The following is a 72,089-nucleotide window of genomic DNA, read 5'->3' as shown; positions in this document are numbered from 1 at the left end:
CCTAATCATTTGTCATAAGATATTGATGGCTAGTGGATTTGTTTGGCTCTTGTGTCACAAAGTAAATAAACTCCCTTTGAAACGGTGACCGCTGTGTCATTTATGTTTAATGTAGACCTTTTTTTATTTGTATGTCAACTCTTTGACTGCCAGAGTGGAGTCAACCTTGATGACTTGGACTCGGACTCGGACTAGGGTAATGGAAACACGACTCGGACTCGACTCAGGCTCTTTGGTGACTTGGACTTGGACTCAAACACTGGGGGCTCGAGACTCGACTCGGCCTCAAGATTTAGTGACTCGACTACAACACTTCCCTCGGCTGCTCCGGTTAGGGGTCGCCACAGCAGACCATCCCATTTGTGATCTGCATATTTGATCTGCATAGGTTTTATGCCTGATGCCCTTCCTTACGCAACCCGGTCTTTCTTTGGGGCGTGCGCATCTTCGGAGTGGGAGGAAACCAGATTACCCGGAGGCCTTCTTTCGAAGTGGTTAAGGTTAGAGTTTGGAATCAGGGCTGGTGGTCTAAAATGTTCAATCAATCAATCAATCAATCAAAGTGGGGAACATAGAACCCGGGGAACATAGGACCCGGGGAACATAGACATGCTACGGTTCATTTCACCATTCATTGCATGCTGTTGGATGTATGGATTATTCTATGGTCAGATGCCAGCGTCCCAAATCTTCAGCTTTGAGCCTATGGTACTTTGCTGCAGTGAATTCTACAGAGGAAATGCATCCACAGTCTAAGGTAAAATGACAAGATATCCAGATAAGAAGCTTTTTCGACAGTGCAGGGTACAATTACTTCAAGTTAGTAGTAGGCAGGTTAGCCAACAACCGGGACTAAACCATTAAACAGGCAGATTGTCATCTGAAATTGTCAGTTTAGCCATCGACAGGTTTACAATAAAACAGTACAATTGTATCCTTTGTAGAGCGGCTTTAAGCTAGTGACATGGGCAAGCCGACTTTGATTGTAAGGTTACGAACGGACGGACGGACGGACGGACGGACGGACGGACGGACGGACGGACGGACGGACGGATAGATAGATAGATAGATAGATAGATAGATAGATAGATAGATAGATAGATAGATAGATAGATAGATAGATAGATAGATAGATAGATAGATAGATAGATAGATAGATAGATAGATAGATAGATAGATAGATAGATAGATAGATAGATAGATAGATAGATAGATAGATAGATTATTGATCCCCTTGGAGAAATTCAGTTATCCAATAGCTCTCATGGTTGACATATGTTAAAACATAAATGGACACACAATACGTCAGATTAATAAAACACTGGTGGACAAAACAATAAAATCAGTACTTTAGTTAAAAAGTGTTTACATTTAAAAAGTTAAAAAAGGTAGCAGCAGTAAAATAAATCAATTAATTAAGGTAATTGCACATTATCCAATGTGGAGGTGGGGGACTCATGAGCGCCTGCTCTCACCTGAGGTGTTAAACAGTCTGATGGCTGAGGGGACAACAGATCGCCTGCACCGCTCAGTCTGCGAGCGCAGTGAGATGAGTCACCTGCTGCGGCTGCTGCTCTGTCCTGCCAGGGTGTGATGGAGAGGGTGGAGGTCGTTCTGCATGATGTCCTGCCAGGGTGTGATGGAGAGGGTGGATGTTGTTCTGCATGATGTCCTGCCAGGGTGTGATGGAGAGGGTGGCTGTCCTTCTGCATGATGTCCTGCCAGGGTGTGATGGAGAGGGTGGAGGTCGTTCTTCAAGATGTCCTGCCAGGGTGTGATGGAAAGGGTGGCTGTCGTTCTGCATGATGTCCTGCCAGGGTGTGATGGAGAGGGTGGAGGTCGTTCTTCAAGATGTCCTGCCAGGGTGTGATGGAGAGGGTGGAGGTCGTTCTTCAAGATGTCCTGCCAGGGTGTGATGGAGAGGGTGGCTGTCCTTCTTCAAGATGTCCTGCCAGGGTGTGATGGAGAAGGGGGAGGTCGTTCTTCAAGATGTCCTGCCAGGGTGTGATGGAGAGGGTGGCTGTCCTTCTTCATGATGTCCTGCCAGGGTGTGATGGAGAGGGTGGAGGTCGTTCTTCATGATGTCCTGCCAGGATGTGATGGAGAGGGTGGAGGTCGTTCTGCATGATGTCCTGCCAGGGTGTGATGGAGAGGGTGGAGGTCGTTCTGCATGATGTCCTGCCAGGGTGTGATGGAGAGGGTGGAGGTCGTTCTTCACGATGTCCTGCCAGGGTGTGATGGAGAGGGTGGAGGTCGTTCTTCATGATGTCCTGCCAGGGTGTGATGGAGAGGGTGGCTGTTGTTCTGCATGATGTCCTGCCAGGGTGTGATGGAGAGGGTGGATGTCGTTCTGCATGATGTCCTGCCAGGGTGTGATGGAGAGGGTAGCTGTTGTTCTGCATGATGTCCTGCCAGGGTGTGATGGAGAGGGTGGAGGTCGTTCTTCATGATGTCCTGCCAGGGTGTGATGGAGAGGGTGGAGGTCGTTCTTCATGATGTCCTGCCAGGGTGTGATGGAGAGGGTGGCTGTTGTTCTGCATGATGTCCTGCCAGGGTGTGATGGAGAGGGTGGCTGTTGTTCTGCATGATGTCCTGCCAGGGTGTGATGGAGAGGGTGGCTGTCGTTCTGCATGATGTCCTGCCAGGGTGTGATGGAGAGGGTGGATGTCGTTCTGCATGATGTCCTGCCAGGGTGTGATGGAGAGGGTAGCTGTTGTTCTGCATGATGTCCTGCCAGGGTGTGATGGAGAGGGTGGAGGTCGTTCTTCATGATGTCCTGCCAGGGTGTGATGGAGAGGGTGGCTGTCCTTCTTCACGATGTCCTGCCAGGGTGTGATGGAGAGGGTGGATGTTGTTCTTCATGATGTCCTGCCAGGGTGTGATGGAGAGGGTGGATGTTGTTCTTCATGATGTCCTGCCAGGGTGTGATGGAGAGGGTGGAGGTCGTTCTTCACGATGTCCTGCCAGGGTGTGATGGAGAGGGTGGAGGTCGTTCTTCAAGATGTCCTGCCAGGGTGTGATGGAGAGGGTGGAGGTCATTCTTCATGATGTCCTGCCAGGGTGTGATGGAGAGGGTGGAGGTCGTTCTGCATGATCTCCTGCCAGGGTGTGATGGAGAGGGTGGCTGTCGTTCTTCATGATGTCCTGCCAGGGTGTGATGGAGAGGGTGGATGTTGTTCTTCAAGATGTCCTGCCAGGGTGTGATGGAGAGGGTGGATGTTGTTCTTCAAGATGTCCTGCCAGGGTGTGATGAAATCCACAACCATCTCCTTGGTCTTGGTGGTGTTGAGTAGGAGGCCGTTCCTCTCACTCCAGTCACTGAAGGCTCTGGCCAGGTCCCTGTACTCCCCCTACTGTCCACTCCGTACACAAGCCACAATAGCTGTATCATCAGAGTATTTCTGGATGTGGCAGGACTCAGTGTTGTAGTTGAAGTCTGATGTGTACAGTGTGAACAGGAATAGAGCGAGAACAGTCCCCTGCGGAGCCCCTGTGTTGCTCAGCACCAGTCTCAGAGACACATTTCCCCGGCCTGACGAACTGTGGTCGTCCTGTCAGATGATCTGTGATCCATCCCCATCTTTCTGAGCTTTTCGCTACGTGTGAGGGGTTGGATGGAGATGAAAGCACTCGAAAAGTCAAAAGAAAAAAACATAATCCACACATAGCAACGTGGCTTATCTAAGTGAGAGTATGCAGGTGGAGCGTGTAGAGGATGGTATCATCTACTCAAAGTTCCCAAACTTGTTACAATCCCGTACCCCCTCTAGCACCAGGGACAGCTGAGTACCCCCTCTAGCACCAGGGACAGCTGAGTACCCCCTCTAGCACCAGGGACAGCTGAGTACCCCCCTCTAGCACCAGGGACAGCTGAGTACCCCCTCTAGCACTAGGGACAGCTGAGTTCCCCCTCTAGCACCAGGGACAGCTGAGTACCCCCTCTAGCACCAGGGACAGCTGAGTACCCCCTCTAGCACCAGGGACAGCTGAGTACCCCCTCTAGCACCAGGGACAGCTGAGTTCCCCCTCTAGCACCAGGGACAGCTGAGTACCCCCTCTAGCACCAGGGACGGCTGAGTACCCCCTCTAGCACCAGGGACAGCTGAGTACCCCCTCTAGCACCAGGGACAGCTGAGTACCCCCCTGTAGCACCAGGGACAGCTGAGTACCCCCCTGTAGCACCAGGGACAGCTGAGTACCCCCCTCTAGCACCAGGGACAGATGAGTACCCCCCTCTAGCACCAGGGACAGCTGAGTACCCCCTCTAGCACCAGGGACAGCTGAGTACCCCCTTCTAGCACCAGCGACAGCTGAGTACCCCCCTCTAGATAGATAGATAGATAGATAGATAGATAGATAGATAGATAGATAGATAGATAGATAGATAGATAGATAGATAGATAGATAGATAGATAGATAGATAGATAGATAGATAGATAGATAGATAGATAGATAGATAGATAGATAGATAGATAGATAGATAGATAGATAGATAGATAGATAGATAGATTATTGATCCCCTTGGAGAAATTCAGTTATCCAATAGCTCTCATGGTTGACATATGTTAAAACATAAATGGACACACAATACGTCAGATTAATAAAACACTGGTGGACAAAACAATCAAATTAGTACTTTAGTTAAAAAGTGTTTACATTTAAAAAGTTAAAAAAGGTAGCAGCAGTAAAATAAATCAATTAATTAAGGTAATTGCACATTATCCAATGTGGAGGTGGGGGACTCATGAGCGCCTGCTCTCACCTGAGGTGTTAAACAGTCTGATGGCTGAGGGGACAACAGATCCCCTGCACCGCTCAGTCTGCGAGCGCAGTGAGATGAGTCACCTGCTGCGGCTGCTGCTCTGTCCTGCCAGGGTGTGATGGAGAGGGTGGAGGTCGTTCTGCATGATGTCCTGCCAGGGTGTGATGGAGAGGGTGGAGGTCGTTCTGCATGATGTCCTGCCAGGGTGTGATGGAGAGGGTGAATGTCCTTCTTCACGATGTCCTGCCAGGGTGTGATGGAGAGGGTGGCTGTCCTTCTTCATGATGTCCTGCCAGGGTGTGATGGAGAGGGTGGCTGTCCTTCTTCATGATGTCCTGCCAGGGTGTGATGGAGAGGGTGGCTGTCCTTCTTCATGATGTCCTGCCAGGGTGTGATGGAGAGGGTGGCTGTCCTTCTTCATGATGTCCTGCCAGGGTGTGATGGAGAGGGTGGAGGTCGTTCTTCATGATGTCCTGCCAGGGTGTGATGGAGAGGGTGGAGGTCGTTCTGCATGATGTCCTGCCAGGGTGTGATGGAGAGGGTGGCTGTCGTTCTGCATGATGTCCTGCCAGGGTGTGATGGAGAGGGTGGAGGTCGTTCTTCATGATGTCCTGCCAGGGTGTGATGGAGAGGGTGGAGGTCGTTCTGCATGATGTCCTGCCAGGGTGTGATGGAGAGGGTGGCTGTCCTTCTGCATGATGTCCTGCCAGGGTGTGATGGAGAGGGTGGAGGTCGTTCTGCATGATGTCCTGCCAGGGTGTGATGGAGAGGGTGGAGGTTGTTCTTCATGATGTCCTGCCAGGGTGTGATGGAGAGGGTGGAGGTCGTTCTTCATGATGTCCTGCCAGGGTGTGATGGAGAGGGTGGAGGTCGTTCTTCATGATGTCCTGCCAGGGTGTGATGGAGAGGGTGGAGGTCATTCTTCATGATGTCCTGCCAGGGTGTGATGGAGAGGGTGGCTGTCCTTCTTCAAGATGTCCTGCCAGGGTGTGATGGAGAGGGTGACTGTTGTTCTTCAAGATGTCCTGCCAGGGTGTGATGGAGAGGGTGGAGGTCGTTCTTCATGATGTCCTGCCAGGGTGTGATGGAGAGGGTGGAGGTCGTTCTTCATGATGTCCTGCCAGGGTGTGATGGAGAGGGTGGAGGTCGTTCTGCATGATGTCCTGCCAGGGTGTGATGGAGAGGGTGGCTGTCCTTCTTCATGATGTCCTGCCAGGGTGTGATGGAGAGGGTGGCTGTCCTTCTTCATGATGTCCTGCCAGGGTGTGATGGAGAGGGTGGAGGTCGTTCTGCATGATGTCCTGCCAGGGTGTGATGGAGAGGGTGGAGGTCGTTCTGCATGATGTCCTGCCAGGGTGTGATGGAGAGGGTGGCTGTCGTTCTTCAAGATGTCCTGCCAGGGTGTGATGGAGAGGGTGGCTGTCCTTCTTCATGATGTCCTGCCAGGGTGTGATGGAGACGGTGACTGTCGTTCTGCATGATGTCCTGCCAGGGTGTGATGGAGAGGGTGGCTGTCGTTCTGCATGATGTCCTGCCAGGGTGTGATGGAGAGGGTGGAGGTCGTTCTTCATGATGTCCTGCCAGGGTGTGATGGAGAGGGTGGAGGTCGTTCTGCATGATGTCCTGCCAGGGTGTGATGGAGAGGGTGGCTGTCCTTCTGCATGATGTCCTGCCAGGGTGTGATGGAGAGGGTGGAGGTCGTTCTGCATGATGTCCTGCCAGGGTGTGATGGAGAGGGTGGAGGTTGTTCTTCATGATGTCCTGCCAGGGTGTGATGGAGAGGGTGGAGGTCGTTCTTCATGATGTCCTGCCAGGGTGTGATGGAGAGGGTGGAGGTCGTTCTTCATGATGTCCTGCCAGGGTGTGATGGAGAGGGTGGAGGTCATTCTTCATGATGTCCTGCCAGGGTGTGATGGAGAGGGTGGCTGTCCTTCTTCAAGATGTCCTGCCAGGGTGTGATGGAGAGGGTGACTGTTGTTCTTCAAGATGTCCTGCCAGGGTGTGATGGAGAGGGTGGAGGTCGTTCTTCATGATGTCCTGCCAGGGTGTGATGGAGAGGGTGGAGGTCGTTCTTCATGATGTCCTGCCAGGGTGTGATGGAGAGGGTGGAGGTCGTTCTGCATGATGTCCTGCCAGGGTGTGATGGAGAGGGTGGCTGTCCTTCTTCATGATGTCCTGCCAGGGTGTGATGGAGAGGGTGGCTGTCCTTCTTCATGATGTCCTGCCAGGGTGTGATGGAGAGGGTGGAGGTCGTTCTGCATGATGTCCTGCCAGGGTGTGATGGAGAGGGTGGAGGTCGTTCTGCATGATGTCCTGCCAGGGTGTGATGGAGAGGGTGGCTGTCGTTCTTCAAGATGTCCTGCCAGGGTGTGATGGAGAGGGTGGCTGTCCTTCTTCATGATGTCCTGCCAGGGTGTGATGGAGACGGTGACTGTCGTTCTGCATGATGTCCTGCCAGGGTGTGATGGAGAGGGTGGATGTCGTTCTGCATGATGTCCTGCCAGGGTGTGATGAAATCCACAACCATCTCCTTGGTCTTGGTGGTGTTGAGTAGGAGGCCGTTCCTCTCACTCCAGTCACTGAAGGCTCTGGCCAGGTCCCTGTACTCCCCCTACTGTCCACTCCGTACACAAGTTCAAGTTCAAGTTCAAGTTCTTTAATAGTTGTCATACAGAAGTACAGAATACTTTCATACAAAATGCTTCTTACTGTTACGCTCCAGAGACTGTGCTAGACAAGATAGTATCAAATAACATAATAACATAATATAGCATGAATTTAGAAGAAGAAAATGAGGTCACAGTGTTCGGTATAGACATATGTACAATGTTCTGAGTTACCATATAATATACAATACACAATACTATGCAGTGTACTAATGTACAGTACTATCTAGTGCAAAGCAGAAATGGGATGAGGTACAATTTTAGGTACAATTTACAGTAAGGTGTACGAGTTGTAGTGCAATCCTTCATCCATAAATATAAAGTGTGGGGAGTATATGGTAACTCAGAACATTGTACATATGTCTATACCGAACACTGTGACCTCATTTTCTTCTTCTAAATGCATGCTATATTATGTTATTATGTTATTTGATACTATCTTGTCTAGCACAGTCTCTGGAGCGTAACAGTAAGAAGCATTTTGTATGAAAGTATTCTGTACTTCTGTATGACAACTATTAAAGAACTTGAACTTGGGTGCCACAATAGCTGTATCATCAGAGTATTTCCGGATGTGGCAGGACTCAGTGTTGTAGTTGAAGTCTGATGTGTACAGTGTGAACAGGAATAGAGCGAGAACAGTCCCCTGCGGAGCCCCTGTGTTGCTCAGCACCAGTCTCAGAGACTCATTTCCCCGGCCTGACGAACTGTGGTCGTCCTGTCATATGATCTGTGATCCATCCCCATCTTTCTGAGCTTTTCGCTACGTGTGAGGGGTTGGATGGAGATGAAAGCACTCGAAAAGTCAAAAGAAAAAAACATAATCCAAACATAGCAACGTGGCTTATCTAAGTGAGAGTATGCAGGTGGAGCGTGTAGAGGATGGTATCATCTACTCAAAGTTCCCAAACTTGTTACAATCCCGTACCCCCTCTAGCACCAGGGACAGCTGAGTACCCCCTCTAGCACCAGGGACAGCTGAGTACCCCCTCTAGCACCAGGGACAGCTGAGTACCCCCTCTAGCACCAGGGACAGCTGAGTACCCCCTCTAGCACCAGGGACAGCTGAGTACCCCCCTGTAGCACCAGGGACAGCTGAGTACCCCCCTCTAGCACCAGGGACAGCTGAGTACCCCCCTCTAGCACCAGGGACAGCTGAGTACCCCCCTCTAGCACCAGGGACAGCTGAGTACCCCCCTCTAGCACCAGCGACAGCTGAGTACCCCCCTCTAGCACCAGCGACAGCTGAGTACCCCCCTCTAGCAGCAGGGACAGCTGAGTACCCCCCTCTAGCACCAGCTGAGTACCCCCCTCTAGCAGCAGGGACAGCTGAGTACCCCCCTCTAGCACCAGCGACAGCTGAGTACCCCCCTCTAGCACCAGGGACAGCTGAATACCCCCCTCTAGCACCAGGGACAGCTGCATACCCCCTCTAGCACCAGCGACAGCTGAGTACCCCCTCTAGCACCAGGGACAGCTGAGTACCCCCCTCTAGCACCAGGGACAGCTGAGTGCCCCCCTCTAGCACCAGGGACAGCTGAGTGCCCCCCTCTAGCACCAGGGACAGCTGAGTGCCCCCCTCTAGCACCAGGGACAGCTGAGTACCCCCCTCTAGCACCAGGGACAGCTGAGTACCCCCCTCTAGCACCAGGGACAGCTGAGTACCCCATCTAGCACCAGGGACAGCTGAGTACCCCCTTTAGCACCAGGGACAGCTGAGTACCCCCTCTAGCACCAGGGACAGCTGAGTACCCCCCTCTAGCACCAGGGACAGCTGAGTACCCCCCTCTAGCACCAGGGACAGCTGAGTACCCCCCTCTAACACCAGGGACAGCTGAGTACCCCCTCTAGCACCAGGGACAGCTGAGTACCCCCCTCTAGCACCAGGGACAGCTGAGTACCCCCTCTAGCACCAGGGACAGCTGAGTACCCCCCTCTAGCACCAGGGACAGCTGAGTGCCCCCCTCTAGCACCAGGGACAGCTAAGTGCCCCCCTCTAGCACCAGGGACAGCTGAGTGCCCCCCTCTAGCACCAGGGACAGCTGAGTGCCCCCCTCTAGCACCAGGGACAGCGCGCTCTCACATTTGTTCTGCCATGTTAGTAAGCCTGCTACACTGCTATATATAAATAAAGATGCATATATTATATAACAGAGTGAGTTATCAATACACTTGCTCTTTATTTAGCCTTGTAAAAGTCCTTTCACATATCAAACATGTTATTTGCACATCAGCTCACACAGTCTGTGATTGACTCCCCAGATCAATGAGAAGGGTGTGCTCGTACCTTGGACTGTTGTAAAGGCCGTTTCACACGGGGAGCGGTAATTCATTTTCAATGAGAGGAAATTTTTTTGCAGATGAGGACAATCTGAGGGGCGAAGCGGATAGCAGGCGGCTGGGCGCGGTCCCGTGAAATTGTCGCACCCGTGCTCTTTTCGTGCACATGCCCGCCCGCGACCAAAAGCTGGATTGTGGTCAGCTTTCCCTCGCTGCATGCATATCGCCCTGCGTTTTCTTGCGGAGCGATTGTGTTTTTGTGTCGGCTATTCACATGAGACGCTGTGTGTTCCCGCTGATCAGAGCGAGAACACATGCGGATTATCACTCCCTGTGTGAAACGGCCTTAAATCTTAAATCTTTATCAATTTCTTTGGCGTACCCCGATGTCATTGCGCGGCGTACCCCAGTTTGGCAATAGCTGATCTAGTCCATTATGTTCCCGGTATCCAAACTGCAGAGGGTCAAGTGCTCCGTCTGTTACAGTCTGAGGAGACGGAGAAGCAGCTGCTCCAGTGTCTTCATGACATGTGATGTAAGTAAGTAAGTAAGTAAGTAAGTAAGTAAGTAAGTAAGTAAGTAAGTAAGTAAGTAAGTAAGTAAGTAAGTAAGTAAGTAAGTAAGTAAGTAAGTAAGTAAGTAAGTAAGTAAGTAAGTAAGTAAGTAAGTAAGTAAGTAAGTAAGTAAGTAAGTAAGTAAAACTTTATTTGTTTAGCGCCCTTCTCATCACAGCATTTTTAAAACCATCAGTAGAAAATACAAGAAATAATACATAAAAACATAATATTTTTTTGCTAAAACACCAGAATAGACAACGAAAAACTAAAACAAAAACAAGAACAAAACAGTGATGTGATGTGAGAACCACCGGTCTGAGAGACAGAGAGAGGTCTGAGAGACAATGAGAGGTCTGAAGGACAGTGAGAGGTCTGAGAGACAGTGAGAGGTCTGAGGGACAGAGAGAGGTCTGAGGGACAGAGAGAGGTCTGAGAGACAGAGAGAGGTCTGAGAGACAGTGAGAGGTCTGAGGGACAGTGAGAGGTCTGAGGGACAGTGAGAGGTCTGAGGGACAGTGAGAGGTCTGAGGGACAGTGAGAGGTCTGAGGGACAGAGAGAGGTCTGAGGGACAGAGAGAGGTCTGAGGGACAGTGAGAGGTCTGAGGGACAGTGAGAGGTCTGAGAGACAGTGAGAGGTCTGAGAGACAGTGAGAGGTCTGAGGGACAGTGAGAGGTCTGAGGGACAGAGAGAGGTCTGAGAGACAGAGAGAGGTCTGAGGGACAGTGAGAGGTCTGAGGGACAGGGAGAGGTCTGAGAGACAGAGAGAGGTCTGAGGGACAGGGAGAGGTCTGAGGGACAGAGAGAGGTCTGAGGGACAGTGAGAGGTCTGAGAGACAGAGAGAGGTCTGAGGGACAGTGAGAGGTCTGAGAGACAGTGAGAGGTCTGAGGGACAGTGAGAGGTCTGAGGGACAGAGAGAGGTCTGAGGGACAGTGAGAGGTCTGAGGGACAGAGAGAGGTCTGAGGGACAGTGAGAGGTCTGAGGGACAGAGAGAGGTCTGAGGGACAGAGGTCTGAGAGACAGAGAGAGGTCTGAGGGACAGTGAGAGGTCTGAGGGACAGAGAGAGGTCTGAGAGACAGTGAGAGGTCTGAGGGACAGAGAGAGGTCTGAGGGACAGAGAGAGGTCTGAGAGACAGAGAGAGGTCTGAGGGACAGAGAGAGGTCTGAGGGACAGAGAGAGGTCTGAGGGACAGTGAGAGGTCTGAGGGACAGAGAGAGGTCTGAGGGACAGAGAGAGGTCTGAGAGACAGAGAGAGGTCTGAGGGACAGAGAGAGGTCTGAGGGACAGAGAGAGGTCTGAGGGACAGAGAGAGGTCTGAGGGACAGTGAGAGGTCTGAGGGACAGTGAGAGGTCTGAGGTCTGAGGGACAGAGAGAGGTCTGAGGGACAGTGAGAGGTCTGAGGGACAGTGAGAGGTCTGAGAGACAGAGAGAGGTCTGAGGGACAGAGAGAGGTCTGAGGGACAGAGAGAGGTCTGAGGGACAGTGAGAGGTCTGAGGTCTGAGGGACAGAGAGAGGTCTGAGAGACAGAGAGAGGTCTGAGGGACAGAGAGAGGTCTGAGGGACAGTGAGAGGTCTGAGGGACAGAGAGAGGTCTGAGAGACAGAGAGAGGTCTGAGGGACAGAGAGAGGTCTGAGGGACAGTGAGAGGTCTGAGGGACAGAGAGAGGTCTGAGGGACAGTGAGAGGTCTGAGGGACAGTGAGGACCTGTGTGAGAGGTGTGATGCAGTCGTGGTGTTGGGAATGGGAGATGGTGGAGGAGGGGATTCCATTGGCACTGCTCACCTGCATACAGTATGGGCTGGAATCCATACTATAAATATAAGCCGGTCACTTATAGAGGCTCCACCATCTGTAGCTACTGTAACAATGTGACCAGAATCACTAACTTCCAAGTGGAACAGATAAGAGTAGCTGCAGTGTGAGTAAGTCTCCCAAGCGCTGCCCTAAGATACACAGAGTTTAAAATGTCTATCGTTTCTAAACATGGAAAATCTGCTGCTCGATCAAATAAGCCTCCTCTACTTTTAGCAAAGCAATTTTACGTCTCACCCCATTCGTTGCCTAGTCTCTCGTGTCTCTGCTTGTTTTCCCAGAGCTGGCGGTGGAAGCAGCAGGAGAGTTTCTGGTGTGAGATCCAGAACATGTCTGCAGCGCGCCGCTGTCTGCCTCCTCGCTCTTTCATCTACAGTGGATTCATAATAACACGGGGCAGGGGGAGGTTGTTGCGTTGCTATCAGAGCGAATAAAGCGCAGGCAAGAAAACGCAACAGTATTGGCATTGTGGTAAGAGAGTATTGAAACCCTGTAAAATATTCAGAAGGCATATCATTGGGAAAATGTATATTTTTTACAACAATAGCCCAATGATGTGGGGTGAATGTAGCGTCAGCTGTGTCAGAAATGCACCACACCTCTGTATTTAGCCTCAACCCGAAGGCTTGATATGGTTCGTTATTATAAGAATAGTATTAAGAATATGCTGTTTTCACCAGTGTGTGCTGCTCCCGTTCCTCAGATGTTCTGGGAGCCTAAAGTTCAGTACGTGGTTCAACAACGGGGACTCAGCCAGTCAGTCAGTGAGGGACATTAGCTTGTATAGCGCCACATCCACCGGTCTGGTCAAAAATCACCACTATATTATTCTCATTCATTGGTCCATTCGCTGGCTCACTCATTCAATACACCAATCACTCCCGCAGTCAGTGTCTCAATGAAAAACTAAACTTGAAAATGTCAACTTGTCCACAAAGTTGTACCACAAAGATTGTCCTTCGATAACGTTGAATGATGATCCATTTTGTGAATATTCGTGTCCTCGGATCCCAGTGTTAACAGTGTCTCTCCCAAGCAGAGACTAGAGGAGAACAGCGGGTTTGGAGGACAACTTAAAGGTTACCATGTGTGTGTCTATGTTTTGTTTCACTCAAAGGTGCGGCGACCACTCAATATTTAATCAGGCCGTTTCTCTTAGTAAATGTGACTTCCAGTGTTTCAGAGTGGGTTTTGTCCGCCTTCACCTCTGAGCCATATGGAACCTCAGAGCAGGAAAACAAATTTTTAATTAATGAACCAATTAATTCATCAGTTAATTAATCAATTTATATCGATGGCAGGTTTAAATTGGAGCTTTGAGGTGACCCGCCCTCTCCTGCCGTGGCCTTCCATTACAAAAGGTATTTAAAGTTGGCCTGGAGCTGATAAGCGTTGCCCTTGGATCACAGAGTGTAAATTCCCTTTAACGCACACAGTGACAGATGGAAAGTAAAGAGTCCAACAAAGAGCTAATCCTCAGTTTAAAAGGGATAGTTTTTAAACTATAGCAGCTTTTCTTATTTACCAATGGTGGTGTTGAGGATAGAATCCTTTCTCAGCACCCTCTGTTATGGGTGTTCAGGTGAACTCACGTGCAGAACAAGGACACAGGAGAAGAAGTTTAACCAGGTGTATTTGTAGCAGGAGGGACATGGGGTTGTAGGGCAACGATGAATGGAGAGGGAGGCGTGAAGAGAGGCAGGCAGACAACAAGCAGGCAGGTGAGGTCAGCAGACAACAAGCAGGCAGGTGAGGTCAGCAGACAACAAGCAGGCAGGTGAGGTCAGCAGACAACAAGCAGACAGGTGAGGTCAGCAGGCAACAGGCAGGCAGGTGAGGTCAGCAGACAACAAGCAGACAGGTGAGGTCAGCAGACAACAAGCAGACAGGTGAGGTCAGCAGACAACAAGCAGACAGGTGAGGTCAGCAGGCAACAAGCAGACAGGTGAGGTCAGCAGGCAACAAGCAGGCAGGTGAGGTCAGCAGACAACAAGCAGGCAGGTGAGGTCAGCAGACAGGAAGCAGACAAGTGAGGTCAGCAGACAACAAGCAGACAGGTGAGGTCAGCAGACAACAAGCAGGCAGGTGAGGTCAGCAGACAGGAAGCAGACAGGTGAGGTCAGCAGACAACAAGCAGGCAGGTGAGGTCAGCAGACAACAAGCAGGCAGGTGAGGTCAGCAGACAACAAGCAGGCAGGTGAGGTCAGCAGACAACAGGCAGGCAGGTGAGGTCAGCAGACAACAAGCAGGCAGGTGAGGTCAGCAGACAACAAGCAGACAGGTGAGGTCAGCAGGCAACAGGCAGGCAGGTGAGGTCAGCAGACAACAAGCAGGCAGGTGAGGTCAGCAGGCAACAGGCAGGCAGGTGAGGTCAGCAGGCAACAAGCAGACAGGTGAGGTCAGCAGACAACAAGCAGGCAGGTGAGGTCAGCAGGCAACAGGCAGGCAGGTGAGGTCAGCAGACAACAAGCAGGCAGGTGAGGTCAGCAGGCAACAGGCAGGCAGGTGACTGGTCCTGATAAAGTTCGAGCCAATAAAAAAAAATGAAAAGCTGAACTAACTTGAATCTAGTCTGAGAGTACTACCATGGGGGACTATACAATGTGATTTCGGCCTATACAAATACATTTGATTGATTGATTGATTGATTGATTGTTGATTGTTGATTGATTGATTGATTGATTGATTGATTTATTGATTGATTGATTGATTGATGGAGCGCCAGACTTGATAACAGGACCGGTGATGAGCTGATGGCAGGCAGGCGTGTAGACTGAGCAGGTGAGTGGGATGAACTGTGATGAGAGGAACAGGAAGATGACGTGATGGCGGAGCAGACGTACACAGAGAAGAGGCAACTAGGGCCTGTGGCTGTGACACAATCTAATTAGCCACCAACCGATGCAAAGTCAATGGGGTCGAGCTCCTGTATGTAAGCTGTCTGAGGCTCATTGAAATGTACTCCACATGCACACAAAGTAGATTTCAGTGAGCCTCAGTCGGCTTACAGACCGGAGCTTGACCCCATTGACTTTGCATCGGTTGGTGGCTAACTAGCTCGAGCTAGCATGAGGAACAGCATAGATTGTGCTGAAAAGATCAATCAACACCATTATTGGTAAGTAAGAAATAGGGATAGAACTATCAATTTATCACGGCTGTAATGAAGGAAGTAGGCTATAATTGCCTGTCAACATTGTTTTTCATTTTTTTTTATATTTTCTTTTTTTTATTATTTTTTAAACAAACACATAAACATAAACATGACAACATAAAATTAGATATACAAGCATTAATTAACAGTGCACATCCAATGAAATTACCATTTAAATAAATCTAATATACAAGGTATACACCTAATACTTGCTATCTAATACCCTATACATATATGCTCTCGCTCGCTTCCCCCCCCCCGGGCCCCCCCCTTGGATAATCCATCCATCATCATTCACTCCTAACCAGGCACTACCATTCAAATGCTAGTTTTTATTCTCTCCACCACTTCTAACCACCTTGTAATTTTGGATTCACTGAGACCCAAAATTCTTGCTGTAGATTTTCTAGATAAATCACTTCGAGATATGTAAGAATCCAGACCTTCCGGCACATTTTTTCCGGTTGAAACCATCGTGATGCTATCAGCTTTTTAGCCACTGTGATACCAGATAAAACCCATCTCTTTAGCTGTATAGGGACTGCAAACTCGAAAACATCATTCAACAGTAATACAGAGGGCTGTACAGGTATATTCAGAGTTAAGAGATTTGATAATTGCTGGGTCACTTCTTTCCAGAATATCTTAACTGGTGGGCAGTCCCAGTACATGTGCATAAATGTACCCTCATCCCCATTTGTACATAATGAGCATCTGGAGTCTTGTTTAAGACCCATTCTGTTCAGTCTTATACAAGTCAGGTATGTCCTATGAATATAGTTAAGATTGATTTGTTGATGGTCCGGGTTACGTGACGCAAGTCGAACATTTGCCCAGGCTTCTTGCCAATCAAAATTTATTTCCAGGTCTGGTATATCCCTCCTCCAGACTGAGTCTAGGTGGAGGATTTCATACGAGGACGTTAGTAATTGATGATAAAAATCTGATACAAAACCTCTCGATGTCTCTCTTTCATAGAAGAATTTGTGGTATCTGTGGTGTTCAATTGGTATCCTTAATGGGACACCATGAGCCTTCAAACATAACAATAACTGTACGTAAAAATAATATGTGGAACTGGTGAGATTACATTTTTTGCGTATTTCCTCATAACTACAAAAACCCTGTTTGTTGAAAACATCTCCTAATGTGTGTATGCCCTGCTTTTCCCATCTAGGGAATCTTATAGGTCGTTTTCCAATCAGGAGTGCCTTGTTATTGAATAAGAGAGTATGATTATGCCATTTATGTGTGTTAGAATATTTTTTTTGTGTTTCACACCATATCCGGATCGCATGAGTAATAATGGGGCCAAATTCCAGTTCGCATTGCTTAATTGATAATTTGGTGTATACTATGTCCTGCAGTCTATGTGGTGCTACTATATTTACTTCTAAATTTCTCCAGGATACTGATGCTTGGGGATCAAACCAGGTTGTCAGTGGTCTTAAAGTGTACGCCTTAAAGTAGTGGAAAAAATCTGGAAATGCCATACCTCCGTCGGCTTTGTTTCTCTGTGCGGTGGATCTTTTTATACGTGGTGGTTTGTTATTCCAAATAAATTTGTATGCGGAAGAGTGTAATTTTTTCCAGTAACCATCTGGAGGGGCTGTCAACATTGTTTTTCATAGAGTAAAAAACAAAACTGCACATTCCAACATGCTGTCAACAACGGATTGTCAAGACGCATTAATTAAGGCACAATAATGACAAAATGTTGTCTATTTGCTGTGTGCTGCATGAACACTGACAAGTTTGAAGCCCCACACTACAACCTTTTACATTTACTTACTTTTTATCCAAAGCGACTTACAAGTTTTGTACGACAAGTCAGCAGGAAGGGTTCAACTCTATCAACTGAGTAACAATGTTCATCAAAGTGTTCAAACTTGAGTGTATGTTAGTCAATTAGGAAGAGTGAGTGACAGTAGAGAACAGTAAGACGTTTAAAAAAAAATTATAATAATGTATTAATAAAAAAATTTATTTCAAATATTGTAACAACCCTGAGTCGGGGGTAATTGGTCAGCCGAGCTGTCACACAGCACTCTGCCATCTCGGGCTGGCAGCGACGCTATTGGTCGTGCAAGCCGCGGGGTGACAGAGGCGAGAGTGCAGGGGCTGACGTAGAACAGGTGGACGTTAGCAGAGCAGGTGCAGACTAGTTCGGGCAATGAGAGGTGATGCAGCCAGTATTGTATTGTGTCACTGTGTGCAGAGTGAACTGCAAATAAACCATAAGTGAGAACTAACCCCCTGAGTCGGTGAGCCGTCAATAGCAGGGACACTACAATATTTACCTTTCTGCCCACAGCTCACTGAGACATATTTCTCAACAACAAACATACAACAACAGAAATAACAATAATAAATTATGGCAGGCAATATTAACACATTCATTTTTTAAATCGATTTGAAAACCTTAAAACGGTTTCTGCAATGCATGGCATTACCCTCTGACATGCAAACCGGGCGCCCCGTCTCCAGTGCTTGAGGGGGGAAGGTGTGCTGCTGGTCAGGGTGACATGCATGCAGGACGAGACACATACTGGTGACGTTACATAAGAGAACATTTATTCCCAACGTTATCGAAGACTCCTGTGACTGATAAGTACCAGTATTTATGATTACTTTCACCAAGCATTTCTTTATGACTGTAGCCCCTACAGATGAATTTGAATGCCCAGAGAAAGGTTGTCTTCACTTCATCATCATAAGTTATGAATGTCAAATTGATATAAATATTCTTCATGTGTGCTATGGATTTCGAGACCTATTTCTGAAGCGCTGTGGCTATCCATCAACGCTGCAAGGCAGCTCGGTCAGGTTTTGTGCGTCCAGGTGGCATATAACAGAACAGCCATCAACCTCAAAATCAATCTGCCGTGGAATGGTAGACAGTCCTAATGGCTGTAACTGTATGTTTAAATACATTTTCTTTTTAATCGTTAATTACGATTAAAGACAGCTTATCATGTGATTAATGTGTTAAACAACTAATTGGCAGCCAATAATGAATAAATAAATACAAATAAATAAATAAATAAATACAAAATAATAATAAACATACAATTAACACACAGTGACAAAAGAAAAGTGAACTAAAACCACAGTTGCCTTTTTTTTACATGAATAAAAACGGAATTATAACAAAAAAAATAACAACGTATAATACGTCATCAACAGCGCTCTGCATCACGCTAACATGTATAATGGGGCCTTCTCCCCTTCTCTGTGCACTAATACCTTCCATTAGAATGACAAATGTGCTCCTGTAATGGAATACGTGCCCTGCCTGCTTTTTCATCAAGTCAATTTGTTTACGTTTGTGTGTTTTACCCCACCAGATATAGGGGCCCAAATTGCACCGCAGTAGTCATGTAATGTGTTATTCAAAACAACACTTAACTCTCCAGAGACATCTTCAGCACCGGCCCGGGAGGGGGGGGGGGGGGGGGGGGCGAAACGGCCTCTAGACATGCATATACACACACACACACACACTCGCACGCACACACACACACACACACACACAAACACACACACATACACACACACACACACACACACACACATACATACACACACACACACACACACACACACACGCACAAACACAGACACAAACACACACACATACACGCGCAAACAAACACACGCACACAAACACACACACACACACACACAGAAACACAGGCATATTCTGTGTATCTGTGCATGATCTGACAGTAGACATGTCATCAAACAAGGCAATAAAACAATAAACAATAGAAATTATTATTTATATTCCGTTGGAATTGTGATCCATCACTCTCCCCGGTCTAATACATAATGTATATATCATAACATAAACATAACATAAAACTCATTGTAAGGTACATTAGAGTCTACCGTATAGTAAGTAATAGGTTACACATGGCCTCAGGTGAAACGTAAAGGGACCGCACGGTGTCAGAGTGGAGGTAGGTGAATTCCAATGGGTGAAGGCAATCACAGAGACGGAGAGTGTTTACTCTTGAACAGGTTCGACTTTAATAGTAAGAACACAGAGTAAATTCTAAGAGAGACAAGTGCTAAATAGCACAGGTAGGAATAAGGTAAATAGGAGCTTATTGGAGGTCCAGAGTAGAACCGTCCGCGTTATCCCCGAACGCAATTAGTGAAGACCTGACAATGAACAAGCAGAAGACAGGTAGGTTACATAGACACCAAATACCAACATTCCACACACACCCCCGTGACAGCCAATCAGGAACCACCCCTAAGTGACAGCACTAATTGACAGGGAATGACAGGTGACAAGCCCAGTGACATATGCCAGGAATGTGAGTGGTCACCGACCACAGTCGGTGTCCAGAACGTAACAGTACCCTCCCCCGACGAACGGCACCAGACGTTCACCTAGGAGCCTCGGGATTCAGCCGCCGGAAATCAACGATCAGGCTGGGATCTAAAATATCCCTTTGAGGCACCCAAGAACGCTCTTCTATCCCGTACCCCTCCCAATCCACCAAGAACTGAAACCCCCTACCCTCCGCCTACCACCCAGTATCCTCCGCACCGTGTAAATGGGTTGACCGCCAATAAACCGGGGCGGAGGAACCACAGGCAGTGGCGGGGCCAAGGGCGATGAGAGGAATGGCTTCAACAGGGACACATGAAACGTCGGATGAACCCTCATAGAGCTCGGAAGTCGTAGCTTGTAAGCCACTGGATTAACCCGATGAATCACTTTAAATGGTCCTATAAAGCGAGGAGCCAGCTTCTTGGATTCCACCCGGAGAGGGAGATCCCGGGTGGAAAGCCAAACCCGCTGCCCTGGACGGTAAACTGGAGCCGGACGACGCTTACGGTTAGCCTGCCGTTGGGTACTAACCGAAACCTTCTGTAGCGCCTTCCGAACCTGTTTCCACGTCCTGCGACAGCGAGCCACATGTGCCTGGGCCGAGGGCACCTCCGCCTCCTGCTCCTGCTCGGGAAACAGAGGAGGTTGAAAACCATACTGGCACTGAAAGGGAGACATACCGGTAGAAGAGGAGAGAAGGGTATTATGCGCGTACTCAGCCCAAGCCAACCTCCTACTCCACGTTGCCGGACTACCGGCAACGTAACATCTCAAGACCCCCTCCAAATCCTGGTTGACCCGCTCCGTCTGCCCGTTCGACTGCGGATGGAACCCAGACGACAGACTGACAGAGGCGCCGAGGCCGGCGGCAAACGCCTTCCAGAACCTGGAGGCGAACTGAGGACCCCGGTCCGACACGATATCCACTGGCAGCCCGTGGACCCGAAAGACATGCTGTATAACTAAATCAGCAGTCTCCCGGGCCGATGGAAGCTTGGGGAGAGGGACAAAGTGAGCCGCCTTAGAGAACCGATCCACCACCACCAAAATGGTGGTGAACCCGTCCGAAAGGGGAAGACCAGAAATAAAGTCCAGAGATATGTGTGACCAGGGTCGTTTAGGAATAGGAAGTGGTCGGAGGAGACCCGCCGGTGCCCGTCGAGAGGTCTTACTACGTGCGCACACCGGACAGGCCGCCACAAAGGAACGCGTATCCCCCTCCACTGTCGGCCACCAGAACCTCCTACGGATAAATTCCAGGGTCCTGGTTGCCCCTGGGTGGCTGGTGAGGGATGACACATGTGCCCACTGTAGCAAGCGTGAGCGCGCCACCTTGGGAACATACGACCGTCCCGGAGGACCCCCACCTGGATCGGGCTCCCGCGTTAGCGCCGACCTTACCACCCTCTCTATGCCCCAAGACACGGGTGCCAAAATCAAGGCCGGTGGAATAATGGGATGGGGCTGCTCCTCCCGACCAGGAAGATCAAACTGGCGCGACAAAGCGTCAGGTTTGATATTCTTGGAGCCGGGTCTATAGGAGATGGTATATCGAAATCGTGTGAAGAACAACGTCCACCTGGCCTGGCGAGCGTTAAGGCGTTTAGCCCCTTGGATGTAAGCCAAGTTCTTATGATCAGTCCAAATAATGAAAGGATGTGCCGCCCCCTCTAACCAATGTCTCTACTCCTCCAGTGCCAATTTGATCGCCAATAACTCCCGATTACCCACGTCGTAATTACGCTCGGCTGGTGACAGACGGCGAGAAAAAAAAGCACACGGGTGCACTTTCCCATCCTTTAAGCATTTCTGAGAGAGCACCCCCCCCACCGCGACGTCAGAGGCATCCACCTCCACAATGAACGGAACCTCTGCGTCATGGCGGATCAATACAGGAGCGGATGTAAAACGACGTTTAAGATCGCAGAAGGCCGACTCAGCCCTAGGCGACCATTCAAAGCCAGGGAGAGAGGCCTTAGTGAGAGCTGTTAAAGGATTGGCTAAGGCGCTAAAGTTGCGAATAAAGCGCCTGTAAAAATGTGCAAAGCCCAAAAACCGTTGTAACCCCTTGAGCGACGAAGGTCGTGGCCAGTCCAAAACTGCACTCACCTTGGCTGGATCCATGCGCAGATCGCCCTTCGTCAACACAAAGCCCAGGAAGGACACGGTGTCCGTGTGAAACACACACTTCTCAGCCTTAACGAATAGTTGATGCTTGAGGAGACGGTCTAGCACCTCCCGAACGTGCATTTGGTGTTGCACCATATCGCGAGAAAAAATCAGGATATCATCTAAGTAGACAAACACCGACACCCCAATCAAGTCTCGCAGCACGTCGTTAACCAGGGCTTGGAAGACTGCCGGAGCATTAGCCAAACCAAAGGGCATGACCAAATACTCATAGTGCCCATTGGGTGTGTTAAATGCAGTCTTCCACTCGTCTCCCTCTCTAATCCTGACCAGATTGTATGCATTACGTAAGTCAAGTTTAGAAAAGACCTGTGCCCCCTGTAAGCACTCAAAGGCCGTGTCCATGAGAGGTAAAGGATATCGGTTCTTGATGGAAACGTCATTCAATCCCCTATAATCAATGCATGGGCGCTGATCCCCATCTTTTTTATCAACAAAGAAGAAGCCAGCGCCGGCAGGGGAAGTGGACGGGCGTATGTGCCCCGCAAGCAATGCCTCCTCTATGTAGGTGTTCATGGCCAAGGTTTCGGGGCGTGAGAGAGAGAACATTCGCCCGCGAGGCGGGGAGGTACCGGGTAGAAGATTAATGGGACAGTCGTATGATCTATGAGGCGGAAGTGCTTTAGCACGCGTCTTGCTAAAAACGTCCGCCAGGTCCCAATAGATCTCAGGCACCCCTATCAAATCGGGATTAGAGGGTAGATCAGAATCTGCCACGCTCCCCACTATCCTGGAGAAAGAGGGAGGAGACAAAAGAGAAGAGGGGGGGGGGAGACAAGGGTTTGGGCAAACTCCCGCTGACGATCGACTTGACGTCGGCCGCCGTTGAGAGTTCGCCCGTGCTCCAATTAATGATATGAACACATGACGACAACCAGGGATGACCCAACACCATGACAGAATAGGGGGAAAAGATGACAAAAAATGTAACCCATTCCCACTCCCCACCCGCCACCCGGATGTGTAAAGGAACCGTGCGCTGGGTGACGCTCCCACTGCCCAGAGGCCGACCGTCCAGGGCATAAACTGGTAAGGGAACCCCTAAATCCTCCACTGGGGTTCCCCACTCCTTCACCAATCCCACGTGAATAAAATTGCCCGCCGCCCCTGAGTCAATGAGAGCCTTAGTTCCCCTAATGTCACCCCCACAGTTGATCGCCACCTCAAAAAATGTACGAGAATCAGTGGTTTTGGCAGGAATGAGCCCACCTGCTGGCGCTTTCTCGAAGCCTGACGGCGCACCTTCTATTCCCGACTGGCGCCGAGCCGATACAGCCTGGACCCGACAGCTGCCGAAGCGGTGACCGGTGCGACCGCACAGGAAGCAGCGTCGCTCTTTGATGAAGCGCTGCCTCTCGTCGTCCGAGAGCGACAGCGCTCCAAGCTGCATGGATTCATCACCCAGTGGCCCACTCGTATAATGCATGGAAGTATCAACACCAGGAGAAAAAGGAAAACATACCTGGGTGTTGTTGACACGCTCCTTCTCCCTCTCCTGGTGCCGATTGTCCATCTTGATGGTGGTGTTGATCAGCACTTCCAGCTGCTCGGGGATCTCACGCGCGGAGAGCGCATCTCGCATCCGCGCTGAGAGTCCCCTGACGAACAGAACCACGCAGACGTTCTCCGCCCAAGCTGTCTCCCGAGCCAAGATCCGAAAATTGATAGCGTAAGCTGCGACCATGCGGAGGCCCTGCCGGCAGTCGAGAAGACGACCACCAGCCTCGAAGATCGAGAGTACCCGGGAAGTATCGAATATTCTTCTCAACTCCTGGGTAAAGGCGTCCAGACTGTCGCAGATTATCGCCCCCGCCTCTAATTCCGCCGTAGCCCAGGAGAGAGCTTGACCGGTGAGCAGTGTGATAATATACGCTACCTGTGCTGTCTCCGATGGAAATGATCGTGGTTGCAGCCGGAAAACGAGTAGACACTGGGTGATGAATTCCCGATCCGTCATAGCGAGCGGGCGCCTGCAGTCGTGGCTCGTAGGACCGTTCCTGGACCCCGAACACCCCCCGACTCTCCTCTGCGTGGATCGTTGCTTCTCCCGTCGCCGACTGAACACCAGCCACTCCTTCTTGGGCTTGTCGTGCTGTGGCCAACGCCGACTAAGCCACCGCTTGGGATGAGCCGACGATCCCGCTGAGTCGGACTAACTCGGCGCCGACCAGCTGTTGATGTTCCTCCATCCGTGTCTGGGCTGCTCCCTGCGCCTGGAGCATCTCCATGATGGCCTCCATGGAATTCTGATGGTCAGGTCTTCTGTCAGAGTGGAGGTAGGTGAATTCCAATGGGTGAAGGCAATCACAGAGACGGAGAGTGTTTACTCTTGAACAGGTTCGACTTTAATAGTAAGAACACAGAGTAAATTCTAAGAGAGACAAGTGCTAAATAGCACAGGTAGGAATAAGGTAAATAGGAGCTTATTGGAGGTCCAGAGTAGAACCGTCCGCGTTATCCCCGAACGCAATTAGTGAAGACCTGACAATGAACAAGCAGAAGACAGGTAGGTTACATAGACACCAAATACCAACATTCCACACACACCCCCGTGACAGCCAATCAGGAACCACCCCTAAGTGACAGCACTAATTGACAGGGAATGACAGGTGACAAGCCCAGTGACATATGCCAGGAATGTGGGTGGTCACCGACCACAGTCGGTGTCCAGAACGTAACAGCACGGTGCTACAGCATCGTTGCTCAGCCATGTACTGCTCAAATAAAAACTCAAACCATCGTAAACGATGTGCACGTGGAACTGCCGCTGTTGCGTGTTGTACAATACATACAGACAACACACACACAGCTACACACGACATAAAAACCAGACGTATCATTACACATCGTGCACCACAACGTTTTTTTTTACGCCCACCATAAATACGAGTACACATTGTACACAAAATATATTGTACACATACACACAAGTACACATTCTGCATGACATGCATTGTAAAGCACATAGTAATAATAATAATAATAATAATAATATATTTGATTTTTACAGCGCTTTATAGTTGTAGAGCAAATCTCAAAGTTCTACATTGTAAAATAACATTAAAGCTAGCAAGAGAGTAAAAAAAAGAAAGAATATAAGGAGTAAAAAGAGCACTAAAACTAGTAAAAGAGTAAAAAACATGAAATAGTAATGGCTAAAACTGGTAAAAGAACCCACCCAAATAATGTGTGGAGCTAAAACTAGATAAAAATCAACAAAAGGTTTGAGTTTTGAGAGCATTCCACAGACTGGGAGCGGATGAGCAGAAAGCCGATCTCCATAGACATAGACATGTAAACTGGGCAGAACATGGTGGCTACGCAGCCACTGCAGATACCTAATAGAAACTACAGGCACTACTGCTTGAACAGAAACCACCCAAGCACACTGAACATACACACCACACTAACACAATAGCACACTGTGCAGCACTAAATACAATTTAACAATTCAATTGCAATTTCTCCATTGGCTTCCATAGAAGGATTGGACACGAAAAAATTTCACTGAAATGGTTCTTTCACTCCCAGTGACAGGAGGGCGATGATTTATATTGTCTTTGAACCCTCGTGAACTGAACAGAACAACACTAACATACATAATCCCATACCGTGTTTAAGTATTATGCAGTCCATTGAGTCCGTTGTACACTGTACAAAATCCCATTACGTTCAATTCAAAGGTATTGAGGGGTACTGATATCTGCTTCTTTAGCAGGAAGGACAGAATCATTCATGAAAAACCACTTAAGGGTCCCAGACTTCAGGCAGTCATTGATTGGGTTACAATTCCTACATGGTGGGGGTGGCTGGCCAGTGTAGAGGTCTAATCACTACCTCCGGATTTGGTCAGACGGCTCTACGAACCTGACTCATTATGGCGATTTGTGCGTTGCCCTCCCTCCCGTCCATATAGCTGCGAGTGATGTCCTTCGGATGAGACGCTAAACCGAGGTCCTGACTGAATCTTGGTCGTTAAAGAACGCAGGACGCCTATCGCAAAGAGTAGGGGGGTTCCCCGACATTCCTGACCAATTTCCCAATCAGGTCTCTGACATCAAGGTCACCTAATCATCCATTCCCCTTACTTGGCTGATATCAATCCCTGTCTCCTGAGCTGTTCAGCCATTGTGTAGTGTGATGTGTGCCTGGTCAGGGGCGTCATTTTGGTATGGCAAGGTATGGCACTCGCCATACCTTGGCAAATAAAAATGTAATTTGTTGATGTTGATTTAGAATTCGAATGTCAACATTATGAACAAAGCTTCGAACTATTCGGTACAGCCCTAGCATGTTTTGATATTGTCAATTATCTCACTTTTACTAGGTGACTTTTACTGTGACTAACTGAAATATGCCCAAAAAAAAGGAAAATGGACATAGGGACGTTTTTTAATCAAAGGGCAGCAGAGACAAGTGATACAGGGACACATGTAAGGTCTGGCTTAGTGATTATAATAGTGCAGTTCAGCATTCATGTAACCCATTCTTTTTGTGAATGTGTTTTTGATACTACATTTGATACTAAACCGTACCTAAGGAAAATTTGCTCAATTGCAAGAAAAGTAATAGACAGTTATGATATTACATTCTGCATAATTCGTATGCAAAATATTGTGGTTCCCTGCTTTAGTCTGTTGACACATTTCTTACTAAAATGCTTGTGTAGTCCTGTGTCATACCTAAATGTCATATAACTGAATTGTATAGAAACAACTCACCAAAAGTGACTATTGCACAACTGATTTGACAAAAAAATCCCCCCTTCACCCCCCCCGCCCCCCTCCTCGCCATACCTTGCCTTTTACTGAAATGACGCCACTGTCCCTGGTGCCAGTGTATGGCAGCCATTGAGCCTGCGTAGCCCAAGGTTGGGTGCTACCAGTGGTGGTGAAGGAGGCAATTTCCACCCGACATTGTGGGGAGGGCTTTGAGTGTCTAGAAAAGCGCTATATAAATGTAATGAAGTATTATTATTACCGTCTTTCACTATGAATGAACACAACACAAAACGTACCATAATAAAGTACTCAACCTCCACCATCTTTCACTATGAATGAACACAACACCTTAACTTACCATCCTCAGATAATAAAGTTTGAAAACGTTGTTCCTCTGTGTAAGGGACCAAGCAGCCAGAAGATGAGGACACAGTGGTGCAGGGAAAATAAGGGGTTTTATTTACCAAAACAAAGTTTAACAAATACATAACTTACAGAACATAAATGGGCCCAAAAAACAGAAGGCAGGCAGGCAGGCAGGCAATGGTGATCCCAGTAGCTGAGTTAACAATCTGCTCCAAAGTGACTGAAGAACCGGGGTAAATGTACTGCTGGGCTGATGAGAAGATGGCTGACAGGTGTGGTTGCTGAACAGGTGAGTTGAATGATCTGATTGCCAGGAAGCTGCCCATATATGGTCTGCAGGAAGCTGCTCCCCTCAGCATGTGAGCTGATTTCCAGGAAGCTGCCCATATATGGTCTGCAGGAAGCTGCTCCCCTCAGTATGTGCAGGTGCGGCGCACAGACGCATCCGTCACACTCTTAAAACTTAAAACGCATGCAGTTACACGGTCCTTCGTCTGAGGTCCTCAAAACGACAAACGCGGTCAGTGGGCTGTGTTAGTGGCATGACAGCATATCGGTAGGCAATACATCACACAGCACGGGAATACCATGAATATCATTAGAAAGCGTGGATGGATAAGTTGTGTCGAGTGGAGTTTGATTGCACGGTGGACAGTTCAATACACAAACAGCTGAGGCCCTGTATTAATTTCTTCCAACCCGTCATCCGACAACAATCATCGAGGATATCATGCTAAATATGTCACATGTTGCTGAATAATTGAATGCATTTGAAATGCCAGTCATAAATAATGACTAATGGAAAGGGAGAAAGGGAGAGATTAATAGAATATTGATAAGGAGATACAGACGTCGCAGAGGATGCTGTATAATTCAAGGCGCATGATGAAAAAGACACAAGCGCGTACATGCACATACACACAAACACACACACACACACACACGTTCTCAAACACACGTGTTCATATCCACAATCTGTACCTCTCTCTCTTTTGAACACACAAGTACACACAAGTACACTATTCAGACATCATCACTGTTAAAAAAAAACTCTTCCTCTCCTTTCCTCCCTCTGATACCGAAGTGTCTGAGTCGATCTCGTTCCTGCCTGTCCGACATTTCCGCCTGGATGACGACCATTCACCTCAAACTGATTCAGCTGCCGGTTAAAAAAAAAAATTTGATCACAGTGTAGATTGTAGCCTTGGCTGCGTCCCTGAATAACCTAGATGTGGTCCTTGACCACCGGCTGAACTTCTCCGCTCACATCGCCTCAACAACCAGAACCTGCAGATTCTTCCTGAGCAACGTCGGAAGGAACCGCCCCTTCCTGACAGACTCCCTTCAACTCCTCCTGCAATCAACAACAGTCATGTCTCGCCTCGACTACTGCAACGCACGCACTGCTAGCCGGTCTACAGACTACAGCCACCAAGCCACTTCAACTCATATCGAACGCAGCGGCCCGCCTGATCTCTCAGCCCACGTCACTCCACTTCTTAGAGACCTGCACTGGCTTCCCATCGCCAGACAAATCCACTTCAAGGTCCTTGACCTGGCATATGGCGCAGCGAAGGGAATGGGGTCCCACCTACCTCCGGTTAATGGTCTCTAACTACACACCCTCAAGACCCCTCCGCTCTGCATCTTCTGGCCGCCTCAGACCCACTCCTGTCCGAGCTCCTGGGGGATAATCAAAGCAAAGTTCTACAATGGTGGAACGAACTCCCCACCAGTCAGGACTATAATAATAACCTTCTTACTGTCTTTTTACTAGTTTGTACCATAATACTATATGCTACTATACTTATATGACTACCTATCATGTCATGTACTACTATGCACTCAGAGTGTAATACTTAAGATCAATACTATTTGATGAACAATGCCACTGACCCTTACTGTGGCTGCTAAAGATGCACCTCTTTTTCTGACTGTGTGTTGGATAAAAGCTTCAGCTAAATCACTAAATGTTCATGTAAATGTAAATGAATGCTCAAGACAAGACACTAGAGATAATCAGTTCCAAAGCGCTTTGTGGCAGCGGACCCTGACCTGCTATACCCTACTATACTTGAAAACTATTTAAAACAACCCTATGTCCTCACTACTCTTAAAGGTTTGTGTATTTCAGTTTGTGGTGAAATCCTGTGGAATGGCTTAGATGAAGAAACTAAAATGAGCAAGAACATTGTACAGTTTTAGGTTTAGGAAAACTCATTGATGAGGACAAAAACGAGGAGCTCTAGAATGGTTACTTTTATATATTATTTGTATTTCTACAACAATTTGTGTTATTTTTTATTGATCTTTATTTAGGTTTGTAAGAGATTTTGTTTTATGATATTGTGAGGAAGGGGCATGACTAAATAAGCATTTGCTTCCTTCTGCTCCTTCTCAAACTAATTTGTTTATCATTTAATGAAGAATGTAAGATTTCATTTTACATCTTTTTCTTTAGTTTATCCTTTTTATTGTGTTTTTTATATGGTTGATTGTTCGAGATTAAATAAACTCAACCCAACAACCCTGCCACAGGCCAGCTGAGTGGCTTCTGAAGGGCTCTCTGACACAGGAACACAGGCGATTATGGTGAAAGCAAACCAGTTTATTGAAGAGAGGTGGCAAGAGCAGAGCAGATGGAACAGGCTGCCATGACACAGGATCTCTCTTGTGTGTGTGTGTGTGGGGATGATAGATTTAATCGGTGCACATTGATTACCTCTATGTGCAATAAGTGCACACAGCCACCCTTGCTCCCAGGTCGAATTAGCTTGACCCAGGGCAGGTGTGAGTGAACATACAGTAAATACAAGAACACATTTTCATTGAGTGCACACTGTGCATCCCTCAACCTACACATTTATATTGCAGGTGTTTCCAGAAGTGTGGACATTGTAGCTGACAACATGTAAACAGATAAATTAAAGAAAAAGGTTCACTGTGTACCTTTACTGTCTGCCTCCACCTTGTTTAATTTATATTTATCAAGACAAAAACGTTTTATTCCATTCATGTATTGGATATATATATATATATTTTTCTTTTCTTTACAAAAATCACATTTTAGCATAAGAAATTAATGTATCACTTGTATTGATAAATTATTTTTATAGTTATAGGAGAGGTAAATGGCAAATATTAACTATACAGTATATGCTAGCTATTATTGCTTGTAATTGAGATAAAGATAGAAAAAAAGAAGATAAACAACCATTATTAACAAACCCACCCTGGGCTTGTTCCGCACCAGGGTATGTAATTATATACGTATTTGTAAATTATGTAAATATGTCACTATATTACTTGTTTGTAATATGTACACATTGTACATTTCCATGTCGATATATTACACACAACACAACAAAGCTCACAACAAAGGCTCTCTCTTGTGTGTGTGAAGATTTAATCTGTGCACATTGACTACCTCAATGCACAACAGAGCCACTCCTGCCCCCAGGTATAATTACCCATTGTGAGATCCGACTTGTTTTTCATATGTGTATATAATGTAAATATATGTAGATGACAGCAGACATCTACTCTGACACTCAGGCTTTATGATTAACACCAAGACAGCTTCCATGTAGTGTGGAAGACTCTCGAGACAGAGACAGGCAGGGTGTGTGAGAGATAGAGCCAAGGTCAGAGAGCAGGCCGCTGGTAGGGGAAGATTTGGGTCAGAGGTGTCAACACCGTTGCTATGGTAACAGTTAAGAGAGAGAGAGAGAGAGAGCTGTTGCTATGGCTAACAGTCGTTGCTAGGGAAATACACTTTCATAGCTGGGGGTGTCTTCCGGATTGAGTCAGACTAGGAAACAAAGCTGAGGCGTAGACACGTTGACAGAGAGACATAGCAATAGCTGGAGGGTGGTGGAGGGTCCTCCCCTCCCCCCTCCTTAGCCATGAGGTAGCGAGCTTCGGCTAACAGGGAAGGCTTTTGGCTAACCACTAGGCCTCAACCAGGAGAGACCGGTAGAATTAAGGAATTCAATAGACCTTCAAATACCTTTCAGAACTGTTTTCCATCTGGTACAGAGGCTATGTGTATGGAATAAACATCAACATCAAGGAAAGGTATATAGTTTCCAGTGTGTCGTTTTCTTCTGAGTCGGATGCATTAGCGGGGAGAGGGAGGGTGCTAGCCAGTACGAGGAGTAAGGTATAAACAACACAACACAGATATCACGGGAAACAGAGATTACTGGCTGAGAACCCGATTATCCAACACAGGGCAGGTGTAATCGGGTGGAGCTTAAACCTAGCCACCCTGACACCACACCCTTATTCCAGTCAAGACTTCAAAACATCACCAAACTATTGATATTCCCATCTACCTACACTGTGCAGTAATATTTTATGTTTTTCACCCGGGGTAGGTTCACTGAGTACAGACGCTCTTCTTCAGCAATGCACTGCTTCACACTCACACAGTAACACCTAGGAGATGCCCAGTATGGTTTTGTCAATAGTCCAATGTACAATTTTGTTTGTTTGTACAGTGTCCCCCCCCCCCCCCCTCAATGTACAGTTTTGCTTGTTTATACAGTGTGCCCCCCCCCCCCCCCCCCCCCCAACCACCTCCAATGTAAATTACCCAGTATGGTTGTCAATATCCCAACGTACCCAACCCCCCCCCCCACCCAACCTCCTCCAATGTACAGTTTCTACGTCAAATGTATATACTCCCTTTTCTTGACTCCTTCTGTATCACAAACAGTACTGTATTTGCAAATCTGGTATGTCATAAATGTATAGATGTAGCAGTACTGACTATCTGTATGTCATGTATGTCATATATGTCCTGATGAATTGAAAATGGGGGACCCTGATGTAAACAAGACAAAAGTCTTTCTCTGGTCTGCATCCCCTTAACAATTGTGTGTATTGAGCTGTACTGTATTGTACCCATTCTGCAATCTGTTAATAAAGTTTTCAATCAATCAATCAATCAGTACAACCACAGTCTGACACTGTTGACCACTAGGAGCTGCCCAGTACAACCACAGTCTGACACTGTTGACAACTAGGAGCTGCCCAGTACAACCACAGTCTGACGCTGTTGACCACTAGGAGCTGCCCAGTACAACCACAGTCTGACACTGTTGACCACTAGGAGCTGCCCAGTACAACCACAGTCTGACACTGTTGACCACTATGAGCTGCCCAGTACAACCACAGTCTGACACTGTTGACCACTAGGAGCTGCCCAGTACAACCACAGTCTGACACTGTTGACCACTAGGAGCTGCCCAGTACAACCACAGGCTGACACTGTTGACCATTAGGAGCTGCCCAGTACAACCACAGTCTGACACTGTTGACCACTAGGAGCTGTTCAGTACAACCACAGTCTGACACTGTTGACAACTAGGAGCTGTTCAGTACAACCACAGTCTGACACTGTTGACCACTAGGAGCTGCCCAGTACAACCACAGTCTGACACTGTTGACCACTAGGAGCTTCCCAGTACAACCACAGTCTGACACTGTTTACAACTAGGAGCTGCCCAGTACAACCACAGTCTGACACTGTTGACCACTAGGAGCTGCCCAGTACAACCACAGTCTGACACTGTTTACAACTAGGAGCTGCCCAGTACAACCACAGTCTGACACTGTTTACAACTAGGAGCTGCCCAGTACAACCACAGTCTGACACTGTTGACCACTAGGAGCTGTACCAGTAGAACCACAGTCTCACACTGTTGGCCACTGAGCAGCTCCAATGGAGCAGTAGAGGGTTAAGTGCCATGCTCAAGGTCACTTCAGCGGTCGGTATTGAGGGACAACATATTATGCATTCACTTCCCTGCCCCATCTTCTTCCTGCCAGTGCGGGGGGGATCGAACCGGCGACCTTCTGTGTCACAAGCCCGCTTCTCTAACCTCTAACCGCTGCCCCCCCCCAGTATAAGCATACCGCCTGTGTGTGCGTGTGCATGTCTGTAGTACGTATGTCTGTCTGCCTGTGTGTTCCCTGTCACTGTGTGTGTTCTTTGTTTGTAGTTTAGGCGTTTTTCGATTCTCTGGAGTGACTTGCAATCATCGGCGGCGGCGGCAGTGGAAGAGGACAGTATTTGTCACTTCCATAATCACAGGCGTGAGGCGTCCCAGCGAGAAAGGGTCAAACAACAACCACGGGAGGACAGACGATGTCTCCATCTCACTGGGATATATGGGGATGAAATCCCATTAGTCTGTAAAGTAGAAAACAATCCTCTCCCTCAGCCTCAGCCTCCTTCGGTGTGACCTTGGGAAGCAATGGAAATCAATACAGCTGCAACACGTACACACACACACACGCGCGCACACACACACACACACACACACACACACACACACACACACACACACACACACACCCGCACATGCACAAACGATACATTTATTCCAATTTTCGATCTCCATCCCCCCTTTTCTCTTTCCATCCATCTCTCTCTCCTTCCATCTCTCCCTCATCTCTCCCTCCACCTCCATTCATCTCTCTATCTCCCCCTCCTTCTCTCTATCCCTTCATCTCTCCACCTCTCCCTCTCTCTCTCATTTCATCACTCTATCTCGCTCTCCCTTCATCTTTCTATCTCTCCCTCCGTCTCTCTCTCCCTTCATCTCTCTATCTCTCCCTTCATCTCTCTATCTCTCCCTCCATATCTCTCTCATGTAATCTCTCTATCGCTCCCTCCATCTCTCTCTCCTTTCATCCCTATCTCTCCCTCCATCTCGCCCTACCTCTCTATATCCATCCATCTCTCTCTGCCCCTCTCCCTTCATCCTTATCTGTCTCTCTTCACCTCTCTCTGCTCCTGTCTTTCTCTTTTTTAATTATCTCACTCTACCCTCTCCATCTACTCTGCTTCACACTCTCCACCTCTCCTTCTCTCCGTCCATCTCCATCTATATATCTCTCTCTCTCTGAGTTGCATCCATCACAGTCACACTGGCTGCCATGTTAATGGTCTCTGAATACACACTAACGCAAAGACACACACATGCTCGCGCACACACACACACAAAATACACTCAGATCTATACACATACACACACACACACACACACACACACATAGTGCACACACAAAACACACTCATCCACACACACACACACACACACACACACACACACACACACACACACACACACACACACACACACACACACACACACACACACACACACACACACACACACACACACACACACACACACACACACACACACACACACACACACACTATTGGGTCTGTGGCTTGCCAGCCCTCTCCCCAGGGAGATAGATCACTATCCTAAACAGTTTAAATCACTGTTTGTCCTCTAAGAAAAGGTGTGTGTGTCTGTGCGGTGTGTCTGTGTATGTGTGTGCATGTGTGCATGTGTGTGTGTGTGTGCAGTGCATGTACTTGAGTATGTGTTTGTATGTGTGTGAGAAGTAGAGAGATAGAGACAGAGAGCAAGACAGAGATAGGGGGAGATAGAGAGACATGGGGAGACAAAGAGCAAGACAAAAAGAGAGAGGAGGAGAAAAAGAGAGGGCGGATATAGGATGAAGGAGGCAGAAGGGGATGCAGAGAGAAGGAGATAAGATAAGATATTCCTTATTGATCCATTTGAAATACGGGCATCATAGCAGCATGGAAGAGGGGGGAGGGGAGGTACAGGTATGGGCACGGTAACAGAAGAAATACAGTAAATATAGGCAATACAATTTAATCTGAATATAAAATATGAGAAAATGAAACAGTATGAACAAAGGTGCAGATGAAGGTCTGTAATAATATGTTATAGTCCATGCAGGTTTGTAACTCTCCTGACGCCAGTCATTTCTGTCCGGACTGTGTTCATCTTGTCTCACTTATTCCGAGCAGCGTGAGATTATAGTTCCTCATCACTGCTGCTACTTGAAATGTCTTACCCGTCTCATACATGGTTCTCACGTTCCACGTACCGATATGGGCAGCCCTGGACGAAAGAAGGGTGATCGGCCGTGTGGCTTCCAGAGACTTCTGGCTTTAACCACATGGTGTCATAGACCTTCTTATCGAAGACCCTTCTCTTCCCTGGGCCAAGGTGTTGATGTCTTGTTTATCTCTTGTTGGCGTTTCTGTAACAATATAGTGTTTTACGGGGTGGGGATGTTAGCCCCTCGCCCAACCCCCTGGAGGGCTTTTGGAGTTGGCTTGTTAGTCCTCTTCCCACGCCTATTGTCTTCCAGGTGATGGATTGCAGCCTCATACCACGTGAGGCCAGACAGGCTGAGGGTTGTGTACAAGCTGTCTCGGCATGTCAAGCCCAACCAACTCCTGCTACTGTGTATTGAAAGCTGCACTAGGTGAGCTAACCCTACCAGCAATGCAAGACAGCTCAGGAGAGTTACTGCTGTACTCCGGACACGAAGAGGACAATGCCTCCCACACCCAAGGAGTAGCACTGATGCTATCTAAAACAGCACAGACAGCGCTCATAGGATGGGAAGCCCATGGTCCAAGGATCATCACTGCATCCTTTCGAACCAAGAAGAAGAGGATCAATATGAACATCATACAGTGCTACGCTCCTACCAATGACAGCGAGGAAGCAGACAAAGACCAGTTCTACAACAGACTGCAGTCCATTATAGAAAAGCACCCAGAGGGAGACGTCACAATCCTGATGGGAGACCTTAATGCCAAGATCGGAAGTGACAACTGCTCTGCGCATCATCGTGGAGCAGTCGATAGAGTGGAACTCGCCCCTGTACATAAACTTTGTGGACTATGAGAAAGCCTTTGACAGCCTAGACAGAGAGACCCTCTGGAAGCTTCTCCGACATTACGGGGTGCCGACCAAGATTGTTTCCATCATCAGGAACTCCTATGAGGGACTGACATGCAAGGTGGTCCACGGAGGGCAGCTCACAGAAGCATTCCAAATGAGGACTGGGGTCAGACAAGGTTGTCTGCTCTCGCCCTTCCTCTTCCTGCTGGCCATTGACTGGATAATGAAGACCTCCACAGCACAGAGAAGGTACAGGATTCAGTGGACACCTTGGACGCAACTGGACGATTTGGCACTACTGTCGCACACCCAACAACAGATGCAGGAGAAGACCAACAACGTGGCATCCACTTCCGCGCAAGTGGGACTCAACATCCACAAAGGCAAGAATAAGATCCTCAAGACCAATGCAGCAAACAACACCAACACAATCATGCTGGATGGCGAGGCTTTGGAAGAAGTTGAACCTTTACCTACCTTGGCAGTGTTATTGACAAGCAGGGCGGCACAGATGCTGACATTAGAGCATGAATAAGGAAAGCACGTACAGCATTCGTGCAATTACGGAACATCTGGAGCTCAAAAGAACTGACTTCCAATACCAAAGTCAGATTCTTTAACACCAACGTCAAGGCAGTCCTACTATACGGAACAGAGACGTGGAGAACTACAGCTGCAACCATCAGGAAAGTGCAGGTCTTCATTAACAGCTGCCTGCGGAAGATCATCCACATCCGATGGCCAGACACCATCAGCAACTGCGAACTCTGGCAGAGAACAAACCAGCTGCCTGCTGAAGAAGAAATTAAGAAACGCAGATGGCGCTGGATAGGCCACACCCTGTGAAAGCCTGCAAGTACCATCACCAGACAAGCCCTAACATGGAACCCGCAGGGCAAGCGGAAAAGGGGCCGCCCGAGAAACACCTGGCGCAGAGACCTGGAGGCAGACACTAAGACCATGAAGATGACCTGGAACCAACTGGAGATAACAGCTCAAGACAGAGATGCTTGGAGATCACTTGTTGACGGCCTATGCCCCAGAAGGGGTAGCAGGCGTAAGTAAAGTAAGCCATGCAGGTTTAGGTGGTTCAGAATCAGACACACTTAGTGGTTAACCTGCCATATTTTCAGAAAATCCGCCTAAAAGTACATACCCAAGTAAATGGAAGATTGCTCCACTTCTACAAGGCCCATTTGCATGTTCTTGGTATCTAGGGACATCTATGGACCTCAGACATATCTCACAGAAAGGTAGATAAACAATATACGTTGTATTTTATGGCAATAAGGTTGAGGTTTGTTCGAGCCGTGAGATATAATCATTCACGTCAATATTTCTAAGAAAAAATGGTTGGACTTCCATTGTCTGCGGCTGGTGTGAGTGTAGTTTTATGAAATGTAGACTTCCGAAACTATTTCATGACGGCTTCCTGTCCTCGCGTCTAAATCCTCAGATTTTTATAAGCTCATATTTAGCTAATAACACTTATAAATCATTGCTAAACAGACGTAGTGATGAGAATATACACTTTGACTGCTGTTTTGATAGCGTTAGGGTCTTTACTCTTGGCTACATTTGAAAAACAAACACAACATCAATAAGGACTGTATTGATCTATTTGTGACGTGAAATAAATCTTGGCCCGCTTAAGAGTTAAGGGTCAGACTTTCCAAATAGTTCTTTGGATCCTAATGGCCACTGACATGAAGGACTGGCCGAGGCGGTTAGTGGAGTGTCGGGTAGGTATGAATCTGTGGCTGAATGTGCTCCTCAACCTGGCTTGCTCCTCAAAGAGGTGGTGGGAGGGGTTCTCCAAGATAGCGGCCAGCTTCCTTCTCATCCTCCTCTCTGCCACCACCTCTAGTTTGACCAGCTCAACTCCCACCACAGAGATAGCCTTCCTCACTAGGTCGCATACAACAGCGAAGAAGAGGACACTGGCCACTACAGACATGGTAATAACTGCAGCAGTCTATTGCACACATGAGTCCTGAGTCTCCTCAGGCAGAACAACCTGATCTGTCCCTTTCTATAGGGGGCCTTGTAGGTCTCCACCATCTCACATGGTGATGGGAGTTGGGGGCCTCTTCTTGCATCTCTGGAAGTCCACCACAAGCTCCTTGGTCTTGCTGACATAGAGTTAGAGGTGGTTGCTGTTGCTCTACCTTACAAAGCTCTCCACCAAGGCTCTGTTTTGCCTGGTCATGCATGTCACATTATGGGTGAGGTTCGTCAGGGTTTTGAAGTACCCGTTGATGAGGATGAATGCGTCCGGGTGTTTTGTTTGAAGTCCCATGACTCCCGTGGGGTGGATGATGTCAACTCTCCTGCGACATCAACAGTAAACAACCAGCTGGTTGTTGAGAGCACAGTAGATAATATGGCCTCAGACTTAGAGCCAATAGTTTAATGTCGGGGGGAACAGATGTGTTCTTTATGTGACCAGGATGACACCAGCTGGAATTAACAACGACAGCAAGGCCTCCGCCTCTCTTTGCTTATCCCTGTCAGCGCGCACCACTGTGAAGCCCTCTTGTTCAATAATGCTATCCATAATAATGTTATCCACTCAGCCATGACTCCGTGAAGCACAGTAAATTGGCCTCCTTGTATTCCCGTTGGTTGTTCACCAGGGCTGAGAGCTCGTCCGTCTTGTTGGCCATAGCGATCGCACGTTCCCCATAACGACAGAGGGCTTAAGTCTCCCGTTATCCGTTCTCCTCCCCCTCACGTTCATGCCAGGCCAGCTTTTGTTCCCCGTCTGTGGATCCTAATGTCGGCCGGTGTAGTTTCCTCTGTGGCCTTGCAATCTAGGAGCATCTCGAGTACAGGGAGAAAGAGGATGACAGAGAGAAAGGCGGGAGAGAGAGATAACCAGGGGGAGAGAGAGAGATAGAGAAAGAGAGAGATAGAGACAAAGAGAGATGGGGAGAGAGAGAATCGGAGAGGAGAAGGGAGAAAGAGGAGGACAGAGAGAAAGGGGGGAGAGAGAGATAACCAGGGGGAGAGAGAGAGAGAGAGAGAGAGAGAGATAGAGAGAGAGAGAGAGAGAGAGAGAGAGAGAGAGAGAGAGAGAGAGAGAGAGATAGAGACAAAGAGAGATGGGGAGAGAGAGAATCGGAGAGGAGAAGGGAGAAAGAGGAGGACAGAGAGAAAGGGGGGAGAGAGAGATATCAAGGGGGAGAGAGAGAGAGAGAGAGATAAAGAGAGAGATGGAGACAAAGAGAGATGGGGAGAGAGAGAATCGGAGAGGAGAAGAGAGAAAGAGGAGGATAGAGAGTGAAAGAGCACAGATCTGTCCTTTAAGATGAGCAGTTGAATCATCTAATCTAGTCACAACTTTGTTTGTGGTCCCTGTTGGACGTAAGCAGGCCTTTTACCAGCTTAAAGTAGATCTACACCCATTTAGAGAATTCAAACATGTTTTATTCATTAGAAGACAGTCCAGAAATATTCCTTTGGCATGGTTACAGGCACTTGGAAGAAAGTGCAAGGCCTTGCAATCCACCAGCTTATTTAGGATCACAGTCCAAGTCAAAACATGTAGGTTGCAGTTCAGTGATCATTATATTACCACGAGAAATGTCTATTATATTAGATGAGTTAGATGCTTGGGTTGTAGTGCATATGTGTGTGTGCGTGTGCGTGTGTGTGTGTGTGTGTGTGTGTGTGTGTGTGTGTGTGTGTGTGTGTGTGTGTGCGTGCGTGCGTGCGTGCGTGCGTGCGTGCGTGCGTGCGTGCGTGCGTGCGTGCGTGCGTGCGTGCGTGTGTGTGTGTGTGTGTGTGTGTGTGTGTGTGTGTGTGTGTCTCCGCCAGCTAGTGTATATAATATACTACACCTGGGACAAGCAGACCTGAAATCAACTCTCATCTGTATTACTGTGTGTGTGTGTGTGTGTGTGTGTGTGTGTGTGTGTGTGTGTGTGTGTGTGTGTGTGTGTGTGTGTGTGTGTGTGTGTGTGTGTGTGTGTGTGTGTGTGTGTGTGTGTGTTTGTTTGTGTATGCACATGATTGAATTATTGCAGTGTTCTATGTGTGTGTATAACATTGTATGGATATGTGTGTGTATAACATTGTGTGGATATGTGTGTATAACATTGTGTGGATATGTGTGTATAACATTGTGTGGATATGTGTGTCTATAACATTGTGTGGATATGTGTGTCTATAACATTGTGGGGATATGTGTGTGTATAACATGGTGGGGATATGTGTGTGTATAACATTGTGTGGATATGTGTGTATATATCATTGTGTGGATATGTGTGTGTGTGTATAACATTGTGTGGATATGTGTGTATATATCATTGTGTGGATATGTGTGTGTGTATATAATTGTGTGGATATGTGTGTATATATCAATGTGTGGATATGTGTGTGCATAACATTGTGTTTATGTTTACCAGTGGTGGAAAGTAACCAAGTATTTTTACTCAAGTACTGTACTCAAGTACAATTTTGTGCTATTTTCATTTTAGGGAACTTTATAGTTTTACTCCACTACATTTCAAGGGAAATATTGCACTTTTTACTCTACTACATTTATCTGAACCCATCAGTTATGAGTTACTTTGAAGAAAATGATTTTGCATATAAAACACAATATATACAACATTTTAAATGTATGAAGATTATATACTTTCACATTTGAAGCCTGTCAACTTCAAGAGGATGTAATCAGAGCAGCATAACTGGACCACATACCACTTTAACACAACCTTTAATCAGAGCAGCGTAAGTGGACCACATACCACTTTAACACAACCTATAGAGGTCAATGGATACACAAACATCATGTAGATTGTGTACTTAAGTATATTCAATAGAAAATACTTCTCTACTTTTACTGAAGTCGAATTTGAATGGAGGACTTTTACGTTTACCAGAGTACTAATTTATCTGAGTATTTCGACTTTTACTTAAGTAAAGGAACTGTGTACTTCTTCCACCACTGACGTTTACACATTGAAAGATTGTGTTTTTGAACATGCTTTTTTGTTTTTGATAGTGCGTGTGTGTGTGTGTGTGTGTGTGTGTGTGTGTGTGTGTGTGTGTGTGTGTGTGTGTGTGTGTGTGTGTGTGTGTGTGTGTGTGTGTGTGTGTATGTGTGTGTGTCAATAGGTACTTGCGAGGACATACTATGCTCCGCCAACCTTCATTGTGAGGTCAAATCCACTTGCGAGGACTTTTTCCTGGTCCCCACAAATAATATACTTTAGATGACTTTAAAATGATCTTTAAGTCCCTAATATACATTTTTTAGACTAGGTCCTCACACTGGTATAATTGTTGATTTCACCCGACTCTACAGCATTCCTACAGGACACACTCGAGTACTGCAGGGGGAAATATGCGTTTGGCGCAGATGTGTGTGAGGACCATTGAAGACTATTTTTGATTGGTTGGTCTGAGAGGGGATTGTTTTGATTGGCTGCTCGTGGCCTGTCACTCATCTGCTACCTACGTGACCTCACGTGGTCTGAGAGGGGATTTTTTTATTGGCTGCTCATGACCCAACGTGCATTCTGGGGCTACGTGACCTCACGTGGTCTGAGAGGGGATTTTTTTATTGGCTGCTCATGACCTAACGTGCATTCTGGGTAGTGTAGTACAGTACTAGCATATAATAATTTTACTATTATACAACGAGGGCGCCTAATAGCACTGCTATTTTATGCAATGACACTATTGCATAGATTATGCAAAGTAATGTTTGGCTGAACATCATAATCAAAATCGTAAAGGAGAATGAACGCTAGCTAGCAGGCTAGCAAGCTAAAACGCTAGCTAGCAGGCTAGCAGCAGCTGGGCAATCCAAAACGAAGGAGAATGAATGAATGAAAACTTTATTAACAGATTGCAGAATGGGTACAATACAGTACGGCTCAATACACACAATTGTTAATGGGATGCAGACCAGAGAAAGACATTTGTCTTGTTTACAATAGTCATAACAGTTTGTTATTCATTTAGATAATTATAAGATAAGATATTCCTTTATTGATCCCCTTGAGGAAATTCAGGCATCATAGCAGCATGGGGAGGGGGGAGTTTGGTTGATTGATTGAACATTTTATTAACAGATTGCAGAATGGGTACAATACAGTACAGCTCAATACACACAATTGTTAAGGGGATGCAGACCAGAGAAAGACTTTCGTCTTGTTTACATCAGGGTCCCCCATTTTCAATTCATCAAAACACAACACAATGTGTTAGGACCATTGCTATTTTTATTGTACATAAATGATACACAGGGACACTGCAATTCGAAACTGGCCCCTGTAAATGTCCCCCACCCAACCACCTCCAATGTACAGTGTTTGCAACACCGTTGCTTTGTCGATGTTGTGGTGCAGTAGACTCTATAGGTCCTACAGGCTATCACTAACAACATGAGTTAGCCCTGGCTAGTGCTGTAATGTAGACTATATAGCTCCTACAGGCTAACACTAACAACATGAGTTAGCCCTGGCTAGCGCCGTAATGTATTGTAGACTATAGCTCCTACAGGCTACCACTAACAACATGAGTTAACCCTGGCTAGCGCTGTAATGTAGACTATAGCTCCTACAGGCTACCACTAACAACATGAGTTAACCCTGGCTAGCGCTGTAATGTAGACCATAGCTCCTACAGGCTACCACTAACAACATGAGTTAGCCCTGGCTAGCGCTGTAATGTAGACTATAGCTCCTACAGGCTACCACTAACAACATGAGTTAGCCCTGGCTAGCGCTGTAATGTAGACCATAGCTCCTACAGGCTACCACTAACAACATGAGTTAGCCCTGGCTAGCGCTGTAATGTAGACTATAGCTCCTACAGGCTACCACTAACAACATGAGTTAGCCCTGGCTAGCGCTGTAATGTAGACTATAGCTCCTACAGGCTACCACTAACAACATGAGTTAACCCTGGCTAGCGCTGTAATGTAGACCATAGCTCCTACAGGCTACCACTAACAACATGAGTTAACCCTGGCTAGCGCTGTAATGTAGACCATAGCTCCTACAGGCTGAATTGATTGATTGATTGAAAATTTTATTAACAGATTGCAGAATGGGTACAATACAGTACAGCTCAATACACACAATTGTTAAAGGGGAACTCCAACATTTTGGGAAATTAGCTTATTTAACATGTTCCCTGGAGTTAGACAAGAAGATACATACCTTTTTTGTCTCTGTGCGTGCATTTTAGCTTTGGGAATAGACGCTCCGTTAGCATAGCTTAGCATCATCACTGGAAGTGGGGGAGATCCGGAGCCTTACAGTGCCTTACAGTGTATTGCAAGGTCTGACATTGACCAAATTTGATATGCATGACCTTGGTGGGCTCTAGGTCAACTCCTGAAAAGGGGGTCAATGTCAGACCTTGCAATCAAAAGTTAGGGGGCGCACTGAAATTATGGCAAGGGTTATTAGCCCCCTAACTTTTGATTGCAAAGTCTGACATTGTCCCCCTTTTCAGGAGTTGACCTAGAGCCCACCAAGGTCATGCATATCAAGTCTGGTCAATGTCAGACCTTGCAATACACTGTAAGGCACTGTAAGGCTCCGGATCTCCCCCACTTCCAGTGATGAAGCTATGCTAACGGAGCGTCTATTCCCAAAGCTAAAATGCATGCACAGAGACAAAAAAGGTATGTATCTTCTTGTCTAACTCCAGGGAAGATGTTAAATAAGCTAATTTCCCAAAATGTTGGAGTTCCCCTTTAAGGGGATGCAGACCAGAGAAAGACTTTCGTCTTGTTTACATCAGGGTCCCCCATTTTCAATTCATCAGGACATGTATGACATACATGACATACAGATAGTCAGTACTGCTACATTTATACATTTATGACATACCAGATTTGCAAATACAGTACTGTTTGTGATACAAAAGGAGTCAAGAAAAGGGAGTATATACATTTGACGTAGAAACTGTACATTGGAGGGGGTTGGGTGGGGTTGTGTGGGGGGGGGGGGTTGGGTACATTGGGATATTGACAACCATACTGGGTAATTTACATTGGAGGTGGTTGGGGGGGGGGGGGGGGGGAGAGAAACACTGTATAAACAAGCAAAACTGTACATTGGGGGGGGGGGGGGAGACACTGTACAAACAAGCAAAATTGTACATTGGACTATTGACAAAACCATACTAGGTAAATGACTGTACATTGGAGGGGGTTGGGTTAGGACATTTACAGGGGCCAGTTTTGAATTGCAGTCTCCCGTAGGTGTCCCTTGAGAGTGGTTTTGAAAGTGGGTAGTGATCCACATTCCTTTACAGCTTTGGGTAGGGCGTTCCACATTGATGTGGCATAATTGCGAAACGTGTTTAGTCCCTTATTTGAGCCGAATCTGGGTTTAACATGATTTGTGGAGCTCCCTCTGGTGTTGTGATCGTGGTATTCACTGACCTTTGGGAAGTATTTTGACATGTACATGGGTACCTTGGTCGTGTAGTGTATCTTGTAGACCAGGCCCATTGCAAGTTGCTGTACTCTGTCGTCTACTCTAAGCCATCCTAGGTTGTCAAAGTGGGCAGGGGTGAGGTGGGTTCTAGGAGTAAGGTCAAGCAGCACTAACAACATGAGTTAACCCTGGCTAGCGCTGTAATGTAGACTATAGCTCCTACAGGCTACCACTAACAACATGAGTTAACCCTGGCTAGCGCTGTAATGTAGACCATAGCTCCTACAGGCTGAATTGATTGATTGATTGAAAACTTTATTAACAGATTGCAGAATGGGTACAATACAGTACAGCTCAATACACACAATTGTTAAAGGGGAACTCCAACATTTTGGGAAATTAGCTTATTTAACATGTTCCCTGGAGTTAGACAAGAAGATACATACCTTTTTTGTCTCTGTGCGTGCATTTTAGCTTTGGGAATAGACGCTCCGTTAGCATAGCTTAGCATCATCACTGGAAGTGGGGGAGATCCGGAGCCTTACAGTGCCTTACAGTGTATTGCAAGGTCTGACATTGACCAAATTTGATATGCATGACCTTGGTGGGCTCTAGGTCAACTCCTGAAAAGGGGGTCAATGTCAGACCTTGCAATCAAAAGTTAGGGGGCGCACTGAAATTATGGCAAGGGTTATTAGCCCCCTAACTTTTGATTGCAAAGTCTGACATTGTCCCCCTTTTCAGGAGTTGACCTAGAGCCCACCAAGGTCATGCATATCAAGTCTGGTCAATGTCAGACCTTGCAATACACTGTAAGGCTCCGGATCTCCCCCACTTCCAGTGATGAAGCTATGCTAACGGAGCGTCTATTCCCAAAGCTAAAATGCATACACAGAGACAAAAAAGGTATGTATCTTCTTGTCTAACTCCAGGGAAGATGTTAAATAAGCTAATTTCCCAAAATGTTGGAGTTCCCCTTTAAGGGGATGCAGACCAGAGAAAGACTTTCGTCTTGTTTACATCAGGGTCCCCCATTTTCAATTCATCAGGACATGTATGACATACATGACATACAGATAGTCAGTACTGCTACATTTATACATTTATGACATACCAGATTTGCAAATACAGTACTGTTTGTGATACAAAAGGAGTCAAGAAAAGGGAGTATATACATTTGACGTAGAAACTGTACATTGGAGGGGGTTGGGTGGGGTTGTGTGGGGGGGGGGGGGGGGGGGTTGGGGTACATTGGGATATTGACAACCATACTGGGTAATTTACATTGGAGGTGGTTGGGGGGGGGAGAGAAACACTGTATAAACAAGCAAAACTGTACATTGGGGGGGGGGGGGGGGTACAATACAGTACAGCTCAATACACACAATTGTTAATGGGATGCAGACCAGAGAAAGACATTTGTCTTGTTTACAATAGTCATAATTAACAGTTTGTTATTCATTTAGATAATTATAAGATAAGATATTCCTTTATTGATACAGCAACTTGCAATGGGCCTGTCTACAAGATACACTATACGACCGGGGTGCCCATGTACATGTCAAAATACTTCCCAAAGGTCAGTGAATACCACAACCACTACACCAGAGGAAGCTCAACAAATCATGTTAAACCCAGATTCGGCTCAAACAAGGGACTAAACACGTTCCGCAATTATGCCACAACAATGTGGAACGCCCTACCCAAAGCTGTAAAGGAATGTGAATCCCTGCCCACATTCAAAACCGCCCTTAAAGAGCACCTACGGGAGGCTGCAATTCGAAACTGGCCACCGTAAATGCCCAAAACCCCCACCACCTCCTAATAGACAGTCTCCTCCCCACCGCATGTATATATTCCCTCCCCGCCGTATGTATATTTCCCTCCCACCCACCCACCCCCTCCTAATGTACAGTCCCCTCCCCATCATATGTATATACTCTGTCAGGATCTAGGGGTAACAGTACTGTATATTTGAATACCGCCTATGTCACAAATGTATCAGTACTAAATACCTATATGTCCCTATGCCATAAATGTCATGTATGTTGTGTATGTCATAAATGTCTATATGAATTGAAAATGGGGGACCCTGATGGAAACAAGACAAACGTCTTTCTCAGGTCTGCATCCCCTTAACAATTGTATGTATTGAGCCGTACTGTATTGTACCCATTCTGCAATCTGTTAAATAAAGTTTTCATTCATTCATTCATTCATCCCCTTGAGGAAATTCAGGCATCATAGCAGCATGGGGGAGGGGGGAGTTTGGTTGATTGATTGAACATTTTATTAACAGATTGCAGAATGGGTACAATACAGTACAGCTCAATACACACAATTGTTAAGGGGATGCAGACCAGAGAAAGACTTTCGTCTTGTTTACATCAGGGTCCCCCATTTTAAATTCATCAAAACACAACACAATGTTTTAGGACCATTGCTATTTTTATTGTACATAAATGATACACAGGGAGATTGCAATTCGAAACTGGCCCCTGTAAATGTCCTAACACAAACCCATGTACAGTAAATTACCAAGTATGGTCTTGTCAATATTCCAATGTACAGTTTTGTTTGTACAGTTGTACAGTGTCCCCCACCCACCCCTCCTCTTTTGACAAGATGTGTGATATTTAATGTGGGAAGTGCCTCATTTGCATATATACACATAAAATTCAGGAAACTAATATATATATATAGTAATATATTGTTTCTTAGTTTATATGTACATAACAGTGAAAGTCTCACATTAATAATATTTTCAATCAATCAATCAATCAATCAATCAATCAATCAATCAGTCTCTCAGACTGAGATCAGAAAATGAACTGTGTGTATTCTTGCAGCCCCCTCCCCCACAAGCGAGTGTAACATTGCAGTGTGGGGGAGGGGTGATGGTTGCCTCGTTTGTCAGCTCTGAAATCAGCATTAACCCATTACACCTGGGATGTATATTATAAAAACATTTGTGTATGTATGCAGGCTGTATAATGCATTATTAGCAGGCGTTTTAGGTGTAAATGGGTTAATATAATTAATAATATAGATTTATAAAACAAAGCATTAATAAATATTTTATATTTTATGTAGGTAATTAAAAATACCTGTACACTATCGCTTTAAGTAAAATGCTCTACGTGTTTACGGCTACACTCCACAATCACCTTGGTGAAGAACACTTGCTACTAATCTGATGAGAAGGACTTACATGTAAGTATTGCATACTGAATTTAAAGAAACTTGAAACTATTGCATACAGCCAGCTTGTGCATGTTTGTAACTCCCTCCCGGGCCACATTTTGAGGTATTATCGTATCGTCTTCTCCAGAGAGACACTTTTCTCTCCGAAGGCTACCTGGCTGCTTGTATCTTAGCTAGCTAGCTACCTAGCTTAGCACAATTAATGTAATGAAGCATGCATGAAAGCTAACAGGCACTGTCCGCTTCCATTCATTGTGCTAAGCTAGGTAGCTAGCTAGCTAATACATGCAGCCAATTAGCCTTCTACCCGGAGAACAGGAGACTAATGTGGGTAGGTACATTGATGATATAATTAATATTCTTCTGGTTGTCGGTTCAGGGCTTGATATTAACTTAGTCGTGGCTTCGTGGCTCAGATACTGGTCCGAAATGTGTGTGTGTGTGTGTTTGTGTTTTATATATAGCCTTAGCTTAGCACAATGAATGGAAGCGGACATGATCGGTTAGCCTAGGCAGAGGTGTTAGTTGGACAATGCCTAGGCTAACCGGTCATGTCCGCTTCCATTCATTGTGCTAAGCTAAGGCTAACATCCAGCCAGATAGCTTTCTACTGAACGCACAGAGAGGAAACTGGTATATATCTTATTGTCTCTCAGCTAATTTCTCAAAATGTAGGCCCATTAAAAACAAGTAGGATCTATGGCTAACAAACAGTACTGTATATTTGCATATCGTATGTCACAAATGTAACATTACTATATACCTGATAGATTGATTGAAAACTTTATTAACAGATTGCAGAATGGGTACAATACAGTACAACTCAATACACACAATTGTTAAGGGGATGCAGACCAGAGAAAGACTTTCATCTTGTTTACATCAGGGTCCCCCATTTTCAATTAATCAGGACATATATGACATACATGACATGCAGATAGACAGTACTGCTACATATATACATTTATGACATACCAGATTTGTAAATACAGTACTGTTTGTGATACAAAAATAGTCCAGAAAAAAAGAGTATATACATTATTTGTACATTGTAGGAGGTTGGGTAGGTGGGGTGGTTTTTTTGGAAAATCAATGGAGTGGGGTGTCTAAAATATGTGTTTTCTTGTGGGGAATTCAAATATGGGATTATTTTTCTAATCGGATAACTCCTACCTACATTGTTTTGGATTTCAAAATGGCCGATTTGACCATTTTTCACCCCTTGGCCATACATGGATGCCAACATGAATCTGAAGGAAATCCTAACATGCAAGGTGTCTAAATGATGTGTTTCATAATGGGGAATTCAAATATGAGGTAATTTTTGGGATAGGATAAATATAACCTGCATAATTTTGGATTTCAAAATGGCTGATTTTACCATTTGAACCCATTTTGTATTACAAATTTGCAAAGATAAAAAATATATGGGAAATCATTTATGACAAAGCCATCAAATTTATTAACAAGTGAACTGTATATAACTGGATACAACTCCAAAGATCAATAATAATAATACTAACAATAATAAATTGTATTTGTAATGCACACAAGGATTTAGGATTTCCTTCAGATACATGTTGGCATCCATGTATGGCCAAGGGGTGAAAAATGGTCAAATCGGCCATTTTGAAATCCAAAACAATGTAGGTAGGAGTTATCCGATTAGAAAAATAATCCCATATTTGTATTCCCCACAAAAAAACACATTTTAGACACCCCACTCGATTGACTTTCCAAAAAAAAAAGTATGGCCCGCCCGGGGTGGGGTTGGGTGGGTGGGGGGGGCTTGATGTCTGCTTGCTTGTACCTAATATGTTGTATTATAGTATGTGTGCTGGACATATCACTAATGTATGAATCATAAATATTGTATCATTTTATAAATAAGATGTTTACCAACTATGACTGTATGACTATTATTCTTTGCAGATTACACAATGCCGAGAAGAATTGACCCGAAAAAAGATGCTGCATCGCATGCTGTGTTTAAAACTGACAAGGTTACCTGTTTACATGTCAAGTACATACACCCAGACAAAGGTAAGAAGAATTGATGTTGTGGTTTCCTTAAAGGAAAACTCCAACATTTTGGGAAATTAGCTTATTTAACATCTTCCCTGGAGTTAAACAAGAAGATACATACCTTTTTTGTCTCTGTGCGTGCATTTAGCTTAGGGAACAGTCGCTCCGTTAGCGTAGCTTAGCTCCATCACTGGAAGTGGGGGGGGGACAATAGCCTGACGTTCCCTTACAGTGTGTGGGTCATTGACGGATAAGACTTTTCAATAGGCCAATTTTAAAATACAAAAAATAAGGATATATTTGGCCATTTTTCAAACATTTGGAATGTAGTGTATACATGCATTTATGCAAAAAAAACTAATTAAGAGATTTTAATGTTTTTAAAGTTGAATTAATAGGACATGGCCTTAAAGTGGAAATGAAGCAGTGAGCAATGTGATCCTAGTTTGTTTGTTGTGTACCTTGTGTAAGACAGGGTTCTATAATCAAATGTGAAATCTATCTTATTTGTCTGAAAAATCAAATATAATATCCCTGTTTTCAACATGGGCGCCGCCATTTTGTTGCTGACGTCATGGCTGACGTCATACCGCTGGTTGGGTGTATACACTCTGGTTAGCTGCCTATAGTGAATGGGTCAGTCAGCAAATAAAATGTTGCCTACAAAACAACGGGACCACGGTGGTTCTGTTTGTATTGCTCCTGGCTGTTCAAACTAATTTTACCATGTGAGAGAGAGGAAAGTTGGTTAATTTCCACAAACTACCAGTGAAAAAAACAGTTGTTGACATGTTGGCTCGGGCTGGCTGCACTCAGGCGGCGCGACCAGCCTGTTGGACAGGGAAGGAGGATCTGCAGAGAACACTTCATTGCCTCGGATTATGTTGTTGGGGTGGGATGTTTGTCCAGAAGACCACTAATCAGCTGAAGCCGGACGCGGTTCCCTCGGTCTTCGACAGACAGACCGGCATTAGCTCTCGGGAGCGATCGCTAGCTAGTTGGCACCAGCCGGGGACCGGCGTTAGCTCTCGGGAGCGATGGCTAGCTAGTTAGCACCAGCCGGCGACCGGCGTTAGCAACCGGAGCGTCGCGGAGCATTCAGCCTGCTGGCTACCTAGACCCACTTCAACCAGCGTCGCGGAGCATTCAGCCTGCTGGCTACACAGCTTGTCGGTGTGCTGGAGCCTCTGCAAGCTAACGGTAGCTGGCTACACAGCTTGTCGGTGTGCTGGAGCCTCTGCAAGCTAACGGTAGCTGGCTACACAGCTTGTCGGTGTGCTGGAGCCTCTGCAAGCTAACGGTAGCTGGCTCCAGGCTCCAGCACACCGACAAGCTGTGTAGCCAGCAGGCTGAATGCTCCGCGACGCTGGTTGAAGTGGGTCTAGGTAGCCAGCAGGCTGAATGCTCCGCGACGCTCCGGTTGCTAACGCCGGTCGCCGGCTGGTGCTAACTAGCTAGCCATCGCTCCCGAGAGCTAACGCCGGTCCCCGGCTGGTGCCAACTAGCTAGCCATCGCTCCCGAGAGCTAACGCCGGTCCCCGGCTGGTGCCAACTAGCTAGCGATCGCTCCCGAGAGCTAACGCCGGTCTGTCTGTCGAAGACCGAGGGAACCGCGTCCGGCTTCAGCTGATTAGTGGTCTTCTGGACAAACCTTCCACCCCCAACAACATAATCCGAGGCAATGAAGTGTTCTCTGCAGATCTTCATTCCCTGTCCAACAGGCTGATCACGCCGCCTGAGTGCAGCCAGCCCGAGCCAACATGTCAACAACACTGTTTTTTTCACTGGTAGTTTGTGGAAATTAACCAACTTTCCTCTCTCTCACATGGTAAAATTAGTTTGAACAGCCAGGAGCAATACAAACAGAACCACCGCGGTCCCGTTGTTTTGTAGGCAACATTTTATTTACTGACTGACCCATTCACTATAGGCAGCTAACCAGCAGTGTATAAACCCAACCAGTGGCATGACGTCAGCAACAAAATGGCCGCGCCCATAATGCTAAATGCTTCAGAAATGTACACAACAAATAGTTTTTTCTTAGAAACTGCTTATTTTTATAACGTGACTTCTTCTGTGGCTTATCTAAATACTAATGTGATGCTATGAATATGTATTTATCGCACTGCTTCATTTCCACTTTAATAAAAGTCATTTGGGGCGACCGTAATTTATCTCAAAATTAATATATTTCCTTAACATTACTGTACCTACTATAACCCACATACTGTAGTTTATACTGTACCTACTATAACCCACATACTGTAGTGTATACTGTACCTACTACAACCTGCATACTGCAGTTTATACTGTACCTACTATAACCCACATACTGTAGTTTATACTGTACCTACTATAACCCACATACTGGAGTTTATACTGTACCTACTACAACCTGCATAATGTAGTTTATACTGTACCTACTACACACATACTGTAGTTTATACTGTACCTACTACACACATACTGTAGTGTATACTGTACCTACTACACACATACTGTAGTTTATACTGTACCTACTACAACCCACATACTGTAGTGTATACTGTACCTACTACACACATACTGAGGTTTATACTGTACCTACTACACACATACTGTAGTTTATACTGTACCTACTACACACATACTGTAGTGTATACTGTACCTACTACACACATACTGTAGTGTATACTGTACCTACTACACACATACTGTAGTTTATACTGTACCTACTACACACATACTGTAGTTAATACTGTACCTACTACACACATACTGTAGTTTATACTGTATCTACTACACACATACTGTAGTTTATACTGTACCTACTGTACCTACTACACACATACTGTAGTTTATACTGTACCTACTACACACATACTGTAGTTTATACTGTACCTACTACACACATACTGTAGTTTATACTGTACCTACTACACACATAATGTAGTGTATACTGTACCTACTACACACATACTGAGGTTTATACTGTACCTACTACACACATACTGTAGTTTATACTGTACCTACTACACACATACTGTAGTTTATACTGTACCTACTACACACATAATGTAGTGTATACTGTACATACTACACACATACTGTAGTGTATACTGTACCTACTACACACATACTGTAGTTTATACTGTACCTACTACACACATACTGAGGTTTATACTGTACCTACTACACACATACTGTAGTTTATACTGTACCTACTACACACATACTGTAGTTTATACTGTACCTACTACACACATACTGTAGTTTATACTGTACCTACTACACACATACTGTAGTGTATACTGTACCTACTACACACATACTGTAGTTTATACTGTACCTACTACACACATAATGTAGTGTATACTGTACCTACTACACATACTGTAGTGTATACTGTACCTACTACACACATACTGTAGTTTATACTGTACCTACTACACATATACTGTAGTGTATACTGTACCTACTACACACATACTGTAGTGTATACTGTACCTACTACACACATACTGTAGTGTATACTGTACCTACTACACACATACTGTAGTTTATACTGTACCTACTACACACATACTGTAGTGTATACTGTACCTACTACACACATACTGAGGTGTATACTGTACCTACTACACACATACTGTACCTACTACACACATACTGTAGTTTATACTGTACCTACTACACATATACTGTAGTGTATACTGTACCTACTACACACATACTGTAGTGTATACTGTACCTACTACACACATACTGTAGTGTATACTGTACCTACTACACACATACTGTAGTTTATACTGTACCTACTACACACATACTGTAGTGTATACTGTACCTACTACACACATACTGAGGTGTATACTGTACCTACTACACACATACTGTACCTACTACACACATACTGTAGTTTATACTGTACCTACTACAACCCACATACTGTAGTTTATACTGTACCTACTACACACATACTGTAGTTTATACTGTACATACTACACACATACTGTAGTGTATACTGTACCTACTACACACATACTGTAGTGTATACTGTACCTACTACACACATACTGTAGTGTATACTGTACCTACTACACACATACTGTAGTGTATACTGTACCTACTACACACATACTGTAGTTTATACTGTACCTACTACACACATACTGTAGTGTATACTGTACCTACTACACACATACTGAGGTGTATACTGTACCTACTACACACATACTGTACCTACTACACACATACTGTAGTTTATACTGTACCTACTACACACATACTGTAGTTTATACTGTACCTACTGTACCTACTACACACATACTGTAGTTTATACTGTACCTACTACACACATACTGTAGTTTATACTGTACCTACTACACACATACTGTAGTTTATACTGTACCTACTACACACATAATGTAGTGTATACTGTACCTACTACACACATACTGAGGTTTATACTGTACCTACTACACACATACTGTACCTACTACACACATACTGTAGTTTATACTGTACCTACTACACATATACTGTAGTGTATACTGTACCTACTACACACATACTGTAGTGTATACTGTACCTACTACACACATACTGTAGTGTATACTGTACCTACTACACACATACTGTAGTTTATACTGTACCTACTACACACATACTGTAGTGTATACTGTACCTACTACACACATACTGAGGTGTATACTGTACCTACTACACACATACTGTACCTACTACACACATACTGTAGTTTATACTGTACCTACTACACATATACTGTAGTGTATACTGTACCTACTACACACATACTGTAGTGTATACTGTACCTACTACACACATACTGTAGTGTATACTGTACCTACTACACACATACTGTAGTTTATACTGTACCTACTACACACATACTGTAGTGTATACTGTACCTACTACACACATACTGAGGTGTATACTGTACCTACTACACACATACTGTACCTACTACACACATACTGTAGTTTATACTGTACCTACTACAACCCACATACTGTAGTTTATACTGTACCTACTACACACATACTGTAGTTTATACTGTACATACTACACACATACTGTAGTGTATACTGTACCTACTACACACATACTGTAGTGTATACTATACCTACTACACACATACTGTAGTGTATACTGTACCTACTACACACATACTGTAGTGTATACTGTACCTACTACACACATACTGTAGTTTATACTGTACCTACTACACACATACTGTAGTGTATACTGTACCTACTACACACATACTGAGGTGTATACTGTACCTACTACACACATACTGTACCTACTACACACATACTGTAGTTTATACTGTACCTACTACACACATACTGTAGTTTATACTGTACCTACTGTACCTACTACACACATACTGTAGTTTATACTGTACCTACTACACACATACTGTAGTTTATACTGTACCTACTACACACATACTGTAGTTTATACTGTACCTACTACACACATAATGTAGTGTATACTGTACCTACTACACACATACTGAGGTTTATACTGTACCTACTACACACATACTGTACCTACTACACACATACTGTAGTTTATACTGTACCTACTACACATATACTGTAGTGTATACTGTACCTACTACACACATACTGTAGTGTATACTGTACCTACTACACACATACTGTAGTGTATACTGTACCTACTACACACATACTGTAGTTTATACTGTACCTACTACACACATACTGTAGTGTATACTGTACCTACTACACACATACTGAGGTGTATACTGTACCTACTACACACATACTGTACCTACTACACACATACTGTAGTTTATACTGTACCTACTACAACCCACATACTGTAGTTTATACTGTACCTACTACACACATACTGTAGTTTATACTGTACATACTACACACATACTGTAGTGTATACTGTACCTACTACACACATACTGTAGTTTATACTGTACCTACTACACACATACTGAGGTTTATACTGTACCTACTACACACATACTGTAGTTTATACTGTACCTACTACACACATACTGTAGTTTATACTGTACCTACTACACACATACTGTAGTTTATACTGTACCTACTACACACATACTGTAGTGTATACTGTACCTACTACACACATACTGTAGTTTATACTGTACCTACTACACACATAATGTAGTGTATACTGTACCTACTACACATACTGTAGTGTATACTGTACCTACTACACACATACTGTAGTTTATACTGTACCTACTACACATATACTGTAGTGTATACTGTACCTACTACACACATACTGTAGTGTATACTGTACCTACTACACACATACTGTAGTGTATACTGTACCTACTACACACATACTGTAGTTTATACTGTACCTACTACACACATACTGTAGTGTATACTGTACCTACTACACACATACTGAGGTGTATACTGTACCTACTACACACATACTGTACCTACTACACACATACTGTAGTTTATACTGTACCTACTACACATATACTGTAGTGTATACTGTACCTACTACACACATACTGTAGTGTATACTGTACCTACTACACACATACTGTAGTGTATACTGTACCTACTACACACATACTGTAGTTTATACTGTACCTACTACACACATACTGTAGTGTATACTGTACCTACTACACACATACTGAGGTGTATACTGTACCTACTACACACATACTGTACCTACTACACACATACTGTAGTTTATACTGTACCTACTACAACCCACATACTGTAGTTTATACTGTACCTACTACACACATACTGTAGTTTATACTGTACATACTACACACATACTGTAGTGTATACTGTACCTACTACACACATACTGTAGTGTATACTGTACCTACTACACACATACTGTAGTGTATACTGTACCTACTACACACATACTGTAGTGTATACTGTACCTACTACACACATACTGTAGTTTATACTGTACCTACTACACACATACTGTAGTGTATACTGTACCTACTACACACATACTGAGGTGTATACTGTACCTACTACACACATACTGTACCTACTACACACATACTGTAGTTTATACTGTACCTACTACACACATACTGTAGTTTATACTGTACCTACTGTACCTACTACACACATACTGTAGTTTATACTGTACCTACTACACACATACTGTAGTTTATACTGTACCTACTACACACATACTGTAGTTTATACTGTACCTACTACACACATAATGTAGTGTATACTGTACCTACTACACACATACTGAGGTTTATACTGTACCTACTACACACATACTGTAGTTTATACTGTACCTACTACACATATACTGTAGTTTATACTGTACCTACTACACACATACTGTAGTGTATACTGTACCTACTACACACATACTGTAGTGTATACTGTACCTACTACACACATACTGTAGTTTATACTGTACCTACTACACACATACTGTAGTTTATACTGTACCTACTACACACATACTGTAGTTTATACTGTACCTACTACACACATACTGTAGTGTATACTGTACCTACTACACACATACTGTAGTTTATACTGTACCTACTACACACATACTGTAGTGTATACTGTACCTACTACACACATACTGTAGTTTATACTGTACCTACTACACACATAATGTAGTGTATACTGTACCTACTACACATACTGTAGTGTATACTGTACCTACTACACACATACTGTAGTTTATACTGTACCTACTACACATATACTGTAGTGTATACTGTACCTACTACACACATACTGTAGTGTATACTGTACCTACTACACACATACTGTAGTGTATACTGTACCTACTACACACATACTGTAGTTTATACTGTACCTACTACACACATACTGTAGTGTATACTGTACCTACTACACACATACTGAGGTGTATACTGTACCTACTACACACATACTGTACCTACTACACACATACTGTAGTTTATACTGTACCTACTACACATATACTGTAGTGTATACTGTACCTACTACACACATACTGTAGTGTATACTGTACCTACTACACACATACTGTAGTGTATACTGTACCTACTACACACATACTGTAGTTTATACTGTACCTACTACACACATACTGTAGTGTATACTGTACCTACTACACACATACTGAGGTGTATACTGTACCTACTACACACATACTGTACCTACTACACACATACTGTAGTTTATACTGTACCTACTACAACCCACATACTGTAGTTTATACTGTACCTACTACACACATACTGTAGTTTATACTGTACATACTACACACATACTGTAGTTTATACTGTACCTACTACACACATAATGTAGTGTATACTGTACCTACTACACACATACTGTAGTTTATACTGTACCTACTACACATATACTGTAGTGTATACTGTACCTACTACACACATACTGTAGTGTATACTGTACCTACTACACACATACTGTAGTGTATACTGTACCTACTACACACATACTGTAGTTTATACTGTACCTACTACACACATACTGTAGTGTATACTGTACCTACTACACACATACTGAGGTGTATACTGTACCTACTACACACATACTGTACCTACTACACACATACTGTAGTTTATACTGTACCTACTACACATATACTGTAGTGTATACTGTACCTACTACACACATACTGTAGTGTATACTGTACCTACTACACACATACTGTAGTGTATACTGTACCTACTACACACATACTGTAGTTTATACTGTACCTACTACACACATACTGTAGTGTATACTGTACCTACTACACACATACTGAGGTGTATACTGTACCTACTACACACATACTGTACCTACTACACACATACTGTAGTTTATACTGTACCTACTACAACCCACATACTGTAGTTTATACTGTACCTACTACACACATACTGTAGTTTATACTGTACATACTACACACATACTGTAGTTTATACTGTATCTACTACACACATACTGTAGTTTATACTGTACCTACTACACACATACTGTAGTGTATACTGTACCTACTACACACATACTGTAGTTTATACTGTACCTACTACACACATACTGTAGTTTATACTGTACCTACTACACACATACTGTAGTTTATACTGTACCTACTACACACATAATGTAGTGTATAATGTACCTACTACACACATACTGTAGTGTATACTGTACCTACTACACACATACTGAGGTGTATACTGTACCTACTACACACATACTGTACCTACTACACACATACTGTAGTTTATACTGTACCTACTACACATATACTGTAGTGTATACTGTACCTACTACACACATACTGTAGTGTATACTGTACCTACTACACACATACTGTAGTGTATACTGTACCTACTACACACATACTGTAGTTTATACTGTACCTACTACACACATACTGTAGTGTATACTGTACCTACTACACACATACTGAGGTGTATACTGTACCTACTACACACATACTGTACCTACTACACACATACTGTAGTTTATACTGTACCTACTACAACCCACATACTGTAGTTTATACTGTACCTACTACACACATACTGTAGTTTATACTGTACATACTACACACATACTGTAGTTTATACTGTATCTACTACACACATACTGTAGTTTATACTGTACCTACTACACACATACTGTAGTGTATACTGTACCTACTACACACATACTGTAGTTTATACTGTACCTACTACACACATACTGTAGTTTATACTGTACCTACTACACACATACTGTAGTTTATACTGTACCTACTACACACATAATGTAGTGTATACTGTACCTACTACACACATACTGTAGTGTATACTGTACCTACTACACACATACTGTAGTTTATACTGTACCTACTAAGTGGGGGGGGGGGACAATAGCCTGACGTTCCCTTACAGTGTGTGGGTCATTGACGGATAAGACTTTTCAATAGGCCAATTTTAAAATACAAAAAATAAGGATATATTTGGCCATTTTTCAAACATTTGGAATGTAGTGTATACATGCATTTATGCAAAAAAAACTAATTAAGAGATTTTAATGTTTTTAAAGTTGAATTAATAGGACATGGCCTTAATAAAAGTCATTTGGGGCGACCGTAATTTATCTCAAAATTTATATATTTCCTTAACATTACTAATATTTTAACAGGTATCAGTAATTAAATATACATCTTAAGAAAGACAGGCTTGTGTGCCCTTAAATCTTTTGTAAACCATGATTTCACAAGTTTATTCTATAATGGCAGTGTCTCCCTCGTAATGCAGTTACAATACCCATATATGCTCTAAAACCCATAAAACTGATTTAAAATGTGTACAGATAGTATCCACTTAAGCATAGTATACCAGTGATTAATATTTGAGCCAAAACTGATGGATATTCTATTTTGAATTTAGTACAGTTATTGACAATCATTGGTTACCCCGCATGACAAATGGTCGCCCCAAATGATGAGAGTAGTTAAAAGTCTATTTAAAATGTTACACAATGCAGTTCAGACAAAAGAAAACGGAACAATGTTTTTATTACAATCTTTTCAAGTGGTCAACAAAAATATTCTTCAATTCATTCAAATATCACAAAAGTAAAACATGTTAATCTATGGTACAAGGAAGCCAGTGAGTTAGTCCATGGGTCCAGATTCAGATTCTACATAGTGAAAAATGTATGATTTGACACCAAGATTACTCAAATAGGACATATTTTGGTGATTTTATTCAGAAATGCATTGTTGCTTAATTTGTAACACCCATCTCTCTCTTTCATAGGTCGGGGTGTGTTCTGTTCTGGTACAATCAGAAAAGGTGACTTTGTGGTGGAATACAGGGGCGAGGTTGTTCACTTAGAAGAATCTGAGAGGAGAAGAAAGATCTGCAAAAACCCAGTATTCTTATTTTACTTCCCCTGGAAAGGGGTAGAATGGTGGTAAGTTGGCTGTTTTATGCTTAGATCTGCAGGTAGCCTGCATCATCTCTGATGGCCCTAGCTATATGAATACCGTACTTTTCGGACTATAAGCCGCGGCTTTTTCCCCCATTTTTCGACCCTGCGGCTTATATAACGGTGCAGCTAATCTATGGAATTGTACAGCTAACTGGGCGCACTCCCTCAGCTCTGTGACCGTCAGATCAGACTCCTAAATCTGCTGCAGCAGTGCACGCCTTGCCCCTCCTCCTCCCCCTCACATAACCACGTCAACAAACCATTACGGCAAGAGTCTAGTGTAAGAGCAGCTCAGGGCTCCTCTTTCAACATAACTGAAGCATTAAACAAAATGACCCAGTCAACAAACTATTCACTTTAGTTTATTTATACATGAGGCGTTGTCTAATGTTATCTAGCTACTGATAGCTCCTGATATCAACGTCTGATATCATCAGTTTGGCACTCGATTTCGCAGGTGCTGCCTAGCACTGGCTAACTGGCTATCGTTATGAGAGCTAACGTTGCTACCTATATGTACCTGGCGCTGCTAACTGGCTATCGTTATGAGAGCTAACGTTGCTACCTATATGTACCTGGCGCTGGCTAACTGGCTATCGTTCCTGTTTAAACAAAAATGTTAATAAATGGGAGCTTCCTCAAACAGCCATCTCTTTCCCGACAATCCCCTCTGTGCACGAACCCTTACATATGGTAATTAAACATTAAAACACCTGCGGCTTATATTCAGGTGCGGCTTATAGTGCGAAAAGTACGGTAATTTTGTATGAAAACATGTACTTTTTTTTTCACTGACTCAGTCTCAAACCATCCACCTACCATCTAATCTACTACTAATCTAACCTACTTGTCTAATGTTTTATTCAAAGTATTGACGCAACTAAAGAGGATGGATCTTTTGGGCGGCTTGTAAATGATGATCACAAGCATCCAAGCTGCAGAATGAAGTTTATTTGCATTCAGGGAGAGCCACACCTATTCCTGTTTGCACTTAAGGACATTGGTCCTGGAGAAGAGATCACGTATGATTATGGAGGGACTGGGTGGCCCTGGCGAGAGGTCAGTTGAATTAATTTAGAGCGGCACAGGTATCTTGTTTCAGTTGATATTATTTGGATAAAATGCTTAAATTCTGAATTAAGTTCATTAAAATCAATATCAGTGTAGCAATTTTCTATATCGGAAAAATGCCATGCAAAAAACGCCAAAGCGTGTGGTGTGAACTTTGTATGTTGTACTTTATCCTGTACCCCAATGCCACAGATTGCAGCTGCCAGAGTGGCGCCGTCTGCCGTGTCCCAGCCAAGGTACGTTTCTGTATCCTGTTGTACATTGCCTGGTTTAATTCCTTCCAGTACAGAATTATGAATTTTCTCTCTCTCTCTCTCTCCCCCCTCCTGTCTCTCTCCCCCCTCCTCTCTCCCTTTCTATTCCTCTGCAGTGTGAGACCCTCGTCTGTGGCTGAATCCTGTTACAGGGAGCCTAAGAATGGGGAAGATGGAGATGGACTTGTTCGTAATACCAGTGGTCGAGCGGAAGGCAACCCCACTTTATCCTGTACCCCAATGCCACAGATTGCAACTGCCGGAGTGGCGCCGTCTGCCGTGTCCCAGCCAAGGTACGTTTCTGTATCCTGTTGTACATTGCCTGGTTTAATTCCTTCCAGTACAGAATTATGAATTTTCTCTCTCTCTCTCTCTCCCCCCTCCTCTCTCCCTCGTCTGTGGCTGAATCCTGTTACAGGGAGCCTAAGAATGGGGAAGATGGAGATGGACTCGTTCGTAATACCAGTGGTCGAGCGGAAGGCAACCCCACTTTATCCTGTACCCCAATGCCACAGATTGCAGCTGCCGGAGTGGCGCCGCCTGCCGTGTCCCAGCCAAGGTACGTTTCTGTATCCTGTTGTACATTGCCTGGTTTAATTCCTTCCAGTACAGAATTATGAATTTTCTCTCTCTCTCTCTCTCTCTCCCCCCTCCTGTCTCTCTCCCCCTCCTCTCTCCCTTTCTATTCCTCTGCAGTGTGAGACCCTCGTCTGTGGCTGAATCCTGTTACAGGGAGCCTAAGAATGGGGAAGATGGAGATGGACTCGTTCGTAATACCAGTGGTCGAGCGGAAGGCAACCCCACTTTATCCTGTACCCCAATGCCACAGATTGCAGCTGCCGGAGTGGCGCCGTCTGCCGTGTCCCAGCCAAGGTACGTTTCTGTATCCTGTTGTACATTGCCTGGTTTAATTCCTTCCAGTACAGAATTATGAATTTTCTCTCTCTCTCTCTCTCTCCCCCTCCTCTCTCCCTTTCTATTCCTCTGCAGTGTGAGACCCTCGTCTGTGGCTGAATCCTGTTACAGGGAGCCTAAGAATGGGGAAGATGGAGATGGACTCGTTCGTAATACCAGTGGTCGAGCGGAAGGCAACCCCACTTTATCCTGTACCCCAATGCCACAGATTGCAGCTGCCGGAGTGGCGCCGCCTGCCGTGTCCCAGCCAAGGTACGTTTCTGTATCCTGTTGTACATTGCCTGGTTTAATTCCTTCCAGTACAGAATTATGAATTTTCTCTCTCTCTCTCTCTCCCCCCTCCTGTCTCTCTCCCCCCTCCTCTCTCCCTTTCTATTCCTCTGCAGTGTGAGACCCTCGTCTGTGGCTGAATCCTGTTACAGGGAGCCTAAGAATGGGGAAGATGGAGATGGACTCGTTCGTAATACCAGTGGTCGAGCGGAAGGCAACCCCACTTTATCCTGTACCCCAATGCCACAGATTGCAGCTGCCGGAGTGGCGCCGTCTGCCGTGTCCCAGCCAAGGTACGTTTCTGTATCCTGTTGTACATTGCCTGGTTTAATTCCTTCCAGTACAGAATTATGAATTTTCTCTCTCTCTCTCTCTCTCCCCCTCCTCTCTCCCTTTCTATTCCTCTGCAGTGTGAGACCCTCGTCTGTGGCTGAATCCTGTTACAGGGAGCCTAAGAATGGGGAAGATGGAGATGGACTCGTTCGTAATACCAGTGGTCGAGCGGAAGGCAACCCCACTTTATCCTGTACCCCAATGCCACAGATTGCAGCTGCCGGAGTGGCGCCGCCTGCCGTGTCCCAGCCAAGGTACGTTTCTGTATCCTGTTGTACATTGCCTGGTTTAATTCCTTCCAGTACAGAATTATGAATTTTCTCTCTCTCTCTCTCTCCCCCCTCCTGTCTCTCTCCCCCCTCCTCTCTCCCTTTCTATTCCTCTGCAGTGTGAGACCCTCGTCTGTGGCTGAATCCTGTTACAGGGAGCCTAAGAATGGGGAAGATGGAGATGGACTCGTTCGTAATACCAGTGGTCGAGCGGAAGGCAACCCCACTTTATCCTGTACCCCAATGCCACAGATTGCAGCTGCCGGAGTGGCGCCGTCTGCCGTGTCCCAGCCAAGGTACGTTTCTGTATCCTGTTGTACATTGCCTGGTTTAATTCCTTCCAGTACAGAATTATGAATTTTCTCTCTCTCTCTCTCTCTCCCCCTCCTCTCTCCCTTTCTATTCCTCTGCAGTGTGAGACCCTCGTCTGTGGCTGAATCCTGTTACAGGGAGCCTAAGAATGGGGAAGATGGAGATGGACTCGTTCGTAATACCAGTGGTCGAGCGGAAGGCAACCCCACTTTATCCTGTACCCCAATGCCACAGATTGCAGCTGCCGGAGTGGCGCCGCCTGCCGTGTCCCAGCCAAGGTACGTTTCTGTATCCTGTTGTACATTGCCTGGTTTAATTCCTTCCAGTACAGAATTATGAATTTTCTCTCTCTCTCTCTCTCCCCCCTCCTGTCTCTCTCCCCCCTCCTCTCTCCCTTTCTATTCCTCTGCAGTGTGAGACCCTCGTCTGTGGCTGAATCCTGTTACAGGGAGCCTAAGAATGGGGAAGATGGAGATGGACTCGTTCGTAATACCAGTGGTCGAGCGGAAGGCAACCCCACTTTATCCTGTACCCCAATGCCACAGATTGCAGCTGCCGGAGTGGCGCCGTCTGCCGTGTCCCAGCCAAGGTACGTTTCTGTATCCTGTTGTACATTGCCTGGTTTAATTCCTTCCAGTACAGAATTATGAATTTTCTCTCTCTCTCTCTCTCTCCCCCTCCTCTCTCCCTTTCTATTCCTCTGCAGTGTGAGACCCTCGTCTGTGGCTGAATCCTGTTACAGGGAGCCTAAGAATGGGGAAGATGGAGATGGACTCGTTCGTAATACCAGTGGTCGAGCGGAAGGCAACCCCACTTTATCCTGTACCCCAATGCCACAGATTGCAGCTGCCGGAGTGGCGCCGCCTGCCGTGTCCCAGCCAAGGTACGTTTCTGTATCCTGTTGTACATTGCCTGGTTTAATTCCTTCCAGTACAGAATTATGAATTTTCTCTCTCTCTCTCTCTCCCCCCTCCTGTCTCTCTCCCCCCTCCTCTCTCCCTTTCTATTCCTCTGCAGTGTGAGACCCTCGTCTGTGGCTGAATCCTGTTACAGGGAGCCTAAGAATGGGGAAGATGGAGATGGACTCGTTCGTAATACCAGTGGTCGAGCGGAAGGCAACCCCACTTTATCCTGTACCCCAATGCCACAGATTGCAGCTGCCGGAGTGGCGCCGTCTGCCGTGTCCCAGCCAAGGTACGTTTCTGTATCCTGTTGTACATTGCCTGGTTTAATTCCTTCCAGTACAGAATTATGAATTTTCTCTCTCTCTCTCTCTCTCCCCCTCCTCTCTCCCTTTCTATTCCTCTGCAGTGTGAGACCCTCGTCTGTGGCTGAATCCTGTTACAGGGAGCCTAAGAATGGGGAAGATGGAGATGGACTCGTTCGTAATACCAGTGGTCGAGCGGAAGGCAACCCCACTTTATCCTGTACCCCAATGCCACAGATTGCAGCTGCCGGAGTGGCGCCGCCTGCCGTGTCCCAGCCAAGGTACGTTTCTGTATCCTGTTGTACATTGCCTGGTTTAATTCCTTCCAGTACAGAATTATGAATTTTCTCTCTCTCTCTCTCTCCCCCCTCCTGTCTCTCTCCCCCCTCCTCTCTCCCTTTCTATTCCTCTGCAGTGTGAGACCCTCGTCTGTGGCTGAATCCTGTTACAGGGAGCCTAAGAATGGGGAAGATGGAGATGGACTCGTTCGTAATACCAGTGGTCGAGCGGAAGGCAACCCCACTTTATCCTGTACCCCAATGCCACAGGAGATTAGTCCAAGTGACGACGAGTTTAATCTTGATACAGACTTTGGAAGTGATCATATACCATCCAAAGCATCAGAAGATGGAGACTCAGAGGATGCAAGCCAACCTGAAAAGAAAAAAATCAGCAAAGAGAGAGCCCATAGAGCTCATGACAGTGATGTTGAGGACGAGTCTAATGTTGATACAGACTTTGGAAGTGATCATATACCATCCAAAGCATCAGAAGATGGAGACTCAGAGGATGCAAGCCAACCTGAAAAGAAAAAAATCAGCAAAGAGAGAGCCCATAGAGCTCATGACAGTGATGTTGAGGACGAGTCTAATGTTGATACAGACTTTGGAAGTGATCATATACCATCCAAAGCATCAGAAGATGGAGACTCAGAGGATGCAAGCCAACCTGAAAAGAAAGAAATCAGCAAAGAGAGAGCCCATAGAGCTCATGACAGTGATGTTGAGGACGAGTCTAATGTTGATACAGACTTTGGAAGTGAGTATATACCATCCAAAGCATCAGAAGATGGAGACTCAGAGGATGCAAGCCAACCTAAAAAGAAAAAAATCAGCAAAGAGAGAGCCCATAGAGCTCATGACAGTGATGTTGAGGACGAGTCTAATGTTGATACAGACTTTGGAAGTGATCATATACCATCCAAAGCATCAGAAGATGGAGACTCAGAGGATGCAAGCCAACCTGAAAAGAAAAAAATCAGCAAAGGGAGAGCCCATAGAGCTCATGACAGTGATGTTGAGGACGGTGTGTCAAAAGTGACTGTGAAGACTTGTACAAGTGGGGGTAAACGGCAATGGGACAAAAAACACTACTGTGTGTTTTGTAGGAAACCTCAATCCAAAATTGCACGTCATTTGGAGAGGAAACATAATGGAGAAACTGAGGTTGCCAGAGCAATCTCTCTTCCAAAAGGCCACAAGTCCCGGCTTATAATTTTTGAAACCCTTCGTAGTAAAGGTGACTACCTTCATAATGTTGATGTATTACAGAACAAAAAAGGGGAGATTGTCACATACCGTCAACCATCTGAAAACACTGATGCAGCGGCGTACTTGCCATGTAATATGTGTTTAGCTTTCTTCCGAAGACATGATCTATGGAAGCATGAACGTGTTTGTCACAACAGACCAGACAAGAAAGAGAACTCCACAAAAAGAAATAGGGCACAGGCTCATTCAAGAAAGCTCCTTCCTATAACAGGTAATCCAACAGAGAGGTGCGCAGAAATCCTCTGCAGAATGAAGCAAGACCCCATCTCCAGTGTAGTGAAAGCAGATGAGCTCATCTGTGAATTTGGAGAAAGACTGATAGAAAAGCATGTGGATGACCGAACCATCGACGGGCACATAAGTCAGAGAATGAGGGAGCTGGGTAGATTAGTCATTGCTGCTAAGTCTCTTGATTCTACCACTAGATACCTTAAAGACCTCCTTGTGCCACCAAAATTCAAGTTGTGTGTGAGTGCAGCCAAAAAAACCTGTGGATACACTGAAGTAAAGTATCGTTTTGGCGTGCCATCCCTTGCCAGCAAGCTGAGATATTCTTTGTCTTTAGCATCAAAAATTTTGATTGGAACATACACACAGGAGGAAAGAGATGTGGAAGCCAACCGTGTTAAGAACTACATTAAACTACTGGACAATGACTGGGACGTTTATGTGTCACGTCGTGCTCGGAGAAATCTGGAAGAAGACAAATGGAACAAAAAACAAATGATCCCTCTGACATCTGATACTATGAAGCTTCAAATGCATTTGAAGTCTTTGGAAGAGAAGGCTAAAGTGAGTATTCTCAAGGGTCCCAACCCCAAAGCTTATAGAACACTGGGTGAAAGCCTGCTATCTCAGATCATCCTCTTCAATAGAAGGCGGCAAGGTGAGGCAGCAAAATTGCCTCTGACTACTTACAAGAACAGAATCAGTGAACCACCAAATGAAGATGTCTTGGGCTGCCTCTCAAAAATGGAGCAAGCATTAAGTAATCGGTTCACCAGGATTGAGATAAGAGGAAAAAGGGGAAGAAAAGTGCCTGTACTCTTGACAGAAGACATGACTAAAAGTCTGGATGTTCTCATTGAGCACAGAGAGGACAATGCCATACTTCAAAGCAACTCCTATCTCTTTGCAAAGCAAAACTCTCTGACATATATCAGAGGGTCTGATTGCCTCAGGAAGTTTGCTGCAGGAAGTGGTGCACGGTACCCAGAAACACTAACATCGACACGCCTCCGAAAACAAGTTGCAACACTGTGTCAAATGATGAATCTTGCAGAACATGAGCTGGAGCAACTTGCTAAATTCATGGGCCATGACATCCGAGTACATAGGGACTATTATCGCCTCCAAGAAAACACCATACAGGTGGCACGGATAAGTAAAGTTCTTTTGGCAGTGGAACAAGGAACGGATGCATACAAGGGGAAATCGTTGGAGGACATTGACTTGCGGATGGAGGGTGAGCATTTCATAATAATAATAAAATAAATGTGGAGTATAGTCATATATATATAGTACATATCCTTGTATCAAGAGCTGAGTCAACCAAGTAGACAGAAAAAGGCAAAAACATGTCTATTGATATATATATTTTTTTGTATCTACTTTTTCTCCCCATTTTTCAATTTTTCTTCAATCCCAATTTCGTATTAACCAATTCTTCCCTCCCCTCTCTCGAACGTTGCTAGACCATGCCTCACACTGGTCGGCTGCAATGTGGCAATGTGGACGAAGCCTTGCATCGCGTGTCCCCTCCGGTACACGAGGAGGCAGCCGTCGCATCTTTTCACCTGCATAGCGTGATCTCTCAGTGGCGAGGAGTAACGCGTGGGAGGCTCACGCTGCCCCCGATACTTCCTGATTATGCTGTACAGGCGCACCAACCGACCTGTAGGAGTCGCTGTCCACAACGTCCCATTCCCACCCACCGGCTTTCCCACCCCCTAATACTGCCAATTGTATTAGTATGAACGCTCGAACCCAGCATCTTCTGCGTTAGTGGCAAGCACCTTGCCCACTGCGCCACTTAGCCGCCATGTCTATTGATATTTTTTTAAATATTTTTCCCACATTTGTTTTACATTTGCACAACTACAGATTTTGCACAACTACAGAGTAGGAATAACTCATTCAAGATAGAAAAATGAATGAAAAATGGCTCCAAGTATACTTCACGTTCATTTTCTTTCCATTCAAGGCACATCAAAATCTCCTAATTCAAAGCAGAGTGATGAGCTAGCCGCAAGCTCCTCTGATGAACTGGATGGTATGTGAAACACTTCAAATGCGTGTATAACATGTGTGTTAGGCTACCTGGTAGTGTGGATTATTTGATCAGCTAGCTACCATATGGGCTGGGTCGTTCACTGATGACGGGGTTGCCGGTTCCATCCCAGGCTTCTCCTGTCCACATGTGGAGACACTGACTGACCCCTTTTCCCAATTTCTTTCCACAGGTGCTACACCGATCTGTTCCCCATCAAGACACAAGAAACGGAAAAGAATCTCACAGCGTGGTGGTGAGTGTTCTCTTTCTCACATTTGCACAACTACAGATTAGGAATAACTCATTCAAGATAGAAAAATGAATGAAAAATGGCTCCAAGTATACTTCACGTTCATTTTCTTTCCATTCAAGGCACATCAAAATCTCCTAATTCAAAGCAGAGTGATGAGCTAGCCGCAAGCTCCTCTGATGAAATGGATGGTATGTGAAACACTTCAAATGCGTGTATAACATGTGTGTTAGGCTACCTGGTAGTGTGGATTATTTGATCAGCTAGCTACCATATGGGCTGGGTCGTTCACTGATGACGGGGTTGCCGGTTCCATCCCAGGCTTCTCCTGTCCACATGTGGAGACACTGACTGACCCCTTTTCCCAATTTCTTTCCACAGGTGCTACACCGATCTGTTCCCCATCAAGACACAAGAAACGGAAAAGAATCTCACAGCGTGGTGGTGAGTGTTCTCTTTCTCACATTTGCACAACTACAGATTAGGAATAACTCATTCAAGATAGAAAAATGAATGAAAAATGGCTCCAAGTATACTTCACGTTCATTTTCTTTCCATTCAAGGCACATCAAAATCTCCTAATTCAAAGCAGAGTGATGAGCTAGCCGCAAGCTCCTCTGATGAACTGGATGGTATGTGAAACACTTCAAATGCGTGTATAACATGTGTGTTAGGCTACCTGGTAGTGTGGATTATTTGATCAGCTAGCTACCATATGGGCTGGGTCGTTCACTGATGACGGGGTTGCCGGTTCCATCCCAGGCTTCTCCTGTCCACATGTGGAGACACTGACTGACCCCTTTTCCCAATTTCTTTCCACAGGTGCTACACCGATCTGTTCCCCATCAAGACGCAAGAAACGGAAAAGAATCTCACAGCGTGGTGGTGAGTGTTCTCTTTCTCACATTTGCACAACTACAGATTAGGAATAACTCATTCAAGATAGAAAAATGAATGAAAAATGGCTCCAAGTATACTTCACGTTCATTTTCTTTCCATTCAAGGCACATCAAAATCTCCTAATTCAAAGCAGAGTGATGAGCTAGCCGCAAGCTCCTCTGATGAACTGGATGGTATGTGAAACACTTCAAATGCGTGTATAACATGTGTGTTAGGCTACCTGGTAGTGTGGATTATTTGATCAGCTAGCTACCATATGGGCTGGGTCGTTCACTGATGACGGGGTTGCCGGTTCCATCCCAGGCTTCTCCTGTCCACATGTGGAGACACTGACTGACCCCTTTTCCCAATTTCTTTCCACAGGTGCTACACCGATCTGTTCCCCATCAAGACACAAGAAACGGAAAAGAATCTCACAGCGTGGTGGTGAGTGTTCTCTTTCTCACATTTGCACAACTACAGATTAGGAATAACTCATTCAAGATAGAAAAATGAATGAAAAATGGCTCCAAGTATACTTCACGTTCATTTTCTTTCCATTCAAGGCACATCAAAATCTCCTAATTCAAAGCAGAGTGATGAGCTAGCCGCAAGCTCCTCTGATGAACTGGATGGTATGTGAAACACTTCAAATGCGTGTATAACATGTGTGTTAGGCTACCTGGTAGTGTGGATTATTTGATCAGCTAGCTACCATATGGGCTGGGTCGTTCACTGATGACGGGGTTGCCGGTTCCATCCCAGGCTTCTCCTGTCCACATGTGGAGACACTGACTGACCCCTTTTCCCAATTTCTTTCCACAGGTGCTACACCGATCTGTTCCCCATCAAGACGCAAGAAACGGAAAAGAATCTCACAGCGTGGTGAGTTCTCTCTCTCACCAAACACAATATAATTGTTACCAAAATAGACTATGCAATGGTAATTTCCTCATAACCCCTGTGTCTTTATGAAAGACAAACAAAATATATGATTACCTGTTGTATTACCTTACCATAATGGCCATACCTGTGAACAAATTTGTATTATGTGCCTGAGGAGTGTGTCCGGGAGGCGTGAATATTAAAGGCAACCAACTTGTGTTCAGCTTTTCGTTCAGCGTTTCTCTGATTGGCCACACGGCCAATCAATCAATCCACTAGCATGCGGCCTTGCGGCAAGAGAGACAAGAGAGACAAGAGAGACGCGGCAGTCGCGGCAGAGTGGCTGCGCATGCGCATATATGTATGTATATATATATGTATAAACATATCTACTAGAAACACTGGTGTTCTGTTGTGCGACTGTGCTAAACTCTTCCACCACATGACCGACATTTGACATACAGTAGTACACCTCCTATCTATGTTGGGATTATGTTTGGTCATGACAAAACAATAAAAATCGCTACTGTTAGTAAGCTGCCACCACCCATAAACTATATCTTAAATTATGGCTATGTGTCTAATATGGCTAAAATATCGCGAAATAACGTTACTGATGTACAGTGACACCCAGAGTTTCTAGTTACAGTAGTGACTCGAGATAGTCCTAACACTGTAACAGTGTTTATTATTAAGAGTCAGATAGTCCTAACAGTGTTTATAGTCCTAACACAGTGTTTATTAGTAAGAGTCAGATAGTCCTAACAGTGTTTATTATTAAGAGTCAGACAGTCGTAACAGTGTTTATTATTGCGAGTCCTAACAGTGTTTATTATTTCATAACTGTATAAAAACGCGAAACATAATAATCAGTCAGCAGCGCTCCACTGCTACCGCAGCCCAACACAAGTGCGTTGGAACAGCAGCCCAACACTACACAAGTTGGTTGCCCGCGCTGCCGCGCTTGCTCTTTGGATTTCATTTGGGACGTGGGACGGCTGCGCTTGCCTGCGCGTGGGGGCGGGGGGGCGCGGCCAATCAGAGAAAAGCCGAACACAAGTTGGTTGCCTTTAATATTCACGCGTCCAGGAGATGTTGAGAGAAGTGCGTTTTGCTTCACGCTCCAATGTGGGTCTCAAATTGCGGTACAAATCAAGGAGAATGTGTCTCGGGTAGCGAACTCTACTTAATATTATTATGTTCTCTCTCTGCAAATAGACTGCCCTATATCTCTGAAAACATCTGAGCGCACACCGCGAGAAGTATTCCTATAATAACGCTATGAACCAGGCTGAATTCATACGCACAATGTCAAGCACACGTTCAAATTGATAAGTCCCACACTTTGCTTAGAAATGATCGTACGCACAGGTTACGCACATATCTGTGCGTACGCAACATTGAT

The sequence above is a fragment of the Notolepis coatsorum genome (assembly GCF_963971535.1).
Source record: "Notolepis coatsorum genome assembly, chromosome: 16".
Classification (NCBI taxonomy): Eukaryota; Metazoa; Chordata; class Actinopteri; order Aulopiformes; family Paralepididae; genus Notolepis; species Notolepis coatsorum.
This window is presented reverse-complemented; position numbering follows the sequence as displayed.